Below are 72,089 nucleotides of genomic sequence, written 5' to 3' on the forward strand. Positions count from 1 at the left end.
ATCCTCCGGAAGCGCTCCCGTCTCCATTGATGATGCAACGATCATCGCCAGAGGCTTAGCAATCCCCTCTCTCGCCTCTCATTGTAGCCTGGGCTACATCTCATCTGGTCCCGGCGACTTATGGAACTTTGTGATTTCCAAAAGACCAAGCACATCCTCATTCTTAATATCCACATGCTCAAGCTTTAGAGTCTGCTGCAAGTCGTCACTACTATCACCAAGTTTATTTCCATAGTGAATACTGAAGCAAAGTTTTCGTTAAGTACCTCCGCTATTTCCTGCGGTTTCCTGCACACCTTTCCAATGACTCACTTCATACGTCATATTCTTTCACGTCTTATCCTCCTGTTCCTCATGTAATTGTGGAGTGCCTTGGGGTTTTCCTCAATCCTGCCCGCCAAGGACTTCACATGGCCCCTCCTGGCTCTCCTAATTACACTATAAGATCCTTCCTGCTAGCCTTATAAACTTTTAGATATTACCTATCCATCCGAAACTTTCGTAAATTTCTCTTTTCACCTTGACAGAGTTTCGCCTCTCCCTGATCTCTTCCGAACGAGACCAGCTGACTCTTGTGGAACAATATCAGGAGATGAACAGGACACGGAGCCAATATCGACTAAATGTCCTTGAGTTGTATTCGACCCTTGAATTCAAGACAATCGCAAATTCCCTTCGGAACCTCTGCTAGACCACCTGTTTCAGGAATGCTTGCATCCTCAACCGCAGCAGCTCTGTCCCCGAAAGCAAATTATTCTGCCAACGTTGACCAGCAGGAAAGGTGAGGTAAAATCCCACATCCCCCGCTAGAGAGAGAGAGAGAGAGAGAGAGAGAGAGAGAGAGAGAGAGAGAGAGAGAGAGAGAGAGAGAGAGAGAGAGAGAGAGAGAGAGAGAGAGATCACTGTTCATATCATCCCACCACACAGACAAGCGGTCAGGCCCAGACTGACACACACCTGGGGTCATGCAAAGAGTGAAACTTCCTCTTTACCGTACCAATGCACCCTCCTCTGGTCAGAGAGTGAAGCTCCCTCCAAAACCCGCTTGAAACACATTCTCAAGGGAGAGACAGAGAGACAAAGACAGAGAGATGCGAAAGCGAGACAGAGAGAGGGGGAGAGACAGAGACAGAGAGAGACGTAGAGGAGAGAGACGGGCAGTGAGAGCGAGAGAGAGAGGATTACTCAGTCTGTGATCTGGGCAGTGCGTGTTGGGTCGGTGTGGTGGGGATCACATCTATTGTCTGACTCCGCAACACCAATCTTCTGGAAGTTTATGTGGATCTATCTATGAGAATGGACAAGTGGAGTCTGTGGATGTAGTGTACCTGGACTTTCAGAAAGCCTTTGATAAGGTCCCACACAGGAGAATAGTGGGCAAAATTAGAGCACATGTTATTGGGGGTAGAGTACAGACATGGATAGAAAATTGTTTGACTAACAGGAAGCAAAGTGTAGGGTTTAAAGGGTCATTTTCAGAACGGCAGACAGTGACTAGTGCGGTACCGCAAGGCTCCGTGTCGAGACGGCAGCTATTTACAGTGTACGTTAATGATTCAGATGAATGTATTAAAAGTAACATTAGTAAATTTGCAGTTGACACAAAGCTGGGTGGCGGTGTGAAATATGAGGAGGATTTTAGGAGAATGCAGGGTGATTTGGACAGGTTGGGTGAGTCGGCAGATGCATGGCAGATGCAATTTGAAGTGGATAAATGTGAGGTTACCCAATTTGCTGACAAGAACAGGAACGCGATTTATTATCTGACTGGTGTCAAGTTAGGAAAAAATGAAGTATAATGAGATCCAGGTGTCCTTGTTTATCAGACACTGAAAGTAATCATGCAGTTACAGCAGACAGTGAAGAAAGCTAATGGCACGATGGCCTTGATAACAAGGAGAGTTGAGTATAGGAGCAAAGAGGTCCTTCTGCAGTTGCACAGGGCCCTCCTGAGACCACTTCTAGAGTATTGTGTTCAGTTTTGTTCTCCAAATTTGAGGAAGGACATTCTTACTATTGAGGGAGGGCAGCATAGGTTCACAGGGTTGATCCCCGGGATTGCGGGACTGTCGGGTGTTGAAAGATTGGAGCAACTGGGCTTGTATACATTGGAATCTAGAAGGATGAGAGGAGATCTGATTGAAACATATATGATTATTCAGGGATTGGACACGCTAGAGGCCGGAAACATTTTCCCGATGATGGGGGAGTGCAGAACCAGAGGCCACAGTTTAAGGAGTAGCCCATTTAGAACGGAGTTCAGGAAAAACAAATCACCCAGTTAGTTGTGGATGTATAGAATGCTCTGCCTCAGAAGGCAGTGGAGGCCAATTCTCTGTCTGCTTTCAAGAAAGAGTTGGATAGAGCTCTTAATGATAGCGCCGTCATGGGATATTGGGAGAAGGCAGGAAAAGGGTATTGATTGTGGATGTTCAGCCCTGATCACATTGAATGATGGTGCTGGCTCGAAAAGACCAATGGCCCACTCCTGCTACTCTTGTCTACTTCTAGAGGAATAGATTATAGGAGCAGGGCTGTGATGTTGAAGCTCTATAAGGCACTGGTAAGGACTCAGTTAGAATGCTGTGTGCAGTTTTAGGCTCATTATTTAAGAAAGGATGTGCTGACGTTGGAAAGTGTTCAGTGAAATTTTACTAGAATGAGTCCGGTAATGAGACGGTAACGTATGAGGAAAGTTTGACCGCTCTTGCACAGTACTTCTTGGACTTTAGAAGAATGTCGAATAGAAACATTCAAAGAAACATTTCGAATGTTAAAAGGCATGGACAGAGAGGATGTGGCAAAGTTGTTTCCCACGGTGGGGGAGTCTATAACGAGAGGGCATGATTTAAGGATTGAACGGCGCCCATTCAGAACAGAGATGCGAAGATTTTTTTTTGTTTCAGCGAGGGTGTTGAATCTCTGGCATTTGATGTCACGCACGGCAGTGGAGGCGGTCATTTGGTGTATTTAAGGCAGAGATTGATAGGTGTCTGAGTAGCCTGGGCGTCAAAGGTTCTGGTGAGAAGGCGGGGGAAGTGGGACTAAATGGGTGAATGGATCAGCTCATGATAAAATAGCGGAGCAGACTCGATGGGCCGAATGGCCGAACTCTGCCCCTGAGTCTTATTGTCTTAAGTGTATCCAGCTGCAGATTCTAACATTCCGCTTTGAGGAGTTGGAAATTGAACTGGATGAACTCAGGGTCATTCGGGAAGCCGAGTGTGTGATAGGAAGGACATATCGGGAGAACGTTAACCTGCAATGTAATTCCAAAACAATCGAAAACACTTCATTCCGTATGCAAAGAACCCGCTCTCTGCAAAATCCTTCTCCAACCCCGTCAAACATTCTCCCCTACACTACTTCCTGTCACCGTCACACACTGCCTGCAATACACCACTCCCGTCTCCGTCACCCATCCCTCATTTCCAAGCAACCCCGTCTCCGTGACCCAAACTCCCTTCTGCACACTTCGCCGTCTCCATCATCCCTTACCTAACCATACGTTCCTTCCCCATCTCTGTGATACAATCCATGTGCTAACCGCTCCCCATCTCAGTCGTCGCACCACTCTCCTGCCACACTGTGTCACTGGAAAAATGCGTAGTATGAGGGAGAGACGATGGGTGGTGTTTCACCTTCCCCCCCCCCCCGTTCCACCGGATATCGATTACCAGGATCTGAAACTCCCCATAACTCTGCATCTCAGGCCGGTCACGTGTTCCACACCACTTGCATCAGTGTTTGCATTCTCAGCACAATTTCCCTGGCTTCCTCTCTCCTCCCCTTCCTTCCTCTAACGGCAGCACACAGTCCGCGCAAACACACACACCACAACTCCGAGAGACACACACGATTCAAGACTACTGGAAAGCCGAAAATCTGGGTATTGGTGAGTGTGGAGACGGCGGAGGGAGAGGGTTTCGTACTTTTGCTAACTCCGGTAGGGTGTGCTGCGACGGTGCGGGAGGTACTTCACATTTCCGACCCCGGGAGTGTGATGGGATAACATTTAGGGAGCTTCGCTGGTTAACTGACCCTGGAAGACTATGCTGGGACGGTGTGGACGGAGTTTCATTTCGTGTATGCCCTAGGGTATGTGTGTTGGGTCAGAGTGGAGGGAGCTGAACTCTGTGCCTGACTCCGTGAGTGTGTGAAGGATCGTTGCGGAAGGAGATTCTGTCTGTGTCTGACCCAGGGTGTGTGTGATGGGATTGTACGGAGGGATTCTCGCTCTGTCTCTGACTCCGAGTCATGGGTTTGTGGATTTCGGATTTTAAGCTGGCTCCAAGCAAAGACAGGGAGCAAGAAAATGGTAACTTACACGTTCTGAACCAAGGCTGCAAACTGAACCCCCTTTCTGTGGCCCCACTCTCCTACACTTCCTTCCTCTTTTCTCAGCACACCATTCCTTCTCTGTGATTCTTAAGTGAGTGAGCAGCATATATGTACAAATAAAATCGGTATGTATGGGAAGGTGGTTTTGCAAAGTGAGGACAGGGATTTAGCTATTAAATTAAAGGACAAGACCACTACCCGCCCCAGTGTGTTCAGACAGAGGAAGGCCATACAGATTAGCACGTGGTGTAAGTTGGTGGGCTCTAAAACTTGGAATCATTGTATTTTTTTCCGAGGAAGGTGGGATCCATACAGCAGAGATGTAATACTGTTTGCACCGGAAATGGAGGGGAACTGTTATCCTAGCGGAAAGGTTTGTCAGTGCTGTGCATGCGAGTTTTCGGGAGAGTTGGTGAACTCGAATTGCAGGGGGATGGGATGCAGAGCTCCAGAGCAAATAGCGGAGTCGCTATGGAGACAGATGATGTTAAGATCGCAGAAAAAGAAAGATTTCAAGAGTTTAGACACAATGCGACTGGTGCCCTGAGCTCCGTATATTTCACTGCAGGACGCTTTAAAAAAAGGTGGTTGAGCCCAGGGAATAAATCAATACATGAATTATGTCATTGCAGCCATTACTGTGAATAGGGTGTAGGAGGAGCAAGCAGGAGAGCAAGATATTTCGGGTTACCCTATTTTTAGCCCTGAGAAATTGGAAGGAATTAAAGGAGGAGGGGTGACATCACTAGGCTGAAAAAACGTCACTGCAGTGAACAGTCAGGACAGGCAAGACAATTCGACTAAATGAGGCTTTATAGGCGGAAGTGACGAATAAGAAATGTCTGGCAATGTTACAACATTGAACATAGAATAGTACAGCACATTACAGTCCCTTCGGCCCACAATGTCGTGCCGACCCTTAAACCATGCCCCCCATATAACACCCCACCTTAAACTCTTCCTTTTCTCTGTCTAGTAGTCTCTTAAATTTCACTAGTGTATCTGCCTCCACCACTGACTTAGGCAGTGAATTGCACGCACCAACCACTCTCTGAGTAAAAACACCTTCCTCTAATACCCCCCTTGAATTTCCAACCCCTTACCTTAAAGCCATGTCCTCTTGTATTGAGCAGTGGTGCCCTGGGGAAGAGGCGCTGGCTATCCACTCTATCTACTCTTCCTAATATCTGGTATGCCTCTATCATGTCTCCTCTCATCCTCCATCTCTCCAAAGAGTAATGCCCTAGTTCCCTTAATCTCTGATCGTAATGCACACTCTCTAAACCAGGCAACATTCTGGTAAATCTCCTCTGTACCGTCTCCAATGCTTCCACATCCTTTCTATAGTGAGGCGACCAGACTGGGCACAGTTCTCCACGTGTGGCCTAACCAGCATTTTATAGTGCTGAATCTTTGCATCGCGACACTAAAACTCTATCTCACGACTTATGAAAGCCTATACCCCATAGGTTTTCTTATCTACCTCATCAACCTGTGAGGCAACTTTCATGGAATTGTAGATATGTACCCCCAGATCCCTCTGCTCCTCCCCACTACCACGTATCCTGCCATTTACTTTGTACTCTGCCTTGGAGTTCGTCCTTCCAAAGTGTACAACCTCACACTTCTCCGAGGTGAACGTCTCTGCCACTTTCCACTGGGAAATGAACAATCAAGCGTTCCATCGAAAGGACAGACAGGTGGGCAGAAGGGATGGGGTGGCTCTGCTGGTGAGGAATGAAATTCAGTCCCTTGCGAGGTGTGACGTAGATTCAGGAGATGCAGAGTTAGTATGGATAGAACTGCGAAATTGTAAGGCCAATATGTCATTACCTCTGTTCCTGATGTTTCTTGCATTGTCGTACACGTACTTTAGCCCTTCTGCCTAACTATCTTTACAGCCTTTATTCTGTTTCTCTTTCCTCAAATGCTGGATCTGCCTTTACTCCATGCACTGTACTTGCAGCTCGCACATGACCTTTATACTGCTCCACCTCACAATCTGCTCTAACACTCTGGTTCCCCTCCACCTGCAAATCTAGTTTAAATCCCCCGGTGCAGCACTAGCAAACCTTCCCGCTGGATTTTAGTAACCCACCAGTTCAGTTGCAACCCGTCCCGTCGGTATAAGCCCCACATTCCTTGGAACAAGGCCCAATTGTCCTGAAACATGAATCTATCCTTCCTGCACAAATTCCTAAGCCACGTATTTAGCTACATGATTTTCCTATTTCTGGCCTCAGTAGCACGAGGCCCGGGTAGCGATCCCGAGATGGCAAACCTGGAGGTCCCTCCCTCCAACTTTGCACTTAACTCCCTAAACACTCTTTGCATAACCTCCTCCTACTTCCTATCCACGTCATTTGTCCCTCCATGGACCACGACATCCAGCTGCTCACACCCCCACTTGAGAATACTGAGAACTCGATCCGAGATATCACAGACCCTAGCACCAGGAAGCCAACAGACCATCCGCGATTCTCGATCTCTCCCACAGAACCTGCTATCTCTCTCCCCAGCCATCGAATCCCCTATCACTACTGCTCTCCTCTTTCCACTCCATCCCCTCTGAGCTGAGGATCCAGTCTCACTGCCAGATTCGTAACCACTACAAATTGTCCCTGGTAGGTCGTCCCCACCAACAGTATCTAAAACGGTATGCTTATTATTGGTGGGAACCGCCGCAGGGGTACTCTGCTAATTCTCTCTATTCCCTCCCCTACACTCACAGTCACCCAGATACATGCCTCCTGGCATTTAGGGGTGAATGTATCCCTGTAACTCCTGTTTATTTCTCCTTCTGGCTCCCGAATGATCTGAAATTTATCCAGCACCCTAACACGGTTTGTGAGGAGCTGCATCTGGATGCATCTTTTGCAGGTGTGGTCATCCGGCACGTTTGTGCTCGCCCGGACTTTCCACTCACTGCTAACGGACCACTCGACTGCCCTAACTGCTGCCTCCATTACCTACTCATAAACTAATTAGATTAATTGAGGGAGATTACCTGGCCTTATCTCACTGCGAGGAAGCTAGTCCTCAGCATCAGCTCGCCGAAGCCTCTGGAGTCAAGCCTTCCTACCCTGTCTCCCTGTTACCCTGTTAATCTGCTCGCTTTTTAAACTCTCCCACTGCCTCAAGGGCCGAATTTCACGCGCTTGCGCAGACGTGCCCCGTTCAAACTGCCGAAGTACTCCTTTGGAGATATGATGATGTGGTGGCCATTACAGAGACTTGGATGGCTCAGAGGCAGGAATGGATACGTCATGTGCCAACTCTTAGATGTTTCAGAACGGGCGGGGTTGGGCAAAAGTGCTGAGGGCGTGGCACCGTTGATCAGAGATTGTGACACAGCTGCAGGAAAGGTCGACTCCATGGAGGAGTTATCTACGGATAACTCCAATAACTTTAATAGGTGATTTTTCATAGGCCGCCCAATGGTAGCAGGAATATCGAGGAGCAGATAGGGAAACAGATCCTGGAAAGTTATGATAATAACAGAGTTGCCGCGATGGGAGATATTAAAATCCTAAATATCGATCGGCATTTCCCTAGAGCAAGAGGTTTGGATGAGTTGGTGCCTGTGAGGTGTTTTTAGGAATGTTTCTTGATACAATTATGTAGATAAGCCTCCAAGACGGGAAATTGTTCTTGATTTGTTATTGGAAAATTTACTTGCTGAGTTGCTAGATTTCAGTGAGATCTCACTGTGGAGAATGATCTTGGTGATTGTAGTGATGACTTGCAGCAGACTGAAAAGCTTGAACACGTAGACAATTAAAAAGAGGATGTGCTGGAGATTTTGGAATGCATCTTTTGGATAAGTCATCGGGACCGGATGAGATGTACCCAAGGCTACTCTGGGAAGTAAGGTAGGAGGTTACTGAGACTTTGGCGATGATCTTTGCATCATCAATGGGGACGGGCGCGGTTCCGGAGGATTGGTGGGTTGCGGATATTTTTCCTTTATTCCAGAAATGGAGTGCATGCGGCCAGGAAATTCTAGACCAGTGAGTCCTACCTCAGTGGTTGTTAGGTTGATGGAGAAGATCGTAAGAGGCAGGATTTATGCACATTTGGGGAGGGTTAATATGTTTAGCAATAGACAACATAACTTTGTAAAGGGCAGCTTGTGCCTTACGAACCTGATTGAATCTTCTGAGGATGTAACTATTCACATTGATGAAGGAAGAACAGTAGATTTAATGGAAATGGATTTCGCACAGGCATTTGATAAGGTACCCAGGCAAGGTTTATTAAAAAAGAAAGGATGCATGGGATCCAAAGGGACATTGCTTTGGAGATCCTGAACTGGCTTGCCCACAGAAGGCAAAGAGTTGTTGTAGAAGGCTCATAATTTTAGAAGGCCTTTAACAAGGTGCCGCACATAAGGCTGCTAAAAAATATAAAAGCTTATAGAATTGCGGGAAAGTTACATACGTGGACAGAGCATTGTGTGATTGGCAGGAAACAGAGTGGGAATAAACGGATCCGTTTATAAACGTGTTGTGGCCGCGTTTTTTTTTATTCGGTATGTCAACGATTTGGATTATGGAATAGATGGCTTTGTGGCTAAGTTTGCTGATGATACAAAGATAGGTGGAGTGCCGGTAGTGGTGAGGAAACAGAGTGTCTGCAGGGAGACATGGATAGATTAGGAAAATGGGAAGAGAAGTGGCAAATTAAATGCAATGTTTGGAAAGCGTACGTTCATGCACTTTGGTAAGAAATAAACGGACAGAACATTATGTAAATAAGGAGAGCATTCACAATTCTCTGATGCAACGGGACATGGGTGTCCTCGTGCAGGATACCCTTAATGTTAACCTCCAACTTGAGTCAGTGGTGAAGAATGCGAATGCAATGTTGGCATTTGTTTCCAGAGGATTAGAGTACAGGAGCAAGGATGTGATGTTGAGGCTCTATAAAATACTGGTAAGACCTCACTTGGAGTACTGTGTACAGTTTTGGGCTCCTTATTTTAAAAAAAAAGGCTGAGCTGACTTTGCAGTAGGTTCAGTGAAGCTTCCCTAAAATTATTTCCGGAATGAGAGGGTTAACATATGAGCAGCATTTGACCGCTCTGAAACTGCACTCCTCGGAGTTTAACAGAATGAGCGGGGAACTGATAGAAACATTTCTTATGTTAATAGGCATATAGGCAGAGTGGTTTTGGCAAAGTTGTTTCCCATGGTGGGGGTGTCCAGTACGAGAGAAGATGAGTTAGGGATTGAAGGGCGCCCATTCAGAACAGAGATGCAAAGATTTATTTTTTTTTTATCTAGAGGGTGGTGAATCTGTGGAATTTGTTGCCACGGGCGGAAGTGGATTTCAAGTAATTGGGTGCGAGAATTGATAGTTATTTAAGTTGCCAGGGCATCAAAGGATAAGGTGAGAAGGCGTGGGAGTGGCATTAAATGGCAGAATGAATTAGCTCATGATGAAATGGCGGAGCATACTCGATGGGCCGAATGGTCGACTTCCGCTACTTTGTCTTATGGTCTTATAAATGCAAAACTGGCCTGAGAAGTGGCAGGTTGTGTTCAACCCAGGTAAGTGGGAGGTGGTTCATTTGTGTAGGTTTAATATAATGGCAGAATATATTACTAATGGTAAACCTTGCAGTGTGGACGATCAGAGGGATCCTGGAGTCCGATTCCATCAGACACTCGTAGCTGCTGCGCAGTTTAACTCTGTGTTTACGAATACAATGCATTAGTAATCATCAACCGTGGAACTGAGTTCAACAGCGAGAGGTAATGTTACTGCCATGATGCACAGCGGTCACCCACCCCACCCCCACTTGGGGAACTGTGCTCAGTTCTGGTCACCTGACAACAGGGATGATGTTGAACCTATAGGAATGGCACAGAGGAGATGTATAAGGATGTTGCCTGGATTGGGAATCATGGCTTCTGGTAATAGTTTCAGTGAACTCGGAGTTCTGTCCTTGCAGCGACGGAGGATATGTGGTGACCTGATAGCGGTGTATAAATGATGAGAGGCATCGATCGTGTGGATCGTCAGAGGCTTTTTCCCAGGGCTAAGATGACTAACCGGAGAGGGAACAGTTTTAAGGTGCTGGCAGTAGGACAGAGGGGATGTTAGGAGCAGTTTTTTTTACGTAGACAGTGGTGAGGGCAGGAATGTGCTACATCCGACCCTGCTGCAGGCGGATACAATTGGAACTTGTTATAGACTCCTCGATGGAGCCGTCAATATTAGAGGATTATGGGTAACCCTAAGTAATTTCTAAAGTCAGTACACGTTCAACATAACATTGTCAACCGAAGGGCCTGCATTGCGCTCAATGTTTTGATTTATAGTTCTCTGTGTCCCTGGTTTCCTCTACAACACTCCCCAGGGTCCATGTGACTCCACTTTCAGGGAAACGTGTACCTGGATGCACAGGTCCATTTGCACTGCTATAATTTCCAGAGTCCTTCCCGTTCACTCTGAAAGTCTTCCCGTGGTTTGTCGTCCAGAAATATGTCTGATCGCCCTTAACGAGTTAACCTGCATGCGGCTGCGCTCGGCAATCTTCCTCAGCTGATTAGGATCCTCCTGTCAATGATAACTGTCCTCTCTGTTGACAACGCCACCAACATTACTCTGTTCGGCAAGGTTATTAACTGCACAGTGTACATTCTCGGGGAAACCGCCATATTGCTGAACGCAATCAAACTGCTCAGAGAGGCGTCGCGGGTTCCACATCATCCTCCAATGAAGTCTGCAAACTGGACCTTGTCAAGTTCCTTGTTAAATTCCATGAAAATCACATCTACTATCCGTGCGTGATCTACCTTCCCCGGTCAAATCAAACCGACAACTGTCCCTGGGTCTCACGCCATCTGATATCTCCCTCCCCTTCGATGTTCCACGCTCCAAATCTCCTCCTCTCTTTCCCTCTCTCACCACTACAGTTCATGTCCGTCTCTCCGAAACTTCCATCTCCCAGGGTGTCTACCATCTGGGATATTCTTAATGGACATGTCTATGTATGTTACATAGACCAATGGAAAAATAGGTCATGCACAATCAAATCAGTCGGTCATCTCTCCCTGGGTCCCACATCATTCCTCTCGATATAATTTACCCTGTTTTACCAAATTGGACTTTAAAAGCATTTATCCTGGGATCAAACAGAAGTAAATACACAGACATTGGTGTACGGTTATCCCTCGAATATGTGATCCCGTTGCCTTTCCACTCCGCCAATATCAGGTTATCTCTTACAATTGTACAGTGTATTTTGGGCACGAGCCAACAGCCAAATATAGTCAGTGAGCGATTTCAAGAAGCACTTGTTCAGTTTCAGCCAGTCTACGGATGCGACCGGGCAGTGCACAAAATTAGAACTGCACGTCTGCAGTCAGTTCCTCCATTACCAAGGCAGAGTTGGGTAAAAGTGAACATTAGCTCATTCTTAGTATGAAATGCTGCTAGCTTTTGTTAGCTCGCACAAGCAAGGCAGCTTCTGCATCTTATCCTGTGACTTTCGTGACCTCAGTCTTCTGACAGTCAAACCGAGCAATAGCATTTAGCCTTTCCACAATAAAACAGAAGTAACATCATAAGAACGTAAGATTTAGGAGCAGAATTGGACTAATCGACACATGGAGACTGCTCCACAATTTCATTGTGGTTGATCCATTTTACTTCTCAGCCTCAATCCCCTGCCTTCTCCCTGTATTCCTTCACGCCCTGACCAATCAAGAACTACTGCCATAAAAATGTGCCTTGCCCTCCACGGCCACCTGTGGCAAAGAAATACACTGATTCACCACTCACTGGCTGTAGTAAGTTCTCCTTGTGACGCGCCTCTCTTCTAAGTCTCTGTCCTCTGGTCTTCGACCCCTCCACTATAGAAACTATCCTCTCCATACCCAGTCGATCAAGGAATTTAAATATTCAATAGATTTCGATGGGATCACCTTTCTTCCTTCTAAATTCCAGTGAGTACAGGCCTAGAGATATCCAGCACTTCCCATATGCCGCCCTTCAATCTAGGAATCAGTTTTGTGAACCTCGTTTGAAATCTCTCCACTCTGAGCACCATCTTTCTAAGATAAGAGGCCCAAAACTGTTCACAATACTCTACGTGAGGCCTCGGCAGTGCTTTATAAAGTTTCAGCGTCGAAATGCTGACTTGCATTTGCCCTCTTCATCACAGACTCTACCTGAGAAGTTTACATCATCGACACAACATTATGGGCTGAGGGGCCGGGAATGTGTTGTAGATTTCTAGACTTCCCTAAAAAACGTTAGGGAATCTCGCACAGGGACTTTAAAGTCCCCTTGATTCTCTGTGATTTTTGTGTTTCCTTTCCATTTAGAAAATAGTCAAACCTTTATTTTCTGCCAAAGTGCCTGACCATACATATTTCAACACAACAGTAAATTTGCCATTACTTTGCGCTGTCTAAGCCCCTCTGTAGCCTCTCTACTTCCTCAAAACTGTCTTCCCCTCCACTTATCCTCATATCGTCTGCAAACTGCGGAGCCACGTTCATGGAGCTACAGACACGGACCGGAAGATCCCTCTGCTCATCGACACGGTCTTGTCCTTAACACTGTGCTTTATCTTTCTATTTGTCCGGGTTGAACTCTTCTGCCATTTCTCCAACCACATCTGCAAGGGTTGTCAGCACAACAGCAATTGCTTTCGTTTCTGTGAAAAATGTATTCCAAAAATAAATAAGTTCTCATTTCTCAAGAAGTATCCAATTCAAACCGAAAAGGGAACTCAAAGCTCTTGTGAAAGCTAAAGAAAGGGTTTACAAGAAAATAAAAAAAAGATAGCTGGAATGCGATCATCGGTTCGGCTCCCGGATTCAGCTGGGTGATGGTAGCCCCCGGACGGAGAAACTTACGAATCTCGTTTGGATGGACATTCGGCGATGTTTGCAAACAGTACACAATATGAGAGTAAACAAGTAATAGCCTCATATTTTACCCCGATTCCAACTAAACGCTTTGCTAACTTATCTCCTCCTATCCCTCTCCAATGCTATGGTTAGGGATGTAGTGTGTGATCACTATCTCCTTTGGAGATATGATATGTTGGCCATTACAAATACTTGGATATTTAGAGACAGTCAAAAAGTACTGGGAGGGAGGCAAAAGAGATAGAGGCGGGTACTGTTTATCAGAGATAGTGACCAAGCTCCAGGAAAGTTGGATAGCATAGAGGAATTATCTACGGAATCTCTGTGGGTGGAGGTTACGTACAGGAAGCAGTCAATAACTTTACCAGGTGTTTTTTTTTTTTAGGCCGCCCAATAGCAACAGGGATATCGAGGACTAGATTGGGAAGAAAGTCGTAGAAAGGTGTAATAATAATAAAGAGGTCGTGATGAGAGATTTGTATTTCCAAAATATCATTTGGTATCTCCCTGGAGCAAGGAATTTAGATAAATCGAGTTTCTTAGGTTTGTTCATGAAATTTTTTTGACATAATATGTAGATAAGCCTATAAGAGGAGACGATGCACTTCTTATGGCATTGGAAAATGAACTTCGTCAGGTAGCACAACACTCAGTGCGAGACCTTTTTAGAGATAGCGAACATTATTTTATCTTCCTTACAATAGCGTTGGAGAGAGATAGGAACAGAAAAGTTAGAAACGCATTTAGTAGGAGTAAGGAGAATCATCAGGCTATCAGTCAGGAAACTGCAAGCTTAAACTGGATGCAGATGTTCTCAGTGAAAAACACGGCATAAATGAGGCAAATGTTCAGGGGATATTTGTGTGGAGTTCGGCAAAGGTACGTTCCAAGGAAGTTATGGTCGGGCACAGGAACCATGTGTACAAAGGCTGTACTAAATCTAGTCAAGACGAAAATGAACATCTTGCAAAAAGATTGAGAGAAATGGCTAACGTTAGAGATCTAGAAGATTATAAGGCTAACTGGAATGAGGTTAGGAAGGAAAATAGGTGGGGCAGAAGGGGCCATGAGAAATTCTTGGCGGGCAGGATTAAGGAAAACCCCAAGGCTTTCCTCAAGTGTGTGGAGATTCAGAGGATAAGACGCGAAAGAATAGGACCTATCAAGTGTGACAGAGCAGAAGTGTGTATGGAACCGGAGGATATAGCAGAGATCCTTAATGAAGTTTTATGCTCCAGTATTCACTATGGAAAAGGATCTTGGTGATTGTAGCGATCACTTGCAGCTGACTGAAAAGCTTCAGCGTGTGGATTTTAAGAAAGGGGATGAGCTTGAACTTTTGGAGAGCATCAGGTCGGTACGTCGCCTGGAACGGATGAGATGTGCCCTAGGCTACAATGGAAGGCGAGGAAGGAGATTGCTGAGGCTCTGGCGAAGATCTTTACATCATCAACGGGGAGGGGAAATGTTCCGGAGTATTGGAGGGTTGCGGATGTTGACCCTTTATTCAAGAAAGGGTTGGGCATAGCCCAGGGAATTATTGACCAGTGGATGCACAAGATCCTGAGAAGCAGGGTTTATGAACATTTGGAGAGGTATAATATGATTAGGGATAGTCAGCATCGCTTTACCAAAGGCAGGTCGTGCCTTACAAGCCTGCTTGAATTCCTTGAGAATGTGACTAAACACATTGATGAAGGAAGGGCATTACATGTAGTGTATATGGATTTCAGCAAGACATTTGATAAGGTATCCCATGGGAGGATTATTGAGAAAGTAAGGAAACACGGCATCAAAGAGGGCTAGTGAAGGCATAACTGAAGTGGGTGTGGAAATATGAGGGAAGAGGAGAGGAGGAAAGAAAGCCGTTAAAATCGTTAAAAGAGGATAGTGTAGAGGAAGGGGAGAGGGAAGGTGCGTAATAGGGAAGCCGTGGAAGGGGCTGAGTTGTGTGGGACAGAAGGAGCCAGTGCCAGGCGAGGGTGGGAGAAGGATGCGAGGGACTGAGGAAAACGAAAGGCAGAGAAAGAGTGGGGGCGGGAAGGAGGAAGGTGTGCTGGGAGAGAACGGGGATCTCGGATGGGAGTAGGGGTGGAGATGGGACGAAGGAAATGAAGGTAGACAGTCGGAAGGGACGGGGAATACTGAAAGGATCTGTGAGCGTGTAAGCACATCTGCCTGTCAAGGTGACAGAAGTGTTGGTCTTGGAGAGAAGCAAAAGGGAGTGGCAGACGGGTGACAGTGTGGATTAAGACAATGGGGAAGGGGAGACAGTGGGACAAATATGGGAGAGAGGAGGTAGAGAAAAGAGCAAGGTTTGAGGAGGGGAGGAAGATGGGATAGAAAGTGAGAAAGAATTGTGGGAGGGAAAAGTAGAATGAAAAGTGGAGAGTGGGGGAAGCTTGTCGAAGGAGAACGAGAGGAAGAGACAGGGAATGCCACGGAATAAGGAGGGAGAATGAGAGAGTGCGCCACTGGACGAGGAAAGCGAGGAAACGCTCTGAATGGACCGTGTTTCGAGGTGAATTGTTCACCTCACTCGGAGGGAGGGAAAGTCCAATGCTCAAAGCAGAAACTAGCTGGAGGTGCATCTGTCCTTGATAATTGAGACTCTGTACGAGTGACAAAATCCCTCGGTCGTTCCCTCCTTTCTCATTCCTGCACTCTCAGCTCATTCCTCTCTCAACTCATCTCCTCCAAATCCTTTCCTTTCTCTGTCCCTTCTTCGTTTCCACATTTCTTCAGACCTCCCGGAATTCCTCCTCCATCTGAACGGCGATCTCCATTCCTCCTCTCCTCCTCCCCGCTGTCTTGTTCCATCCTGATCTCTCACCCTTACCTCCGTTCACCGACCCTGTCTCTCCAATCACTCCCCAACTCTCCTGCCTTAATTTCTCCAAGTCTCACCCTCTCCGCTCATTATCCCCCATCTCCATCACTTCTTCCTCCCTGTTCTCTGGACACACCCATTCACTCGCTTCCTTCTCCCTAGTCTTTCCATTGTCACAACCTCTCTATCCCCGACCCCAGTCTTCTCTTCTTTCTCCCCACTCTCATCAGCTCTTTATCCGGCGTTGGTTGTTACCGGTCTAACCCACTTGTTTACACAGGCTTCCTCTGACAACGGTTGTTTCAGCTACCTGAGCTCAGAGACGCAGAGAATACTCGGCAGGATGGACCGGAACGAGAGTCACATGAATGTGAAGTTGGGAAAGACGGAAGCACGGTCCCCTTCCCGAGGTGAGTGGGGCAGAAAGACAGGGGACTGATCTATTCTGTAGCTTATCCTGGTGTGTGTGATGGGACGCGGTGGAGGGTGCTACACTCTGTGTCTGACCCCGGGAGTGTGTGATTCGACTGTGTGGAGGGAACTTCAGTCTGTCTCTGACCCTCGCTTTTCTGTCCCCAGCTGAACCTGATGTATCGTATGCTGAACTGAATTTCAAGACCCGCTCTGCGCCCCGGGTGCGGAAAGATCGAGGTTAGTTTTATCTTTGTTGGTTTGACACTGTTTAGCTGACGTGTTCAATCCTGTCCAGAGATCTCAGGGCAAACGTACAGTCACCCTAAGGATTGCTTGTTTGAGCATAAGACGGAGGGAACGCATGGGAAAGACGATGGGTGGGTGGACTTTGTGGGAGGAACGGTGGGGAGGGTGCCGTTAGGTGTGAGCGCCCTGGTAGGGACAGTATACAGGGAGCGCCGTAGGATGGTTTGATGAGTGTGTGCTGAGGGTCGGTGAGGAGATCTAGAATGGTATGTGCCTTGTGGAGGAAGGGGCGCTGAGGAGTGAGCGCTGTAGGGTGGGTTTGTGGTGATGAGTGAGCACCGTGAGGAGGGAGGAGGGTGAGGAGGGACGCAGTGGGAGAAACGGTGAGGATGAGGCGCTGTATAAATCCATAACTGCTCTCTCAATGTTCTTAACCCCACACTCTTTCCCCTCCTCTCCGCTCCCTCACCTCCTCACACCCTCTCCGCTCTCCGTTTCTCCCCCTCTCTCCCCGTTTTCCCTACTCTCCCCCACTGTCCCCTTCTCTTCGCCCTCTCTCATTGCCCCCCTTCCTCCAGTCACTCCTCTATCACAGTCACCGTCTCTACCATTCTCGGTCTCCCCCTTGCGTTCTGTCCATCTCTCTCCGCTCCCTCTCATCCTTCCCTGTCCGCCCCTCCGGTCTTACAACCTGGCTCTGTCCCTAATTTTGCCCCTGAACTCCCCTCACGCCCTCTCCTCCTGACGATGCATGGGTCATGCCCTTTCCCCTACACTGTGTCCACTCGCTCATCGCCCTCTCTCGCAAATTGTCTTCTTCACTCTTCTCCATCACCCTCTCACTTTTCTTCTCCCCTCACTCCCTCTTCTCAATCCCCCTCTCTTTCGCCGTCTTTCACACCTCTCCCTGCCCTCTCACTGTTCCCGACTCTCTCCCCACCCCTCCCGCTCTGTTTCCACCTCTCTCACCCCGTTCACCCTTCTGATACTTTGTCTTTCATCTTCCCTCCCAGCACCACTGTCGCTACAACCCTCTCTCTGTCCATCGCTCTCCTCTGCTGCCCCCGAGAGCCTCTTGAGTCTCTACCACTTTCCCTGACCCTCTCACTCGAATTCTCACTCATTCTCCCTCATTTGCCTCTCTCTCTTCTCTCACCCCCTCCTCTCTCTTCCTGACACCCTACCCCATTCTCTACCGCTCTCACTCTCTTGATCTGCTCTCTCTCTTTCTCCCAGGCGATCTGAACTCCACCTACTCAGATCTGAACTTTCGGAAAGAGAAACCCGGTATCGATCAGGATGAAGATCCTCCCATTGCGTCGAGACCTAGCGGTTTGTCAACCACTACACAAACAGGTTAGTGTTCACAGTGATCACGTGTCATACTCGCAATTTTCCAAGTTTCTAATGCATCTGCCTCTGTCTCCCATAGACTAACAACATCTGGGTAATAAAAAGTTGTCACTCGACTCCCTAGTTAATTCTCTGTCTGTGATGTATATAAATGATCTGGATGAAATTGTAGATGGGTGTTTTAGAAACATAGAAACATAGAATACATACGTCACTATACAGGCCCTTCGGCCCACAAAACTGGCCGCACATGTCCCTACCTTAGAACAACCTAGGCTTTACCCATAGCTCTCTATTATTCTAAGTTCCATGCAGCCATTAAGAAGTCTCTTAAAAGATCCTCTCGTTTCCACCTCCACCACCGCCTCCGTCAGCCCATTCCACGCACTCACCACTCGCTGCGTAAAATCTTACCCCTGACATCTCCTCTGCGTTAACTTCCAAGCACCTTAAAACCGTGCCTACCCTTGCGATCCAATTCAGCCTTGTGGAAAAGCCTCTCTATCCAAACAATCAATGCCTCTCATAACATTATATATCTCTATCAGGTCACCTCTCATCCTCCGTCGCTCCAAAGAGTAAAGACCGAGTTCACTCAACCCTCCTGATGAAGGGTTTCGCCCCAAAACTTCGTCTCTACCTCCTCCCATAGATGCTGTCTGGCCTGCTGAGTTCTGCAGCAATTTTTTTTTTTTTTTTTTATTCACTCAAACTATTCTCATCAGGCATTCTGTTCAATCCAGGAAATATTCTTCTAAATGTCCTCTGAACCCTTTCTATGGTTTCGACGTCTTTCCAAGGCTAGCCGAACTGAGCATAGTACTCCAAGTGGGGTCTGAACAGGATCGAATAGAACTGCAAAATTACCACTCGGCTCATAAATGTATATAAATAATATGCATGAAATTACAGATGGGTGGGTCAGTCGCTTTGCTGATGATACGGCGAGAAGTGGCGCTGTCGAGAGCGGAGAAGACCGGCAAAATATTCAGTGTGACGCAGATCAGTTACAGATATGGTTTGGAGACCGGGAGCTGCATGGAGTTTAACAGGGAAAAACCTAAAATGTTGCACCTTGGTAACTCTAATGAAAGAAATGACACACTGTCAAAGCCAAAACCATAAACAGTGCTGTAACATAGAAACATAGAGAACAGGCCCTTCGGATACAATGCTGTGCCGAACGTTTCCTTACTGTAGAGGGGCAGAGGATCTTGGGGTTCATGTTCATAGCTCCTGTTACGCGGCTGCGCAGTTTGATGGGATGGTTAAGAAGTCCTATGGCATTCTTGTCTTTATTAGTCGGGATATTGAGTACAAATGTCAATCACTAGCCAGGCTGAATCAGGCGTATTGTATACAGTTCTGGTGACCCCATTATCGGAAGGATGTCAGTGCGTTGGGGAGCCTCCGGAGAGGTTTAACAGGACTCTGCCGGGATTCGGTGGCATGTGTTGCAACGAGAGGTCGGACACCTGGGTCGCTTCCTCTGGAGCGGAGGAGGCTCAGGGGAGATCTGACTGATCTCTGGAATCCGTCAGACTCCTGTCCGCCTTTGCCAAGTCAAGGAATTTGAAATTTGTTGAGGTAACAAAAGGCACTCGTGAGAACACACTTGGAGTATTGTGTTCAGTTTTGGGCTCCTCATATATAATGACATCAGAGATGGTTCAAAGAAGATTGACGAGAATGATTCTAGGAATGAGAGGTTTGCTGTATGAGGAACATCTGCCAACTCTTGGTCTGTATTCCCTGGGTTTCAGCAGAATACGCGAAGATCTCACAGAAATTTTCCGAATGCTGAACATTTACGAACAGATTAGATATGGAAAATTTCCTTCCGTTGGTAAGGAATTCTAGGACAAGAGGGCAAATCTTCAGGATTGAAGGACGTCTTGTTAGAACTGAGGTGCGGAGAAATTACATCAGTCAGAAGGAGGTAAATTTGTAGCATTTTTGGCGACGAGCAGCTGTGGAAGCCAAGTCATCCAGTGCATTTAAGGCATAAAATGAGAGGTTCTTGATTAGCCAGCGTTTCAGAGGGTCTGGGCAAAAGGCAATGGAGTGGGGATGACAGAAAGAATTAGATCAGCCCATGATTGAATAGCGGAGCAGCCTCGGTGGCCTAACGGACTACTTCGGCTACTATCTTATGAAACATAGAAATCCTACAGCACAATACAAGACTCTTAAAATACCCTATCTTATCCAGCTTCATCACAGTTGCTAGCCGCCAATTCCACGAACCGACCACTCTCTGAGTGAAAAACAGACCCCTGACATCTCCACTGTACGCAATCCACAGCACCTTAAACCTGTGTCCTCTTGTGGCAACCATTTCAGCCCTGGGCCAAAAGCCTCCGAATATCCACACGATCAATGCCTCTCATCACCTTATACACCTCTATCAGATCACCTCTTATCCTTCGACGCTCCGAGGAGAAAAGGCCGAGCTCACTCAGCCTATTCCCATAGGGCATGCTCCCCAATCTAGGAGACATCGTCGTAAATCTCCTCTGCATCCTTTCGATGGCTACCACGTCATTCCTGTAGTGATGCGACCAGAACTGAGCACATTACTCCAAGTGGGGTCTGACCAAGATCCGATATAGTTGCAACATTACCTCTTTGCTCCTAAATTCAATTTCACGATTGATGAAGGTCAATACACCATATGCCCTCTTAACCACAGAATCAATCTGTGCAGCTGCATTGTGCTTCATATGGACTCGCACCCAAAGATCGCTCTGATCTTCCACACTGCCAAGTCTTATCATTAATGCTATATTCTGCATTGATATTTACCTCATCACACTTATTGTGTTGAACTCCATCTGCCAATTCTCATCCCTGTTTTGCATCCTATCAATATCCCGCTGCAACCTCTGACAACCCTCCACACTATCCCCAACATCTGCAAACTATGTGTCATTAGCAAACATACCAACCCATCCCTCAACTTCCTCATTCAGGTCATTTGTAAAAATCACGAAGAATAAGGGTCACAGAACAGATTCCTGAGGTACTCCACTGAGGACCTCCATGTACAAAATGATCCGTTTACAACCACTCTTTGTCTTCGGTATGCAAGCCAGTTCTGTATCCCCTAAGCAATAGCCCATTGGATCCCATGCATCATTATGTTCTCAACTGGCCTTACATGGGGTACCTTATGAAAAGCCTTGCTGGAATCCATATACACTAGATCTACTGTTCTTCATTATTCAAAGTGTTTATCCGCATCCTCACAGAAATTTAATCAGGGACGTATGGCCGGACCTGCCCTTGACAAAGCCAAGCAGACTACTCCTAAATATTTTACTTCCTCAAACGTTCATAAGTCTTGCCTCTCAGGATCTTCTGCATCAACTTACCAACCACTGAGGTAAGACTCACTGGTCTATAATTTCCTGCGCTATCTCTACTCACTTTGTGTAATAATGGAAGAACATTCGCAACCCTCAAATCCTCCGGAACCTCTCCCGTCCTTCTTGATGATGCAGAGATCATCGCCAGAGGCTCAGCAATCTGCTCGCTCGCCTCCCACAGTAGACTCCTTTACATTTCGTCCGTTCCAAGCGACTTATCCAACTTGGTTCTCCTAAAGCTCCAGCACATCCTGTCTCTGAATAATTACATCGTAATGCTTTTCAGTCTGCAGCAAGTATCATTACAGTCACTAAGTTACTGAAGTGAAGTATTCTGAAGTGGATTTCTAAAGTATATATTATGGTCTTATGGTTGTATGGTCTCCCCGCAGCGGCACAAGAGCAGGAGTCGAAAGTGAAGATCGGAAATAGACCGTACCGTCTGATCTGCCTACTCTGCCTAGTTACGTCCGCCCTTATCGTGATAGTGGCCGGTCTCTCGATCCATGGTGAGTGCAACCGTCTCCGGATGGAATCAGACCGTAAATAAAGAGAGTGGAATAAATCGGTATTGTAAAACACCGCAGTGACAGCAACACCCCGCTTACCGTAACACAGCTTAAAAACCGCTCAGAATAGGCAAGAAGGATGAGGTGCTGAATTGTGAGTTCCGGGTACTCGGCAGGAGGCAGAAGAACAGGATCTCAGGGGTAGTGTTCTCTGGATTGCTGCCTCTGCTACGTGATAGTGATGGTAAGAACTGGCGGAGTTGGCAGTTAAATGTGTGACGGTGGGGTTGGTGAGGGGGAAATGTTTTATATTTTTGCCTCATTGGGATCTCTTCTGGGGAAAGTGGGACCTCTACAGATTGGATGGGTTGCTTCTGAACTCGAGGGGGAGCAATATCCTTGAAGGCAGGTTGGCTATCATGTTTCAGGAGGGTTTAAACTAATTTTGGAGGAAGATGGTACCCGGACCAATAGAACAGTGGAAGAAGTGCATGGAGTAAAGGATAGAATCAGAGAGGACAGCAAAGATTTCAATTGGAGAGGGACAAATATGAGGCTTTGCCGGTGTAAATTGGGATGATGCGTTTGCAGTGAAATGTACTATGGACATAGAACCATAGAACCACTGAGCATTACAGCACAGAAAAAGGCCACCTCGCACCCACTTTGCCCTGCCGAACCATTATTATGCCTAGTCACATTGGCCTGCACCTGGACCATATCTCTCCATACACCTCTCATCTATGAGCCCGCATTTACCACTTCACCTGGCAGCTCGTACCACTCTCCCACCACTCTGTGTGTGAACAACCCCCCCAACAACATGATTCCCCTAAACCTTCCCCTTGACACTAAACCCATGTCCTCTGGCTTCTTTTCTCCCCTGGATTCAGTGGAAAAAGCCTACTTGGATTCACTCTGTCTCTACCCATCATAATTTTATATAACTCTTCGAATCTCCCCTCATTCTTCTACGCTCCAGAGAATAAAGTCCTAATCTAAACCATATAACCATATAACAATAAGAGCACGGAAACATGCCATCTCGGTCCTTCTAGTCCGTGCGGAGCGCTTTTCTCACCTAGTTCCACCGACCTGCACTCAACCCAAAACTCTCCATTCCTTTCCTGTCCATCTATCTATCCAATTTTATTAAATTACAGTATCGAACCTGCCTCTCCCACTTCTCCAGGAAGCTCATTGCACACAGCTACTCTCTGAGTAATGAAGTTCCCCTCGTGTTTCCCCTAAACTTCTGTCACCTAACTCTCATGTCCTCTTGTTTGAATCTACAGTACTTTCAATGGAAAAAGCCCATCCAATTAAATTCTGTCTATCCCCTGATATTTTTAAATACCTCTATAAAGTCACCCCCCCCCCCCCACCTCAGCCTTATACGTTCCAAAGAATAAAGACCTAACTGTTGAACTTTTCACGGTAACTTAGGTGCTGAAACCCAGGTAACATTTTAGTAAATCTTCTCTGTACTCTCTCTATTTTGTTGACATCTTTCCTATAATTCGGTGACCAGAACTGTACGCAATTCTCCAAATTTGGCATTATTAAAGCCTTGACAATTTTAACCATACATCTCCATTGCTGTTCTCTGATTTGTAAAGGCCAGCATACCAATAGCTTTCTTCACCAAACTATCCCCATGAGATTCCACCTGCCTGGAACAATGCACCACTATTCCCAGATCACTCTGCTCTACTGTATTCCTCAATGTCCTACAATTTATCATGTATGTCCTATTTTGATTATTCCTACCAAAATGTAGCACCTCACACCTAGCAGCATTAAACTCCATCTGTCATCGTTCAGTCCACTCTTCCAGCTGGCCTAAATCTCTCTGCAAGCTTTGAAAATCTACTGCATTATCCAAAACGTCACCTATCTTCGTATCATCTGCATATTTACTAATTTAATTTCCCACCCCATCATCCAGATCATTAATGTATATGTCAATCAACATTTGATCTAGTACAAATCCATGAGGCACACCACAAGTCACCGGCCTCCAATCTGACAAAAATTTATCCGCCACTATTCTCTGGTATCTCCCATCCAGCCATTGTAGAATCCATCTGTCTTCTTCAAATATTAGTACCTAAGGACTGAACCCTCCTAAATAACCTTCCGTGTGGAACCTTGTCGAATCTATTCAGCTTTTCCTTGTAACTCAGTTTCTCAAGTCCCGGCATCATCCATATAAACCATTCTTACCATATTAATATCTTTCCTGTAATTCGGTGACAAAACGTCACGCAATACTCCAAATTCTTCCTCACCAATGACTTATATAACATTATAATGTTCCAATTCTTATACTGGATACTTTGATATATAAAGGCCAATGATTCAAAATCTCTCTTTACAACCCTATCTACCTGTGCCGCCGCTTTTTTAGGGAATTATTGTATCTGTATTCCCATATCCCTCTGTTCTACTGCTTTACTCAGCCCTACCATTTACTTTGTATGTTCTCCCTTGGGTTGTCCTTCCAAGGTACAATACCTCACACTAATCTGTATTGAACTCCGTGTGCCAGTTCTCTCAGCCCATTCCTTCAACAGGTCCATGTCCCTCTGCAAGCTTTGAAATCCTTCCTCACTGTCCACTGCACCTCCAAGCTTTGTATCATCAGCAAATCCGATGATAATATGTGCCATATTATCATCCATATGATTGATATAGATGACAAATAAAAATGGACCCAGCACTGATCCTTGTGGCACACAACTAGTCACACGAATTGTGGTCGATGTTATGTGATCTCTTGCAGGATGTTAGGGATAGATTTGTCTCGGTGAGGAAGATAAAGTATGGTAGGGTGAGGGAACCATGGGTTACAAGTGACGTGGAAAGTATAGTCAGGTTGAAGAAGGCAGCATTTCGAGGTTTAGGAAGCAAGGAACATATGGGTCTATTGAGAAATATAGGGTAGCAAGAAAGACACTTAACACGGGGGTGAGGAGAGCAAGAAGATGTTCTTCTTGAGGAGATCTGGCCTTGGCAAGTAGGGTAAGGCATTCTTACGTTATGTGAAGAACAAATGGAAGACAGGAGTGAAGGTAGGACCGATTAGTGATAAACGTGGGGAGATGTGCCTGAAGACTGCGGAAGTGAGCGTGGTCCTTAATAAATACTTAACTTCGGTATTCACCAATGAGAGGGAGCTTGATCACGGTGAAGACTAGATCAGGGACGTTGATGTTCTGGAGCATTTTGATAGTAAGGGAAGCGAGGTGTTGAAGTTGTTAAAATTTATTAGGACGGTTAAGTCTACGGGGCCTGACGGAATATTCCCCAGGCTGCTCCACGACGCGAGGGAAGAGATTGCTGAGCCTCTGGCTAGGATCCTTATGTCCTCGTTGTCCATGGGAATAGTAAAGGAGGATTGGAGCGAGGCGAATGTTATCCCCTTGTTCAGTAAAGGTAGTAGGGTTAGACCGGTTAATTATACATCACTTAGCCTTATGACTGTGGTGGGTGGGAGAGCTTTTGGAAAATATTCCCAGGAATTAGATCTATGACCATTTAGAGAATCATGCTCTGAGTAGTGACAGTCAGAATGGCTTTGTAAACGGCAGTTCGTGTCTAACAAGTCTGATAGATTTATTTGAGGAGGTAACCACGCAATAGGTGAGGGTAGTCCAGTGGATCTGATATACTTGGAATTTGGTAAGGCTTTTCACAAGGTTCCACACGGTAGGCTTATTCAGAAAATCAGAAGGCATGGAATACAGGGATGATTGGCCAGGTGGATGCTGTATTGCCTGCAGAAAGCAAAGGGTCGTGTGGGAGGGAGGACATTCGGATTGTAGGGTTGTGACTGGTGGTGTCCCACAAGGATCTGTTATGGGATCTCTACTTTTCGTGATTTTCATTATCGACCTCGATATATTGGTATAAGGGTGGGTTGGCAAGTTTGAGACGACACAGAGGTTGGCGGTGTTGTGAACAGTTTAGATGATTGTCGAAAATTGCAGAGAGACTGATTGGATGCAGAAGAGGGCTGAGAATTGGCATATGGTGTTCAACCTGGAGAAGTGTGAGGTGGTACACTTTGGAAGCACAAACTCCAAGGCAGAGTGCAAAGTAAATGGCAGGACACTTGGTAGTGTGGAGGAGCAGAGTGATCTGGGAGTAAATGCCCAGAGATCCCTAAAACTTGCCTCACAGGTACTGAGGACATTTACGAGGATACTGCCGGGTTTAGTGACATCACCCCTCAACATTACACAGATGCATCGCTCACTGAAGCAATTACCCGCCCCTCACTCTGACATGGACAAACCTCTGAACGTGATACCGACACCTAAATTCACAATGACACCGACATAGATTTCTGCGTCACACATTCACACAGCTTAGCGTGACGCTCTCAAACACACCGTGGCCATGACATATTCCTCACCGTGACACAGACATGCACCTCTCTATGAGACCAGAGCACCCGACACCATGACACACACACACACACTCCACCCACGGTGACAACACAAGGCCCATTACGGTGACATTTTCCTCGTCTTAGCGAGATATACTTCATTGTGACCCGGTACTCCTCTCGCCGGGGCACTGAAACACCGATCACAGTGACACGGACACGTTCCTCACAGCAATTCGAACATGCCCCGCGCGATACTGACGCAGACCCCCATAGCAACAACAACAAAACCTTCAGCGGGTCACTGATATAACCCTCAGAGTGACAGAGATACGCCCCTCAAGGTGACGCCGACGCCTCTCTCTGTGCCACCAGCAGATCCTTCCCTGTGACACACTTCACCGTGACACTGACACCACACTCTCTGTGACCCGGTCGGTAGCGTAACGCTCACACGTGTCATTGTAAACGCTAAACATCCTTCACCATCTCTCTCAGTTTCACAGATTCGTCCTTCTAAGATCACCTCCGATCGAAACTGCCATGATATAAACTCAACACTTCAGTCGAAGGTTTCTGCGCTCTACTCTAATCTGACAGTTCTTAAACGAATGCACAGCGATCTCCGTCACCAGCTCACTGAGATGGAAACGAAGTGCAGATCTGTCAACAAAACCAAGGCTCAAATCTGTGAATTATTGACCAGCAGAAGAGGTGAGGCTTCATCTCCCTCTTTAACCCGCTCCTCATCACTCTGTGTTTGACCCAGTGAGTGTGTGATGGGGCTGCGCGGAGGAAGTTTCACTCGATCACTGAATCCAGGAGAGTGTGAAGGGACGTTGAGGAGGTGGATACATTCTGTGTCTGAGGGCTGGGAATGTGTGATGAGACGCTGTTCTCTGACACAGTGAGTGTGTGAGGGGCGGAGTGGAGACGGTTCCACTCTGTCAGATCCCAGGAGTGTGTGATGAGAAGGTGTGGAATGAGAAACACCCAGAATGTGACCCCGGAAGAGTGTGACTGGACGGTGTGCAGGAAACCTCACACCACGTCCGACCCCGGGTGTCTGTGATGGGCCCGTGGAGAGAGGCAATGTGCGTCTGAGCTTGTTAGTGTGTGATCGCACAGTTTGCAGGGAGTTTAAATCTGTGTCTCACCACGTTTTTGTATGATGGGTACTTGTGGTTGACACAATGTGCGTGTGATGGGAAGCTATGGTGGGAAGGGGGGTGTGTGAGTGCGTTTTTGGGGGGCGTGTGTCATGTGTATGCCTGAAACCGAGAACGGTAACGCGTGCCTTAATGGTGTTCCGCTCTGTGTCTGAAACCAGTGGTGTGTGACAGGACGGTGCGGAGGGAGATTCTCTAGTTTTCTGACCCCTGTGTTGTGTAATTTCTCCGTGTTGGAGCTTCATACTATATCTGACCACTGGAGTATGCAGTGTGTTAATGCCGAGAGTGTTTCATTTCCTATCTGTTCACGGGCGAGTGTAATGGGGTAGTGTGGAGGGAGGTCCACATGTGTTTGCAGGACTGTGTGGAGAGAGAGTGCGCAGGGATCTTCACTCCATGTTTGACCCAAGGAGTGTATGATGGTGTGGTGCAGAGAAAGCTTCAATCTGAGACTGATCCGGTCGTGTGTGATGAGACAGTGTGGAAGGAGAATCACTCTGTGTTTGACACCGGGAGAGTATAATGTGACCCTGAGACAAGAGCTTCATTCTTCGGCTGTCTCCGAGAGTGTGTGACGGGACATCGTGGATGGAACGCTATCTTGTGGTTGCCCCGTCAGGAAGTGTGCGATTGAATGGCCTGCAGGGATCTTCACTCTGCAACTGACACCGGGATAGTGTGAATGGACGGGACCGATGTAGCTTCATTGTGTATCTTATTTAGGGAATGTGTGATGGGACTGTGTGGAGGAAGATTCACTCTGTGTGTGATCCCGCAAGAGTTTAATGAGATGGTGTGGGCAATGCACACTCTTTTTGACTCTGGGCGTGTGTCATGGGAGTTTGAGAAAGTGCTTCACTCCATGTCTTTCCCCGTGTCTCAGTAATCTGACAGTGCTGAACGAGCTACACTGTGCCTGATTCGTGGAGTGTGCAATTGCACACTGTGACAGTAGCTTAACTCTGTTTCGCAATCCGAGAGTGTGTGATGGGATGGTGTGGAGCGAGACTCACTCTGTGTCTGTCCGCAAGAGCCTGTGACTTGACAGTGTGCGGCGTGCGATCTGAACCGATGTGAGTAATGGGGCCGTGCAGAAAGACAGAGAGAGAGAGAGAGAGAGAGAGAGAGAGAGAGAGAGAGAGAGAGAGAGAGAGAGAGCGCTTCATTCTGCGTCTGATTCCAGGAATATGTGATGGGACGGTGCGGAGGGAGATTCATTCTGTGTCTAACCCCGGGAGAGTGTGATTGGACGGGGTGGAGGGACCGGCACCTAGTGTCAGAACCCGGATGTGCGTGATGCGAAGGGGCGGAGATAACGACTGTGAGTCTGAGACTCATTGAGCGATTAGATGGTGATTGAGATTGAGATCGGGTAGTTGTGATATCCCTGACGAGCATCGCTTTCTGATGAGTAACCTGGGATTGTGAAGTGAGCTGCTTATAGTGTTTGACCATCGGTGTTTGTGACGTAGTGGTGTGCAGCCATTTTACGCTGAGTCTGACCGCGGGAGTGTGTGATGGGACGATGTGCTGGGAATTCTCTTTGCTTCTTCCGGATTTTCAGAGAAAGCGTGTTCCCAGGACTGGATCAAAAATGAAGACCGGTGTTATTTCATATCCACGTCGGAAACATCTTACGATGGAGCAAAGGAACATTGTTCAAAAGTTTATGCAAGGCTGCTGAAAATAAATTCAACAGAAGAGGAGGTATGTTTCACACCGAGATTGACAAGTTCCGCAACAATCACAAACTCCCTGGATCAAGCACAGAGGGAATCTCCCTCCACACCGTCCCATCACACACTCCCTGGGTCAGACACAAGGTGAAGCTTCTTCCACCCCGCCCCATCACACACACACACACAGACACACACACACACAATGCTAGACACAGAGTGAATCTCCCTCCATACCGTCCCATCACACACTCCCGGGTTCAGACACATAGTGAATCTCCCTCCACACCGTCCCATCACACACTCCCGGGTTCAGACACAGAGTGAATCTCCCTCCACACCTTCCCATCACACACTCCCGGGGTCAGACACAGAGTGAATCTCCCTCCACACCGTCCCATCACACAAACACACGGTCAGGCACAGAGTGAATCTCCCTCCACACCGTCCAATCACACGCTCCCGGCGTCAGACACAGAGTGAATCTCTCTCCACACCGTACCATCACACCCTCCCGGCGTCAGACACAGAGTGAAACTCCCTCCACATCGTCCCATCACACACTCGCGGGGTCAAACACAGAGTGAATCTCCCTCCACACCGTCCAATCACACACTCGCGGTGTCAGACACAGAGTGAATCTCCCTCCACTCCGTCCCATAACACACTACCGGGGTCAGACACAGAGTGAATCTCCCTACTCACCGTCCCATCACACAATCCCGGGGGCAGACACAGAGTGAATCTCCCTCCACACCGTCCCATAACACACTAACGGGGTCAGACACAGAGTGAATCTCCCTCCTCACCGTCCCATCACACAATCCCGGGGGCAGACACAGAGTGAATCTCCCTCCACACCGTCCCATAACACACTAACGGGGTCAGACACAGAGTGAATCTCCCTCCACCCCGTCCCATCACACAATCCCGGGGGCAGACACAGAGTGAATCTCCCTCCACACCGTCCCATAACACACTACCGGGGTCGGACACAGAGTGAATCTCCCTCCTCACCGTCCGATCACACAATCCCGAGGGCAACACAGAGTGAATCCCCCTCCACACCGTCCCATCACGCACTGCCGTTGTCAGACACAGAGTGAATCTCCCTCCACACCGTCCCGTCACACACTCCCGGGGTCAGACACAGAGTGAATCTCCCTCCTCACCGTCCCATCACACACTCCCGGGGTGAGATACAGCGTGAGGTTTTCTACATACCGTCGCTTCAAGTGTTCCTTGGGTCAGCCACAGAGTGAACTTCCACTGTCCCATCAGGTTTTCACGGCATCAGACACGAATTAAATTCAACACCAGAACGTCCCATCATCAACATACCCGCGAAGAGGCATTCTGTGAAGCTCCCTCCACGTCGGCCTATGGCGCCCTGCCAGTTTCAGGCAGATAGTGAAGCTCCCTCTACACAATACCGTCACACAGTTCGTGGGGCACATTCAGAGGGAATTTCCCTCTACACTTTCTCATCACACACCATCACATGTCACACTCCCGGGATCTGTCACAGAGTGAATATCCCACCATGCCGTCACATTAGACTCTCCTCAGTGAAGATCCCGTACAATCACGCTTGAGGATCTCAGCAGGTCGGGCAGCATCCGTGGAAACGAACAGTCAACGTTCTGGGCGTAACCATTCGTCAGGACTGAAAAGGGAGCGGCAGGCGCCCTGTAAAGAAGGTTGTGGGGGGAGGGAGGGAAGCTGCCAGGTGAATAATCAATCAGCGGAAAGATCAAGGGGTGGGGAAGGGAAGCAGGGAAGAGATAGGCAGGAATGGTGAAGAGGTAATGTTAGAGGCAAGCACAATGGGTAGTAGAAGAAGACAGACTCATCAGAGAGGTGATAGGCAGTTGGAAGAGGAGGCAGTGTGAAAGTGGGATGTGGAAGGGAGAGGGAGGGAATGACCGGAAGGTGGAGAATTCGATGTTCATACTAAAGGGCTGGAGATTACCCAGACGGTATATGAGTTGTTGCTCCTCAAAACTGAGTTTGGCCTCATCATGGCAGTCGAGAAGGCCATGTATGGACACTTCCGAATGGGAATGTGAAGGGGAGTTGAAGTCGGTGACAAATGGGAGATCCTTTCTGTTGTTGCGGACGGAGCGGAGGTGCTGGACGAAGCGGTCCCCCAATCTGCGTCGTGTCTCGCCGATGTAGGGAAAGCCGCACCAGGAGCACCGGATGCAACAGATGACCGGAGCAGACTCACAAGTGAAGTGTCGCCTCACCTGGAAAGACTGTTTGGGGCCTTGAATGGTGTTACGAGAGGAGGTGCTGTGACAGGTGTAGCAGCTGCGCTTGCAGGGATAAGTACCAGGTGGGATACCTAAGGGAAGGGATGTGTGGAACAGGCAGTTGCGGAGGGAGCGATCCCTGCGAAAAGCGGAAAGGGGTAAAAAGGGAAGAAAATGCTTAGCGGTGGGGTCCTGTTGAAGGTGGTGGAAGTTGCGGAGGATAATATGCTGGATCCGGAGGCTGTTGGGGTGGTAGGTGAGGACAAGGGGAACATGGTCCCTGTTGTAGTGACGGGAGGATGGGGTGAGAGCCGAAGTGCGGGAAATGGAGGAGATGCTGGTGAGGGCATCATTAATGAAGTAAGAAGGGAAACCACGGTTCTTAAAAAAAGAGGATATTTGGAATGTTCTGGAATTGAAAGCGTCCTCTAGGGAGCAAATGCGGTGGAGTCGGAGGAACTGGGAATAGGGGATAACATTTTTGCATTTGGCAGGGTTGGAACAGCTATAATCAAGGTAGTTATGGGAGTCAGTGGGATTATAGAAGATGTCAGTGGAGTCTCCAGAGATGGAGACCGGGAGATCGAGAAACGGGAGAGAAGTTTCCGAGATGGACAAAGTGAATCTGAGGATGCATCAGCATGGATGCAGGAAGCAGCACCAATGTAGTCGTCAATGCAGCGAAGGAAAAGTTGGGGAGCAGTACCGGTAGAGATTTGGAGCACCGACAGTTCTTCATAACCCACTAAGAGGCAGGCATAGCCGGGGCCCATGCGAGTGCCCATAGCTACACCCTTGGTCTGAATAAAGTGGGAAGAGCCAACAGAGAAGTGATTAAGTGTGGTACCAGATCGGAGAAGTGCGGTAGTGTTGGCCACTGGTGAGGTCTATTGTGAAACTCTGGCCCCGCTATCCGGTCACATCCTACTGGTTTCTGACAGTGAGTGAAACTCCTGTTGTAGATTTCCGTGACACAGTCCCTGGGATAGACCCTGAGTGAATCCCCCTGCGCACCGCCCTATCACACACTCCAAAGGTCAGACGCAGAGTAAAGCTCCCTCTCTCTCTAGACCAACATTCCTCACACTACCAGATTCAGGCATCAAGAGAGGCTCCTACTTAACATTAATTAAATAAGTTTCATTTCGCAGAATGTTGTTTCAAACGCTCTCGTTCATCAAGACAGAACATACTGGATTGGAAAATGCGCACACGGGTGAGATTCGGAATTTTACTGGCCTGTGGCTTGGGACCGGGTCAGTGGCATTCGTTTGGAGACACACTGGGTCTGTGGGACGTGAGGGGCTCACAATAGAGGTTCAGATTCCGACACGGGGCTGTGGGGTAGAGTGTGGGGCAGTGGCGTTAGGTTGGGGAACGATACGGTTCTGTGGGGATGTAGTGGTTAAGGGGGTTTAGTTTGGCGACAGGCGCGGGGCTGTGTTAAAAGGGCGATGCAGTGGGGTTAGTTTGATGAATGTCTCGGGTGTCCTCCTGGAGCTGTTTCGACCCTGTTGAAATTGTTTAACCTTCTTTGATAGGGAAGCGGTTTCTAGTCTGATGTACAAGCATCAGAATGGAAATCCCGTCTGCGGTAACTGCGACTCGGACCAGTGGAGGAACCTTTGCAATCGTCACCACCATTTCATCTGCGAGAAGTCTGGACATTTGTTCAAAGATATTCCAGAAAAGATCCAGGATCTCTGTCAACAGTCCGTAGGGCCAACTTGAATCACATTACAATCCATTTTCCTCCCGCGTCTCTCTTCTCCACTCTCATCTTCCTCATCCTCACATCCCTCTATTCCCACTCTGTCCATCCCCCAACCATTCTCCTCCGCAACTCGCATCCTCTTCCCGCCAACACTCTCCTACGTTCCTCTTTCCCCGCCAATTTCCTTCTTTCTCGCCAACTCTCCCACTCTTCTATCCCTCTGAAACGTTCTCCACACCTCCTTCTCTGTTACATCTCTCCCTCCTCTACACCCATTCTCATCTCACCTCCTGTGCACTCTGGTTCACAGATCCCCACCCTGGGGTGGACGACTGTGCGCATTCAATCTATCTACGCCCCTCAGGGTTTTATACTCCTCGATAATGTAACCCGTGCTCCCCAAAAAATAAACTCCTCTCGCCAGACCGGTCTCCATAACTCATACACTAGAATCCCAGCAACATCCTCGTAAATCTCCCTCTGCACCCTTTCCAGCTCATCGTTCCTACAGCAGGGCGACCAGAACTAAACACAGTACTCCACGTGTGGCCTCACCGATGCCCTGTACAACAGCTATGTGTCCTCCCGACTCCTGTACTCAGTGAAGTCCAGCGTGCCACATGTCCTGTCTATCTGTATCGCGTGTTTGCCACCGGAATCACCATCTGATTTATTGTCTGAGACTTATACCACCTGAGAGTGATCATTTGCACGATCAGATGTAAATTTAATGTATGTACCAAAAATTAATAAATACAGCAAATAGGGGAATATCGAGGGTGTTGGATTCGGGAAACGTTTAGTAATCTGATGGTGGAAGGGAAGCAACTTGTTTTAAATCGTCGAGTGCGGGTCGCCAGGCTCCTGAACCTACTCCCCGATGGTAGAAATGAAAACAGGGCATTCCCCGGGTGGTGAGGGTCCTCAGTAATGGATGCGGTTCCTCTTGAAGATATCCTCGTTTTGGGGGGTGGGGGGTATGGTTTGCCACCGATGGAGTTGGCTGGGGCTAGATCCCTCTGCAGCCTCTGGCGACCCTGTGCGTTGCAGCCTCCACGCCAGGCGGCGATGCGACAAACCAGAATGCTCTCCGCCGCACATCCGGAGAAACTCGCGAGTTTTCAGTGACAGACCACATCTCCTCAAACTCCTGACGTTGTAATCCCTTCTGTAAAGAGAGAGATACGGACGGTGGTGAAGGTACGTGCAGAGTCAGGTCTAGAATACACTCAGACTCAGATCACAAATAACCAGGACTAGAGTAAATATATCCAAAGAGGAAATGAAACACTTACGGTGGTGAACTGAGTGCTCAACACGAGTCTTTTAACTGCAGACATTCCACTGAGGAATGTGTAGGCAATGAATGTCAGTCTGAGTCTCAAATTTAAAGTAGCAGCTCTCCATACTCCGGGGAATGGGACTGCCGAACTTGGATGCACGTTCCCTTGCAGGTTAAACAGCATGCTGTTCCGGAAAGCCATCACGGCTGCAATCTATGAAATCCTCCTCAACGTGGCCTCAAACAAATTGATTGTGCAATTTCAAGTCCCCCATGTTAACTGCTGTTCAATTATTACAAGTTTCAAATATTCCTCTGTGTCCTACCTGTGACACTGCACGATATTGTTCGCTGATCAATTGACAACTCACACCGGTGATATTTTTCCCACTAATTATATTATCTCTCACAATCGCCCTGATCTCACCCATAATGAAGAACGCTACCCGAACATCTTGACCTTCTGCGTACCACTAAGTATTACCTGATATACTTGGATATTTAATTTGCAATCCTCTCCACCCTGCACCCACGTCTCTATAATGGCCACTGAATCATTCTCATGTGTACTGATTTGTGTCACAAGTTCACTGACCTTATTTGGACAACTACGGACTTTCTGATAATGTGCTTTTACCCACATTGTGCTTTTAAAATTATGTCAGCTTTCGCTCCTTACGCTTGAAGCTTCTTAAACTTTACGTTGCTCTTAAAACCATAAAACCATATAACAATTACAGCCCGGAAACAGGCCATCCCGGTCTTCTCGTCCATGCCGACGATTACACTCACCTAGTCCCACTCACCCGCTCTCAGCTCATAACACTCCATTCCTTTCCTGTCCACATACCTATCCAATTTTACTTTATGACAATAAAGAAACTGCCGCTAAGATTTCGACTGGAAGCTCGTTCCACACAGCTACCAGTCTCTGAGTAAAGAAATTCCCCCTCGTGCTACCCTTAAACTTTTGCCACCTAACCCTTAAATCATATCCTCTTGTTTGAATCTCCCGTAGTCTCAATGGAAAAGTCCTAGCCACGTCAACTCGGTCTAAGCCCCTCATTATTTTAAATACCTCTATCAAGTCTGACCTCAACCTTCAACGCTCCAAAGAATAAAGACCCATTTTTTTCAGCCTTTCCCTGTAACTTAGGTTTCCCTGTTACTTGGAAATTCAGAAGGAATTTAATAAGGTGTCACACTAGAGGCTCCTTAAGAAGACAAAATCCTGTGGCGTTCCGGGAAGGATACTGCCATGGATAGAGAAATGGCTGCGGGCAGGAATCAGCGAGAGGGAATAACAGTGGCTTTTTCCGGTTACCTGCCGGTGACTAGTGGTGTTCCTCAGCTGTCAGTATTCGAACCACTATTTTCCTATTGTTTGACAGTTATTTGGATAATGATTTGGATGGCTTTCTGGAAAAATCTGCGGATGATACAAAGATAGGTGAAGCGGTAGGTAGTACTCAGGAAGCAATGCTATTGCAACAAGACATAGACAAACTGAATAAATGGGAAGAAAGTGCCGTATGGAATACGGTGTTGGGAAATGTATGATCATGCCTTTTGGGAAAAGGAGTAATCGGGCAGAAAATTATACAATTGTGGAGTAGTTGCAGAGGGACTTGGAATCCCTTGTTCAGGACTCCAAAAAGTTTAATTTATTGGTTGAATCCGGTGTTAGAATGCAAAGGCAATGCTGGCGTTTACTTCAAGGGGAAACGAATAAAAAAAAACAAGGAGATAACGGGGAGGGTTAAGAAGGGAATAACAAGGCCGCACTTGGAGTATTGGAAACAGATTTGGGCCACACATCTCAGAAAGGACGTGTTGTCGCGTAGAAAGTCCAGACGAGGTTCACGGATAATTCTGGAAATGAAGGGGTTAACCTATGAGGAGCGTTCGGCTACTTTGGTCCTGTACCTACTGGAATTTAGAAGAATGCGTGATGATCTTGTTGAGACTACCGAAGTTTGAAAGGACTAGACAGGGTCGATGTGGAGAGGATGTATCCTGTGGTGCAAATGTCCAGAACTAGAAGGCGCATACTCAGAATTGCGGGGCGACATGTTAGAATAGAAGCAAAGAGGGGATTTGTATCCAGAAAGAAGCGAATAAGCGGAGTGCTCTGCCAGAAACCATTTGACAGTTTTCTGATTGGTCAGGGCATCTAGTTATACTGCGAGGCGTATGGGATTAAGTGGGATCCGGGATCAGCCATGAAAGGAATAGCAAAGCAGTTTCGATGGGTGGTATAGCTTAATGTTTAGCATGTGTCTTCTGGTCGTGCGATTTCCAATTTCAGCAAATCCATTTTATATAAGTGCACCAACGTTGCTCATAATGCCACTCATGAACCCTCTGCAGTGCCTTCTAAAACTTAAAAAAAAAATTCACTCTTATATTCTCGTCATGTGGAAATGAATGTGAATATTGCATTTGCCTTCTTAACTACCGACTCCCCCTCTCAATTAACCTTGAGGGACTCCATCATGACATCCAAATCCCTTTGCGCCGTAAATGGCTGATTTTCTTTCAGAAAATAGTCTATACTCTCATTTCGTCTGGTAATTTGCATGGCCATACACTTCCAGGCACTGTATTCCATCTGCCCTTACTTTTCCCATTTTCCTTCTCATTATAAGGACTGCAGCCTCTCTGCTAATTCAACACAACCTGTAGATGGAAATGTTATGACCGATCTGCACGGACTGTGGTTTCCCGATGAGGAAATCAAACATTATTTTGCAGAGGGAGGTGCAACGGCTCAGAATTTGGAGCTTTCTGCTGAGAACGGAGGAATTAATTGTGCTGAACGCTATGTTGTTGCCAATGAACCGCAGCTTGACTTATCATTGCTATTGTCCAGATAGTCCCAGGCCCAGAGCAGAACAAGTCAAATGGTGATCCTTGTGGGTATCAATGCCATGAATAGGACGTATGAGGATGGAGTACAGGGAGTTAGGTTCTGAGTTAAAGGGCAGGATGACCGGGGTATTGATCTCCGGATTGCTACTCGCGCCGCGCGCTAGTGAGCCCAGAACCAGGAAAACTGTACAGTTGACAGTCATCGGTTCGAACCAGTTGCGGAGGGATGTGAGCCCGATTGCCAGAACAGATTATGGAGAATTTGTGGAGGCAGATGGTTGTAACACCTCAGACGATGTTCGGAATCATATGGATGAACACAGTGCAACTCGTGTCCTGAGCTACATAGATTCCAATGTGAAAAAAAAAAATGTAGGGAAAGCCGATAATAGTGCTGACGATGAGGTAACTAGTTTACGAACAGAGGCAATATGTGATAAGGAGAGCGTTTTGATTGGTGGAAATGGCAGTCAATCGGATGAGCTGCAACGTATTAGGTGGACAATATCGAAAAGGTTACATACAGGTCAGAAGGTGTTGAATTTGACTGCGCACTCTAACAAAAACACAAAGATGAACTTGCAGCACATGTGCAGGCAGGCACGTACCATGTTACAGGCATCACTGAATCACGGCTGAAAGATTGTAGCTGAGAACTTAATGTCCAAGAATACACACTCTGCCGAAGACGCAGGCCGGGATTGCAGAGAGGGCGTCTGAACTCTGTTGGTAAAAATGGAATTAGGTCGTAAGAAAGATATGACATCCATGCAGCAGGCACACTACTGGAAGAACTCAGCAGGCCGGGCAGCATCTATGGGAAAGAATACAGACGACGTTTCGCGCCGAGTCCATTCATCAGTGACCTAGGCTCGCTCGGTGTTGAATCATTGAGGGCAGGGATACTGAAATGCTCAAGTAAAAATATCTGATCTGAATTGTATACAAACACACAAACAGTGGTAAGGATCTGGCCTCCAAAGCATAAAGGGATGCGGAAAACACATGCCAAAAGGGCAATGCTGCAATCGATATGGGGGAGGTACAATATGTAAGTAAATTGGGAAAATCAGCTTGGTGCTGGATTCCAGGCGGGGTACTTCTAGACAGCCTACGGTTTAGCTTTTCAGAGCAGCCCGTGGTTGAACCCAACTGGGGATCAGCTGTTCAGGACGGGATGTTGATCTGATTGGAGAGCTTGAGGTAGAAGGACCCTCAGGGTCAAGTGCCTCCCTTTCTGATGACATTTCAAATATTTCTGTCAGAGCCCCTGATATACCTACACTAGCATCCCTTAATGTCCTTGGGTATATCCTGTCAAGACTTGGAGACTAATCCACTTTTATATTCTTTAAAAGCGCCAGTACCTCCTCTTCTTTAATCATCATAGTTTCCGTAACTACCTTACTTATTTCCCTTACCTTACACAATTCAATATGCTCTCCTTCGTGAAAGCCGAAGAAAATAAATTGTTCAAATTCTCCCCCATCTCTTTTGGCTCCACACATACCTGTCCACTCTGATTCTCTAAGGGACCAATTTTATCCCTCACTATCCTTCTGCTATTAACATAACCGTAGAAACCCTCTGGATTCAATTCACCTGACTTGCCAAAGCAAACTCATATCTTATTTCTGTTTTTCTACTTTCATTCTTAAGATTCTAATTATGTTCTTTACATTCCTCGAGCACTTCATTTACTCCATACTGCCTATATGTATTGTAGATATCCCTCTTTTTCCGAACCAAGTTTCCAATATCCCTTGAAAACCATGGATCTCATAACTTTTTAACCTTTCCTTTCAAACTAACATAAACATAAAGACTATGATTAATGCAGAGAATCGAAAACTGTTTACGGGAGAGTGAGATGGGATGGTGTGGAGGGGGATTCACTCTGTGTTTAACCCTGGGAGTGTGTGATGGGACAGTGTGAAGAGATATTCGCTCTGTATCTGACCATAGAAGTGTGTGATCGGAGTGTATGGAGGAAGGTTCACTGTGTGTCTGATCTCGGGAGTGTGCGATGGGACGGTGTGGAGGGTGTTTCATTCTGCTCGAGTTATTTGACATTTCTTTATTCCTGATTTCCAGAGCAAACGTGTTCCCCGAACTGGATCAGAAATAAGGACCGCTGTTATTTCATATCCACCTTCTACGGATTTTAAGATGGATCAAAGCAATATTGTTACACGCTTTGATTCAAGACTCCTTGAAATAAATTCAAATGATGAAGCGGTGTGTCCGACACCACTGTATGAATCCACACAAACACACGTCCGTCTTCCACACTGGAGGGTTAGAGACACTACTTGAAGCTCTCTGCTCTCTTCTATCACACGGACCCGGGGTCATACACATTGTGAATCTTCCTCCAAACCGTCTCATCACACACTCCCGGGGTCAGACCGAGAGTGAATCTTCCTCCACACTGTCCCATCACACACTCCCGGGGTCAGACACAGAGTGGCTCTCCCTCCACATCGTCCCATCACCCACTCTCGGGGTCATTCACAGAGGGATTCTCCCTCAACACCGTCCCATCACACACTCCTGGGGTCAGACACAGTGTGAATCTTCCTCCCCACCGCCCAATCACACTGTCCCTTGGTCAGACACAGATTGAATTTCCCCCCACACCGTCCCGTCACACACTCTCGGGATCAGACACAGAGTGAATATCCCTCCATTCCGTCCCATTACACAATCCCGGGGTCAGACAGAGAGTGAATCTCCGTCCACACCGTCCCATCACACACTCCCGGGGTCAGACACAGAATGAATATCCCTCCATACCATCCCATTACACTCTCACGGGTTCAGACACAGTCTTAATCTCTTCGCACTCCTTCCCATCTCACGCACCCGGGTACATTCACTAAGAGACTCTCCTTCCACGCATTTATTGACGATGCTTCATTTCACAGCGTTTTATTTACAACTCTATTCACAACCGTTACCGGACATATAGGATCGGAAAAGGTGTAGACCGGTGAGTGTTGGACTGGCGCATGCCTGTGGTGTTGGCGTGGGTCAGTGGGATCTATCTGGGGAATAACACGGGACTGTGATGTAGGAATGGGGCAATGGGAGTAGTTTGGGGATTAATTCATGGCTCTGGGGAGGGTGCAAGACAGTGTTGTTGGTACACTGTACTGACACGGGGCTGAGGAGAATGAGTGTGTCAGTCGGATTTGTTACTGTCGGGAAGTGCGATTTATTTGAGGACCGGACACCCGTTTGCAGGAGAGTATGCGAAGGTGGGAATCGTTTGTGGACTGACACAGGCCTCAGGAGGGAATGTGGGCACATTTAATATTTGGGGGTTTGACACGGGGCTGTATGCGTGCGTTATTTATATTTTTACTGTCTTGTGTAATTGTTTAATCCTCTTTGACAGGACCGTGAAATTTAATCTCCTGTGTACGGTGAAAGATAGAAAACACACCTATCGTTCCCTACTCTCTGCAGACCCATTCTCATCTTCATTCTGTGCCCTCTGGTTATTGATTACCACAACCTTGGGGAAAACGTCTCTGCACATTCACCTTATCTGTGCCTCTAGTGGATATGTACGCCCCTGCCAGGTCATCTCTGCCCTCCAATGGAATAAAGTCACATCTTTACTTACTTCTCTCATAAATCATCTATCTAGTTCTGGAAACAACCTCGTCAATCTCCCTCTGCACTGCTTCCAGCTCAGTGGCATCGTTTCCACAGCAGTGGGACTAAAACGCAAGCACGAACGTCTTCTACAATTGTAACGTGTCCTGGTGAATCCAGTGCTCAGCGCCCTGAGTGATGATGGTCCGGGTGTCGAATCTCTTGCCAAACGGTTTCGCTTGTTTTCCACCATAATCACCGCCTGACTTATTACCTGAGACTGATATATAATCTGTAATTTGTTTATTTGCAGCATCATTGAAGTGCTAACATATAAGATTAAAGTCAATAAGGAAAATAAATAAATACTGCAATAAGTTGAATACTATGCCAGTGTTTACGTGTCGAGGGAGCGCTCGCAATTTGATGGCGTAGGGGAAGCAAATGATTTAACTCGTTTAATATCGGTCGCCAGGCTCCTGTATCCCCTCCCGGACGGTACAAGTGAGCACAGGACAATTCCCGGTTGGCGGGGGTCCTCAGTGATGGATGTGATCCTCTCGGTGTATCGCCTCATGTAGATGTCCACTTTGGCTGGAAGGGTCGTGCTCGTAGTGGGTCCGTAACCCTCTGCAGCCACCGGCGACCCTGGGTGTTGCCGCCTCCGCACGAGGCGGACATGCGACACGCCAGAAAGCTCTCCACCGCTGCAATCCATTCCGTGACGGGAGAGCTACCGATGGCGGTGAAGGCAAGTGCCGAGTCCGGTCTAGAATGCACTCCGACTCAGGCACGAAATAAACAGGACGTCAATGGTGAAATCCAAAGTTAAAGTCACAAAGAGCGGTGCAATAAATGGATCTCTTACGGTAGAGCACTGAGTGCTCAGCACGGGACTTTACCGATAGACATCCCATGGCGGAACATTGGCTCAGAATAGCTGGCAGTCTGAGTCTAAGAGGGAAAGTGACAGCGAGGAATGGGAGTGTTGTAATCTGAATGCCTGAGGCTGTTCAGTCGGGATACGACACCTTCTTCCCGTCTGCCTGAATGTGTTGACCCAGTGTAGATCCTCAGAGATGCTGACTCCCAGATTCCCAGGAACTTCAAATCAGAGGATAGTGGCGCAATTCAGCCAATTGGCTCATCGGGTCTGCTCCAGCATTTGATCTTGGCTGATCCACTTCAGCCTGAGTCCCAGTCAAACTCTGACATAACGATGCCCAGTAAACTCTCCTCCACGGCCGCCGGTGGCAACGAATTCCACAGACTCACCTCTCTCCTGCTCCCAATCTCCGTGTAAATGGACATCCCTCCATTCTGAGGCCGAGCTCGCTTGCTTTAGTATCGCACCCGGCCCCACCTTAGGAAGCCTCCTCTCCACAGCTACTCCATCGAGACGTTCAACATTTCACAGGTTTCCGTGAGGTCACCCCTCATTCTTCTGAATTCCATTGAGTATGGACCCAGATCAAACGCTCCTTCTGTGATAAGCGTTTCAATCCCGGAATCATTTCCGTTCACCCGCGTGGAACCCACTCCACACTCGTTCAGTGTCGGACATCAGGCTCCGGTATCTCCTCCCCGATAGTACAAGTAGGCACAGGGCAATTCCCGAGTACCGGGGGTCCTGAGTGATAGATGTGATCTTCTCAGCTGTGCCGGGGTACATCGCGGTGTATCTCTATATCACGGTTTCTGAAGATGAGGTCAAATCACTCTCTGCTCCGTCTACGGATCAGAGAAGAGAACAGACCCTTCGGCTCATAAATTCGTGATATCCCAATTAACCAAATCTCTTCTGCCGACACCAACTCCGTCTCCCTCAGTTCCCTGCACACCCACTTGCCTGTTAAAGAGCCTCTTAAACTCCTGTATGAATCTCCCTCCACCACCAGCGCTGGCAGAACGTTACAATCACAATCCATTCTCTGTGACAACAGAAAGATACCAAACTCATATCCCTTGAATTTACCCACTTTCACCTTGATTCGAGCCCTCTGCGATTAGACATTCCATCCTAGGGCTAAAAATGTCTGCTGTCTGCTTTATCTGTGTCTCTCGTAATGATACAAACAACTGTCAGATATTCCCTCAGACCAGACAAAATAAACTCTCTATACGTGGCAGCGCCCCAGTGAATCCCTTTGCTATCTCTCCAAAAAAATCCATACTCTTCCTGTAACGAGGCGACCGGAAATGAATTAGTGAACTCGGGAACGTCGGCCCCAGTCAGAATCACAATCTACTTTGTCCGTCGGTTCCTCGGCACTACGATCTGGTACACTGTTGTCTCTCTCCTTCAAAGTTTCCCACTATTGACCGTTTGGGCCCTTCCCTTTGACACTGAGGTTCAACAGCGCTTGGCCTCCAACGTACCAACTACCCCTTTGCCAGGAAACAACCTCTCCGAATCTACACTTGCCAGATCATTCCTGACCCCAATAATGTTGGCCTTCCTCCAATTCAGAAACGGCACCGAAGGTCATACCTGTCCATTTTCATAATGTGCTTACATCTAATGGCATTATCATCACAAGATGCAAATTGGTCCCCGACACAAACATATATCCCCGCCTGTTCCCATTCCGCACTAGAAAATAAATTGGTGCACTCACTCGTTAGGACTTTATACGTATTGATAAAAGAACTTTTCTTGAGAACATTTGACAAACTACCAAACTCGCCCTTTGACTATCTGGGGCTCACACCCAAAACCTAAATAATTGAAATCACACTTTATCACAACCTTATGTTTCTTGCAAGAGGCTGCGAACACTCTACAGCTTTGTTCCTCCGATCCCACAGGACTGTTCGGTGGTCGATAATGTAGCCCCATGACCGAGTCCATACCTTTCTTGTTTTTTCAGTTCCGACTATAAAACCGCACTGAGACGAGACGGGGCACTGCCGTGATGTAATCACTGACTTGTAAAACCGCCTCTTCTCTCTTGAAATATTCCCAGATTAGCACGACTGAAACAGCGGAAACTAGAATTTTGAGCAAACGGTACTGTCCCTGTTGCAGTCAAGTTTCACTAATATCTACAGTGTCAGGCTTAGAGGCGTTAACCCCTGCACTGAGTGCATCTGCACTTCGAACAATACATCTTGAATTGAAACGTACGCAGCTCAGAACAGGAGTACCCGCAGGCTCCACTTTTTGCTTCATTACTTTGCCTGTGTTCTTAACAACGTCTGTCCCAACAACCACTCAAATATCTGTAATGGCCTTCTTGTTTTCATCCCCTGCAAATCTGGTTTTTACCACCGCTTCCCATCATTTGATGGCAAACCTTACCGATGGGATATTAGTTTTAATCCAGTTCAAGTGTAAGTTGGGAGGGTTGCTCATGGGAGAGGAAAGGAAAGAGCTGAGCAAGGTGGGGGAGGTGTGGCGCGGCCTCCAGGCAGGTGTCTGTGCTGCTCCCCAGCGTTCGCTTGGCAAACTACAATCTCTGTTGTGAACAATTGTACATTACCGTGGCATTCAAATTGACCAGGGGCTTCAAGCTGCATAAATGTGTGTGTGTGTGTGTGTGTGTGTGTGTGTGTGTGTGTGTGTGTGTGTGCGTGCGCACGCGTGTTGTGTTTGAATACTGTTTGAATGTATTTCACTGATATCCTACATATGCTTGCTATCTTTCTACTTTATACATATTATGTATGAATTGTGCCGTGCGGGACTGTTGGTGTTGGGGCTTGCAGCTTAGCCCTGGCTGTATTCATGGTCATTCCTGTGTGATGGAATTGCAATTAAACAAATGGAATTGAATTGAAATGATATGAAACCGTCTCGTCTGTAGATGTCGCAACTTCCGTGGAAGAGAGACCGGTGATGCACATATCTGAAGACCTGGCTCCAACCCTAACGCTTTAGCCATATCTTAAAGTAAATGTTCTTTCTAATTTTGGCCTCACCTGCGCATACATAAGTTTGAGTCTCCCTCCACACCGTCCTATCACACACTCCCGGGGTCAGACACAGAGTGAATCTCCCTCCACATCATCCTATCACACACTCCCGGGGTCAGACGCAGAGTGAATCTCCCTCCACGTCACCCCATCACACTCTCCCGGGGTCAGACACAGAGTGAATCTCCCTCCACACCGTCCCATCACACACTCCCGGGGTCAGACACAGAGTGAATCTCCCTCCACGTCATCCCATCACACAATCCCGGGGTCAGACACAGAGTGAATCTCTCTCTACACCGTCCCATCACACACTCCCGGCGGTCAGACACAGAGTGAATCTCCCTCCACTCCGTCCCATCACACACTCCCGGGGTCAGACACAGAGTGAATCTCCCTCCACACCGTCCCATCAAACACTCCCGGGGTCAGACACAGAGTGAATCTCCCTCCACGTCATCCCATCACACAATCCCGGGGTCAGACACAGAGTGAAGCTCCTTCCAGACAGACCCATCCCAGATTGCTGTTGTAATCAGCTGAGAGAAGCTCCGTAGATATTCTTCGATTCTAGACATTAATTAAGTAAATTTAACTTCACAGAGCTTTGTATTCCTCAATCTTCTGGACAGCAAACTTGCTTACTGGATTGGAAAATGCGAAAACGGGTGAGATTATGACTAATCTGTGGGGTGAAGATTGGTTATTGCCATAGTCCTGACGGGAAACAATGGGATGAGTTTACGGACTGACGTAGTTTTGTCGTAAAAGGGAGGGGAATTGTGATTTGTTTGTAGACTGTACGTGGGCAGTGGGCAGGGTGGTATAATAGGAACACCTTTGCGCCGACACGTGTCTGTCGGGGAAGGACAAGACAGTGGGAATATTTCGGAAACGGCCAAAGGGCAGTAGGGAGAGGTCAGTGACAGAGATTATTTTGGTCCTGACGCATGTGGGTGAGAACAGCGCGGTGCAGTGGGGTTATTTTTAAGGTAGTCGCCAGGCTGTGAGGAGAGGAAGCAACAGTGGGACTAGTTTGGTAAGTGACATTGATCTGATGGGCGAGTAGAGCAACTGGATTAGTTTGAAGGCCAATACAGGGCGATGGCAAACAATGGGTTAACGGAATTAGTTTGCGAACTGAGGCAAGGATGTGGGAGAGAGGGTGCCAGTGGTATAAGTCTGGAGGCGGACCAGAGGCTCTGGGGAGAGCGCGGTGTAGTGGGATATATCAGGAGACAGACACGAAGCTCTGGAGAGAGGAAGGGGCACCAAGATAAACCTGTAACCACACAGGGCTGAGGGAAGAGTGTGGAACAGTGGCATTCATTTATGAACAGCCATAGTTCTGTGGGGAAACGGTGGGACCGTGGGGTTTGTTCGGGCACTGAAACAGGTCAGAGGGGGAGGGTCGGCCTGTTCGATTCGTTTGGGGACAGTCAGAGGACTGTGTGAGGAAGCGGTTCGGTGGGATTCGTTTAGGTGATACGGGGCTGTGGGGAAACATTGGGTCAGTACGATTAGTTTGGGTACTGACATAGGATTGTGTGCAGACATTGGGACCGTGGTGTGTGCCTGGGTACAGGCACTGCCGTGGGGGGAGAACGTTTGATTCGGATGAGTTTGGGGACTCACACAGGCAATTAGGAGAGATCGAATTCATGGGATTAGCTTGAGGACGGACTCCGCTCGGGTCCTCTACTGAAGCTGATTTGTCTCTGTTGAAATTGATTAACCCTCCGGGATAGGACGGTGGGTCGGAGTCTCCTCTACAAGAGGCCCTCTGGAAAGACCTTTTGCAGACGGTGCGGAAGCAGTAAACCTTGTGGTCATGCTCGGAGTTTCATCTGCGAAAGGTCGGCATCTTTGTTCCCGGATGTTCCTGAAAAGGTCCAGGGTCTTTGCCAACAGCCAGTGGAGTTGACATGAACAAGTGACTAACCCGTTTTCTCCTCCTTCTCTCCCCTTCACTCTCAATCCCAAATCCTTTCAAATTCCCTCCCCACCCTCTCTGCCCCTCCCTCCTACTCTATCTCCTCTTGTTGCAACCATATTCTCCCCACCAGATACCGACAAATCACTCTCGCCATCTATCCCCTTCTTTCTTGCCATTCCCCCGTCCTGGGTCTTCCCCGCTCCCTCTGACGTTCTCTCTACCCCCTCACCTGCCCTTAGTTCCTCGAACTTTCGCCGCCAGTTCTTTCTCCTCTCCCTCTGCACACCTCTTACACCTCTCTCCCCTTCGCTCCCACAGACACACTCTCTCAACCCTCCCCGTTTTCCCTGATCTCTCTCTCCCTCTCTCTTTTTCTGCTTCCCACTGACTCTCACCTCAATCCTGTCCCGTCTGGTACTCAATAACTCAACTATGGGTGAAAGTTTGTCCGTATTCCCTCTGTCTGTGCCCCTCTTGTACCACGGCAACGAGACCTCCCGACTCTTGTACTCAGTGTGACAAGTGATGACCAGCGTGACAAGTGTCCTGTCCAGTCGTATCGGATGTTTTCCAGCGGAAGCGCTATTTCATTTATTATCTGAAGCTTATAACGCCTGGAATTTGTTCTTTTGAAGGATCTGTACGGCGCAAAGTTGTACAATTAATGTAAATTGCAAATATTAATAAACCCCGCAGAAATGTCGAGTTCTTGCTGATGCATTGAATGATGTGAGGGCGCAGGGGAAGAAGTTGTTCCTGAATCGTTGTGTGCGGGCGTTCTGTCTCCCGGAGCTGTTAAATACTCCTCCTATAATACCACGTCCAATCCCGTTATCGTTCCCGTGAACCGTCTCCAATGTCTCACATCCCCTGCGATCGAGACCTGCTCACAAAACACCAAATGTGACCTCACCAGTGACGTATTGAGCCTGAGAATGACGTCCTTGCGTTTCCGTCCCAGTCCTCTCGAAATGAATGCTGTCATCGCATTTGCCTTCCTCACCACCGGCTCAAGCTGCAGGTTAAACTTCTGGGAAAGCTGCACGAAGTCTCCCAAATTCCTCTGCACCGCAGATTGTTTTTAACCCTGACACACTGTGCCGGGCATGTTTGACCCGTTCTGGCATTTGACAACAGTAAACACCCTGAAGTTTTATACTTCTGTACAGGTGCTACAGATGTTTGTACATTGAGGCGGCTCCGGGTCGAATTTGTCCCGCAAATATTGAAATGGATTTTGGATCTCTGAAAAATTAATTAAGTATTCATCACCCATTTATTAACTTCAGATATGCTATTTATACATACTAAATAGTCCTGCTGTTCAAACGTTTGTATAGACACTTGTTATGAGGGGATTCTTGAGCCGGCTCAGAATTGACCCAGACCATTCTCTGAAGGTATGGAATATGAACAGGTTGCCTAGGTCAAAAAGAAATTCCATCCCTTTAGAAAATATTTTATGATTTCGTTCTTTTTTTTTTTTCAAATTGCATGACCATAGGATTCCCGGCACCGTATTCTATCTGCCACGTCTTTCTTCAGGCTCCTATTCTGTCTGAACCCTTCTGCAGCCCCGCTGCTTCCTCAACACAACCTGTTGCTCGGTAACGTTGCTACCGACTGTGGTTTCCGGATGAGGGAGTCTATCATCCGGTTGCAGAGGGACGGACCCCAGTCCGGGATTTGGAGTCGGTGATTAAAACTGGGATCACGTGTGCGCTGAATAATCCACATCCTGTCACGCGCACTCACAGTATCCGGGACAGAATTCCAGACGACTGGGATGACGGAGCGCTGGGGATTGCTGAGACGGGAGAGTGGAGGACGGAGGGGGTTTAGCTCTCCTATTGACTTGGGTAGTGTGTGATGCGATTGTGCTGCTTTTGAGCTGGGGAGTTGCAGCTGAACTAAACAATATCTGAATCGTGAGTGTGTGAAGGGATGGGGAACAGGGATTTCCCTTTGTGTCTGTACCCGAAATAATGTGATGGGAAAGTGTCGAGGGAGCATCACGTTTTTGATCCCGGGGTCTGCTATGGGACGGTGTGGAGGGAGCTGCTCTCTGTGACTGCTCCGTAAAATGTGTGATCGGACGGTGTGGAGGGAGTTTCGCTCTGTGTCTGACCACGGGAGAGTGTGATGGGATGCTGTGGAGTGAGATTCACTCTGTATCTGACCAGGCAGTGTGTGATGGGACGGGTTGTTGCGATCTTCTGTCTTTATGTGAACCCGATAGCACGTGATGCGAAAGTGTGGAGGGAGTTTCATTCACTGTCTGACTCCGGAATTGTGTTATGCGACTGTGAGTGCGAGATTCTCTCCTTTTCCAAAACGTTGGGATAGCGCGGAAGGAGCTTCATTCCTTGCCTGACCCCGAATTTGTGTGATGTAATGTTGGTGAGGGAGCATCTCTAAGTGTCTATCTCCGGGAGTGTGTGAATGGATGGCATGGAGTCTTGCTCTTGGTCTGACAGTCGGTGTCAGAGGCTCATATATATTTTCCCCTTGGGACAGCCTCCAATCAGAGTTCGGAAGCGGGAGATGTGTGTATTATAAACCAGTGCCTCGCCTTTGTTTGAACAACAACGGTTCAGCAAGGCGGGTTCATCAGCAAGAGAAAATAAAGATAGAAACATAGGAACATAGAAAACCGAGAGCACATTGCAGGTCATGCGGCCCACAATGTTGTACCGAACACGTCCCTACATTAAAAAAAATAGTAAGTTATCTATAGCTCTCCAGTTTTTCTGAGCTCCATGTACCTATCTAAAAACCTTTTAAAATACCCAATTGTATTCTCCTCCACCACAGTCAGCGGGAGCCCACTCAACGCACTCACCACTTTCTGAGTAGAAGACATCTCCTGACATCTCCTCTGTACATACTCCCCAGCTCCTTAAACCTGTGTCCTCTAGTGGCAACCATTTCAGCTGCGGGAAAAAGCCTCTGACTATCCACACGATCAATGCCTCTCATCATTTTGTCGTTATACGATGACTCTCTGTCAGGTCGTATTGGGAGGAAAATAGACCGAATGTTCAGTTCGCTGGAAACTGGGTGACAGTCCGGAGATTCAAAGAGGTTAAACATGCAGACCCAGTACAGCGTCCCCCTGTAGCCAAGCGGCTCAGTGACAGGTTCACCAGTTTGTATGCCTCTGGGCGGGAGAGACGAGTTAAAATGGCCAAGTGGAGATATGCGTAACAGGTCAGAACGACGCAAGAACATCCATGAAAACAGCGAAAGATGATAGCGTTACTCCTGAAACAAGGTGCAAAACACAATAACAGCATTGAAACACGGCAGAAAGCACAACTAATATGCATAAAATAGAAAACATACCAATGCAGTTGGAGGCCTTGAGTCAAATGAATACCACTGATATCAGCAGTCGGCCGCAACGGAGACTGTCTTCTGCCAAGCGACCACTGGGGGGGCAGCACAGACACCTGCTTGGATGCCACGCCACACCGGCCTGCGGTGCGCAGCTCCTTCACTTCATCAGCCAGCAAGCAAATCTTCAGTTCACACAACTATTTCTAACTGTTCAATCCTGCCCTGTAACTTAGGTGCTGAAACCCAGGTAACATTCTAGTAAATCTCCTCTGTACTCTCTCAATTTTATTGATATGTTTCCTATAATTCAGTGACCAGAAATGTACGTAATACTCCACATTCGGTTTTACAACTGCCTTATAAAATTTTAACATTACATCCCAAGTCCTATAGTCAATGCTCTGATTTATAAAGGCCTGCATACAAAAAACCTTCTTCACCAGCCTACCCACATGAGATTCCACCTTCAGGGAATTATGCACCATTATTCCTGGACCACTGTTCTACTGCATTCTTCAATTCCCTACCATTTAACATGTATGTCCTATTTGGATTATTCCTACCAAAGTGTGCCACCTCACACTTATTAGCATTAAACTCCATCTGCCATCGTTCAGCCCACTCTTCTAACTGGCCTAAACCTGTCTGCAAGATTTTTAAAACTACTTAATTATCAACAACACAACCTTTCTTAGTATCATCTGCATACTTACTAATCCAATTTGCAACCCCAACATCCAGAACATTAATATATATGACAAACAACATTGGACCCAGTACAGATCCCGGAGTCACACCACTAGTCAACGGTCTCCAACCTGACAAACAGTTATCCACCACTACTCTCTGGCATCTTCCTTTCAATCCACTGTGGAATCCAGTTTACAACTTCAATATTAATACCGAATGATTGAACCTTCCTAACTAACCTTCCGTGTGGAACCTTGTCAAAGGCCTTACTGAAGTCCATATAGAAAACATCCACTGCTTTACCCTCGTCAACTTTCCTCGGAACCTCTTCAAAGAATCCAATAAGATTTGTCTAACATGACCTTCCACGCACAAATCCATGCTGACTGTTTTAAATCAAACTCTGCCTATCCAGATAATTACATATACCATCTCTAATAATACTTTCCATTAACGTACCCACCACTGATGTCAGAATGACAGGCCTATAATTACCAGGTTTACTCTTGGAACCTTAGAACTCTTTTTAAACAATAGAACCACATGAGCAATACGCCAATCCTCCGGCACTATCCCCGTTTCTGATGACATTTGAAATATTTCTGTCGGACCCGGAGATTTATCCGCTTTTATATTCCTTAAAAGTGCCTGTACTTCCTCCTTTTAAATTGTCATAGTTTTCATAACTTCCCTACTTGTTTCACTTACTTTACGCAATTCAATATCCTTCCCCTGAGTGAATACCGATAAAAATACATTGTTCAAAATCTCCTCCCTCTCTTTCGGCTCCAAAAAACAACAGTCCACTGTAATTCTCTAAGGGACATATTTATCCCTCACTATCCTTTTGCTATTAATATAACTTTAGAAACCCTTCGGATTTATTTTCACCTTACTTGTCCATGCAACCTCGCATCTTCTGTTAGCTTTTCTAATTTATTTCTTTGGATACTTTTTTATATTCTTCATATTCCTCGAACACCTCAGTTACTCCATCCTACCTATATTTATTGTAGCTCTCTCTCTTTTTCCGAACCAAGTTTCCAATAGCATTTGAAAAACATGCCTCTCTCAAACTTTTGACCTTTCCTTTCAACTTGACAGGAACATAAAGGTTTTGTACGCTAAAAGTCTCTCCTTTAAATGACCTCCATTTCTCTATAACATCCTTCCCATAAAACAAATTGTCCCATTCCACTCCTTCCAAATCCTTTCGCATCTCCTCAACGTTAGCGTTTCTCCGATCAAAAATCTCAATCCTGTCCCCAGACCTGTGCTACTCCATAATTTTATAGAAACTAATGGTAGGTATTGTGATCACTGGACCCGAAGTGCCCCCCAGATCATACATCCTTCACCTGACCTATCTCATTCCCTAACAGGAGATACAACACTGTCCCTGCTCTAGTTGGCACCTCGATGTATTGCTGCAGAAAAAATATCCTGCACATATTTTACACGCTCCAAACCATCCAGCCCTTTTACAGAATTGACCATCAAGTCTACGTGTGGAAAATTAAAATTTTTCACAATAACAAACTTGTACTTACTACAAATATCTGCTATGTCCTGAAATAGTTGCTCCTCCAATTCTCGGTCCCCGTTAGGTGGTCTATAATACACCGCTATAAGTGTTAATGTACCTTTCCCATTCCTTAATTCCACCCAAGTAGTCTCCCTGCACGAGCCCTTTAATCGATCCTGCCAACTCACCGCTGTAATATTTTATCTGAGAAGCAACACCTCTCCCTCTTGTGCCCTAGATTTTATCACACATGAAGCAACGAAATCCAGGAATATTTAGTTGCCAATCACACCCCTCCTGCAGCCATGTTTCACTAATAGCCACAACATCATATTTCAGGTATCAGTCCATGCTCTCTCATCTACCTTTCTAACAAAGCTCCTTGCATTAAAGCAGATGCATTTAAGCAGCTCTTCACCTCTTACTCGCTGTTTATCCCTAACGGTGCAAAACAACTATATTATCTATTTCTTCCTGCTCCTCTAGATCTTCGGTTTGAGCGATCCACTTCTCTATCACCAGCCTATCCTCCCTCACATTCTGTCTTCTACCTTCCTCTATTTGTGAACTATCCATTCGCTCCTAGTCTCTTCAATTTGATTCCCACCCCCCAACCATTCTAGTTTAAAGTCTCCTCATTTTTTAAGAACTGGAGCATGTTTTTAAGAACTGAGGAAATGATTGTACTGAACGCTGAGCTATGGACAATAAACCGCAGCCTGACGTAACTATTGCTGTTGTGCAATGGTCCAGGGCGCGGTGGACAGAAAAAGGAGATTGCACCCGTGGTGGACCTATCCTAGAGAGACACAAAGTGCAGCTGGTCAACATTCTGTGCTCTATATAGATACTCTGAGATGCTAACATCCGCTATATTGAAATAATTCGACAGGTTTGCCGGGTGACAGATAGGACTTATAGAGAGGTAGTTACACCCAAGTGGAGGACACAGGAAACTGGGCGACAGCGTTGCAGAGGAAGGCCGTTAATGAGCCAGTGCAGAGTCCCCCTGTTGTCATCGTCATTAGTAGAATGTAGAACACTTTAGATACAGTCACGCAAACGAGCTAACAGAGAGAGGCTGAAGAGCGGGTGTGGGGTGGGGGATAAGCGTCATTGAAACCTACCGAATGCTGAAAGCACCAGACAGTGTGGATACGGAAGGTCGTTTCCTTTGGTGGGGGGGGGGGGGGTTGCAGAACTACAGTGAACACCCTCAGAATTGAGGGGCACCCTCTCAAAACAGAGGTAGGGAGGAATTATGCCTTTAGACAGGGAGTCCTGCATCTGTGAATGCTCTGCCAAAGACCGGATGAGGCCAAATTTCAGGGATTATTAAAGCCAGTTTTTGGTCGTTGCTTTATCTTCTCCTAAACTGGAATTGAATACTGACGTTGTATTTGCCTACCTCACCACCCACTACACCTATAACTTAATTTTGAGGGAATCCTGCAAGAGGATACGCAAATCACGTTTATCCATAAACTGCTGAATTTTCTCTACATTTAGAAAATAGTCTCCACCTTTATTTCTGCAACCAAATTGCAGGTCAATGCCCCTCCAGACACGGTAACCCATCGGCCACTAATTTGCCCATTTTCCTACACTGTATAAACCCCACTGTAGCCCCTCTGCTACTCCAACACTGTTCGTTGATCGGAAACGTTATGGCCGATCTACACTGAGTGTGGTTTCCCGATGAGGAAGTAACACATTCTGTTGCAGAGGGAGATGCTCTGCCCGGGATTTGGAGCCTGTTGATAAGAACTGAGGAAATGATTGTGCTGAACGCTGAGCTGTTCTCAGTAAATCGCAGCCTGACGTAGGTATTGCAATTGACAAGATGGTCCAAGGCCCTGTGTGGAGAGTGTCTGTCCGTGTTCCAATTAGCTAGCAATTGCAAGGGTAGGATAAGTGAGGAGGGGATACAGGGAGATAGGTTAAAGGGGAGGATCTCCAATATTGCCACCCGTGCCACGTACTAGTCAGGCAAGTACCAGGAAGGTAATACAGTTTACACTCATGTGTTTCAGTTAGTTACAGAGATATGGGAGACAGAGGTCCAGAACAGGTATTGGAGAGATTGTGGAGGCGGATGGTGGTACGAAATCACACAAAGGTGGCAATCAGATGGTTGAGATCAGTGCACATATTGTCCTGGCCTACATACATTTCAATGCAGAAGGATCTGCATTGGCTGAAAATAGTACTGCAGATGAGGAAACTGGTTTACAAACAGAGGTAATGTGTACTGAGGACAGGCTGTTGAGGGGCAACATTGCAATCAATTGGCTGAGTCGCAGCGTAAAATGTAGACACCATCGAAGCGGATGAATAGAGGTGTGAAGTTGATGAATTTTGATGTGCGGAGTATAATGGACAAAGCGGTGTTTCAGTGACAGGAGGCAAAGAGTGGGAATGAGCGGAGACCTTTTGTTTGGCTGCCGGTGGCTCATCACTTTCTACAGGTGTCTGTGTTGGGACCAAAACGTTTTACCTTGTATGTCAATCATTTGGATGATCCAGCTGATTGCGGTGTTGCGAATTATGCAGAGGATTTGAAGATAGGTGGAGGGGCAGGCTGTTTTCAGTAAGCCGAGAGCATACATCCTCTTCGTTAGATGGAGAGAAAATTCGGAAAAAAAATCTAAGGCTGAATGGGATTCCATAAATGTCAATTTGCAGTTTGATGAAGGTAAATAGAACATCAGAATTCATTTCAAGAGGGCTAGAATATAAATGCAAGGATGTAATGTTGAGACTTCACAAAGCATTGGTGAGAACTCACGTGGAGTATTGTGAACGGTTGTTGGCGCTTTATTTAGTAAAGGATGTGCTGAGGCTGAAGAGGATGTAATGTTGAGACTTCACAAAGCATTGGTGAGAACTCACGTGGAGTATTGTGAACGGTTGTTGGCGCTGTATTTAGTAAAGGATGTGCTGAGGCTGAAGAGGGTTCGAAGGAGAGCAAGAGATTGATTCCATAAAAATCGTCTGATGACTCTGGGCCTACACCGGGATTAAGAAAATGAGTTGTGACTTCATCGAAACCTCTCGAGTGGTGAAAGGCTTTGCTCGAGAGGATGAGGAGAGGATTTTCCCGCTGGTAGGACAGTGAAAGACCAGAGGATACATCTCAGAATAGAGAGTCACCCTCAAGGCATCCCTTATTCTCTGATTTCCAGTGCCCACAGGCCCGGAACCGTGAGAGGTTCCCCGTAAAACAAGTCTTTCAATCGCCGAATGATTATTGTGCATCTCCAGTGAACCCTCCCCAGTGTAAGCACGTCCTTTCCTCGATCAGGGGCCCGAAAATGCTCACAGCACTTAAACTGGGCCTCACCTGTGCATTATCCAGTCTTAAAATTACGTCCTTGCTTATATATTCCCGTCATCCAAAGTACAACTAACATCACATTTTCCTTCCTCAGTGCCCACTGAACCTGCAAATAAATCCTAACGGAATCCTGCACGAGTTCCCTGTGTCCCCTAGATATTTCTCCATTCAGAAAATAGTCAAAACTTAGATTTTTTTTCTATCAAAGTGCATGACCTTACACTCTCCAACACAGTAATCTATCTGCTGCACATTTGTCCATTTACGTAATGTGTCTTTCTGTAGCCTCTCTGCTACTTCAAAATTGGTGATGTTATTACTGGTGTACACTGACTGTGGTTCCCCGATGAGAACGTCTACTGTTGCAGATGGAGGTAACCCCTTAACCGTCCGTTGGTTTGGACGGGAAAAGTATCTATAGTGTGTCCAGGACGAATTCCTGTCAGAGTATCTTCCCAGGCCGAAAAGCGGGAATGCCATACGAGCTTTACTATTAGGTAACGGACCAGGTCAGACCACAGATCTCTCAGTGGGTGAGCATCTGGGAGACAGTGACCACCTCTCTCTGGCATTTAGCATTATTATGGAAAATGATAGAATCAGAGAGGACAGGCAATTTTTTAATTGGAGAAGGGCAGATTATGAGGCTAGGACTTGGAGGTGTGAATTAGAGTGATGCTATTGCAGGGAAATATACAATGGACATGTGGTCGATGTTTAGGAATCAGGATATTAAGGATAAATTGGTCCCGGTGAGGAAGATAAAGAATGATAAGGTGAATGAACCATGGGTGACAAGTGAGGTGGAAAGTCTAGTCAGGTAGAAGAAGGCAGTATAATGAGGTTTAAGAAGCAAGGATCATATTGGGCTATTGAGGCACATAGGGTAACAAGCAAAGAGTTTAAGGAGGGGCTGAGGAGAGTAATAAGTGAGAAAGCCTTGCCGAGAAGGGTAAAGGAAAAATCCCAATGCATCCTTCAATTATGTTGATGTTCTGGAGCATGTTGGCTCTGGATCCCTACTTTTCGTGATTTTTATTAACCTCCTGGATATGGCGCTAGAAGGGTGGGTTAGCAAGTTTGCAGACGATGCAAAGGTTTGTGGTGCTGTGGATAGTGTGGAGGATCGTCGAAGATTGCACAGAGACATTGATAGGATGCAGAAGTGTGCTGAGAGGTGGCAGATGGAGTTCAACCCGGAGAAGAGTGAAGTGGTACACTTTGGAAGAACAAATTCCAAGGCAGAGTACATAGTAAATGGCAGGATACTTGTTAGTGTGGAGGAGCGGAGGGATCTGGGGGTACATATCCACATATCCGAGAAAGTTGCCTCAAAGGTAGATGGGTACTTAAGAAAGTTTATGGGTTGTCAGATTTCATAAGCCGAAGGATAGAATTTAAGGTTCACAAGGTAATGATGGAGCTCTATAAATCTCTGGTTCGGCCACACTTGGAGTACTGTGTCCAGTTCTGGTCGCTTCACTATAGGAAGGATGTGGAAACATTGGAGATGGAAGAGAGGAGATTTACAAGGATGCTGCCTGGTTTAAAGAGTATGCATTATGATCAGAGAGTAAAGGAGCTAGGGTTTTACTCTTTAGAGAGAAGGAGGATGAGAGGAGACATTTTAGAGCTGTACAAGATATAAAAGGAATAGATAGAGTGGCCCGCCAGCACCTCTATCCCAGGGCACAACTGCTCAATACATGAGGACATGGCTTTAAGGTAATGGCAGCGATGTTCAAAGGGGCTATTGGAGGAAGGATATTTTACTCAGAGCGTGGTTGTGCGTGGAATGCACTGCCTGAGTCAATATTCGAGGCAGATACACTAGTGAAATTTAGGAGACTACTAGACAGGAATTTACTGTGGGGGGTGGTTATATGGAAAGCAGTGTTTAAGGGCCTGTACTGTTTATTCGATGTTCTGTTATTTATACTGGCCCAATTTACACTGTGAATTTTGGACAATAGCCAAAAGCCAAATATACACAGTGAGATATTTCAAGAAACACTTGTTAGATTTCAGACAGTCTACGAATGCTTCCGGTCGGTGCACAAAATTAGAACTGCACGTCTGCAATCAGTTCCTCTTTTACCAAGACAGTGTCGGACAACGTTTACCAATACCTCATTCTCGACATGAAATGTTGCTAGCTTTTGTTAGCTCCCACAAGCAAGGCAGCATCAGCATCTTATCCTGTGAACTTCCTGGCCTCAATCTTCAGCTAGTCAAGCTTGGCAACAACGTTTAGTTTTTCCACAATAAGACAAGGTAACTTATCATAGGAACAGAAGAGTTAGAAGCAGAATTAGACCATTTGGTCCTTTGAGTCTGATCGAACATTTCATCGTGCCTGATCTAATTTACTTTTCAACTTCAGTCCCCTGCCTTCTTCCAATATTCCATCAATCACTCACCAATCAAGAACTTCTGCCATAAATTTACGGGAAATTCAAATAAATAAATAAACGAACAAATAAATAAATAAATAAATAAATGGATGGACACATAGATAAATAAATAAATAGATAGATAGATAGATGGATAGATAGATAGATAGATAGATAGATAGATAGATAGATAGATAGATAGATAGATAGATAGATAGATAGATAGATAGATAGATAGATAGATAGATAGATAGATAGATAGATAGATAAACCCTGGCCTCCACGGCCGCCTTTGGCAAATATATCCACAGATTCACCACACTCTGGTAAAAGAGAATTTTCCTCCTCTCCGTTCTAAAAAGACACGCTTCTCCTCTAAGTTCTTGTCCTTTTGTTTCCGACTCCCAAACCACAGAAAACTTCCTCTGCACACCCACTGGATCAAGTGTTTTGAATATTCGATAGATGTCTATGCGGTCAGCCCGTTACTTCTAAATTCCAGCGAGTACTGGCCTGGAGATACCGAGCACTTCTCATATGACGCTTTTCAACCATGGAGTAATTTTTGTGATACTTCTTTAAAACCTCTCCAGTTTGAGCACAACCTTCCTACTATAACACATACAAACAAGCTGGATGAACTCAGCAAGTCGGGCAGCACCCGTTGAAATGAGCAGCCAACTTTTCGGGCCGAGACACTTCGTCAGGACTAATGAAGGAAGGGGTAGGGGCCACATAAAGAAGGTGGGGGGAGGGTGTAAAACCAATCAGAGGAATGATGGTTTGGGGGAGGGGAACTAGGGAGGGATAGGCAGGACAGGTGAAGAAGAAATCTAAGTGGAAAGCACTATGTCTAGTAGAAGAAGGCAGAATCATAAGAGATGTGACAGGCAGCTAGAAGAGGAGACAAAGTGAATGCGAGATGGGGGAATGGAGAGGGTGAGAATATGGATATGTCCATGCCGATATGCCTATACATGGACTCCTTTACTGCCATGATGAGGCCAAACTCAGGTTGGAGGAGCAACACCGCATATACCGTCTGGGAAATCTCCAGCCCCTTGGAATGAACATCGTATTCTCCAACTTTCGGTAATTCCCTCCTTCTCCCTTCCCCCCTTCCCACGTTCACTCTCTCTCTTCTTCTAGCTACCTAGCACCTCTCTCACGATTCTGCCTTCTTCTACTGCTTATAGTGCTTTCCCCTTAGCTTTCTTCTTCACCTCTCCAGCTTATCACCTCCCAGCTTCCCCTCCCCCACCCCTTGATCTTTCCTTTGATTGGTTTTCCACCCTTTACGCTCCTTCTCTATGGGGTCCCTGCCCCCTCCTTCTTCAGTTCTGACGAAGGGTCTCGTCCCGAAACGTTGACTGCTCATTTCAACGGATGCTGCCCGACCTGCTGAGTTCATCCAGCTTGTCTGTATGTGTTGATTTGCATCTGCAGCATACGTTGTGTTTACTTTCTGATATAAGACGACCAAAACTGTTCACTATACTCCAGGTGATGCTGAAGAGGGTTCTAACGAGAGTCAAGAGATTGAATCCATGAAAACCGTTTGATAACTCTGGGCCTACACCAGATTAAGTAAATGAGTTGTGACTTCATCGAAACCTCGCCAGAAGTGATAGGCTGTGTACGGGTGGATGTGAAGAGTATTTCCCCGCTGGTGGGAGAGTGAGAGAGGATACATCTCAGAAGAGAAAAGCGTCCCTTATGAACGCCCTGTTCTCTGAATTCCAGTGAGTGCAGGCCCAGAGCCGTGAAAGGTTCTCCGCATGTCAGACCTTTCAATCGCCGAATAATTATTGTGCAACTTCTGTGAACCCTCTCCAGTGTAAGCACGTCCTTTCCTCGATCAGGGGCCCGAAAATGCTCACAGCACTTAAATTGGGCCTCACCTGTGCATCATCCAGTCTTAAAATTACGTCCTTGCTTATATATTCCCGTCCTCCGAAGTACAACTAACATCACATTTTCCTTCTTCAGTGCCCACTGAACCTGCAAATAAATCCTGCACGAGTTCCCTGTGTCCCCTAGATATTTCTCCATTCAGAAAATAGTCAAAACTTAGATTTCTTTTTCTATCAAAGTGCATGGCCATACACTCTCCAACACAGTAATCTATCTGCTGCACATTTGTCCATTTACGTAATGTGTCCTTCTGTAGCCTCTCTGCTACTTCAAAATTGGTGATGTTATTACTGGTGTACACTGACTGTGGTTCCCCGATGAGAACGTCTACTGTTGCAGATGGAGGTAACTCCTTAACCGTCCGTTGGTTTGGACGGGAAAATTATTTATAGTGTGTCCAGAACGAATTCCTGTCAGAGTATCTTCCCAGGCCGAAAAGCGGGAATGCCATACGAGCTTTAGTATTAGGTAACGGACCAGGTCAGACCACAGATCTCTCAGTGGGTGAGCATCTGGGAGACAGTGACCACCTGTCTCTGGCATTTAGCATTATTATGGAAAATGATAGAATCAGAGAGGACAAGCAATTTTTTAATTGGAGAAGGGCAGATCATGAGGCTAGAACTTGGAGGTGTGAATTAGAGTGATGCATTTGCAGGGAAATATACAATGGACATGTGGTCGATGTTTAGGAATCAGGATATTAAGGATAAATTGGTCCCGGTGAGGAAGATAAAGAATGACAAGGTGAATGAACCATGGGTGACAAGTGAGGTGGAAAGTCTAGTCAGGTAGAAGAAGGCAGTATAATGAGGTTTAAGAAGCAAGGATCACATTGGGCTATTGAGGAACATAGGGTAACAAGCAACGAGCTTAAGAAGGGGCTGAGGAGAGTAAGAAGTGGCTCCGAGAAAGCCTTGCATAGAAGTGTAAAGGAAAAATCCCAATGAATCCTTCAATTATGTAAAGAGCAAAAGTATGATAGGAGTGAAAGTAAGACCGATTAGAGAAAGTGCGAAGGTGTACCTGGAGGTTCTGGAAGTCACCGAGATACTCAATAAGTACTTCTCATCGGTATTTGCCAATGAGAGGTAACTTGATAACGGTGAGGAAAATATGAGTGAAGTTGTTGTTCCCGAGCATGTTGGTTCTGGATCCCTACTTTTCGTGATTTTTATTAACCTCCTGGATATGGCGCTAGAAGGGTGGGTTGGCAAGTTTGCAGACGACGCAAAGGTTTGTGGTGCTGTGGATAGCGTGGAGGATTGTCGAAAATTGCACAGAGACATTGATAGGATGCAGAAGTGTGCTGAGAGGTGGCAGATGGAGTTCAACCTGCAGAAGAGTCAAGTGGAAGTTCAAATGACAAGGCAGAGTACAAAGTAAATGGCAGGATACTTGTTGGTGTGGAGGAGCAGAGGGATCTGAGGGTGCATATCCACAGATCCCAGAAAGTTGCCTCGAAAGTAGATAGGGTACTGAAGAAAGTTTATGGAGTGTTAGCTTTCATAAGCCGAGGGATAGAATGTAAGGTTCGCAAGGTAATGATGGAGCTCTATAAATCTCTGGTTAGGCCACACTTGGAGTACTGAGTCCAGTTCTGGTCGCTTCACTATAGGAAGGATGTGGAAACACTGGAGATGGAAGAGAGGAGATTTACAAGGATGCTGCCACGTTTAGAGAGTATGCATTATGATCAGAGAGTAAAGGAGCTAGGGCTTTACTCTTTAGAGAGAAGGAGGATGAGAGGAGACATTTTAGAGCTATACAAGATATAAAAGGAATAGATAGAGTGGACCGCCAGCACCTCTACCCCAGGGCACAACTGCTCAATACATGAGGACATGGCTTTAAGGTAATGGCAGCGATGTTCAAAGGGGCTATTGGAGGAAGGATATTTTACTCAGAGCTTGGTTGGTGCGTGGAATGCACTGCCTGAGTTAATGGTCGAGGCAGATACACTAGTGAAATTTAGGAGACTACTAGACATGAATTTAATGTGGGGGGTGGTTATATGGAAAACAGTGTTTAAGGGCCTGTACTGTGTATTCGATGTTCTATGTTATTTATACTGGCCCAATTTACACTGTGAATTTTGAACAATAGCCAAAACCCAAATATACACAGTGAGATATTTCAAGAAACACTTGTTAGATTTCAGACAGACTACGAATGCTTCCGGTCGGTGCACAAAATTAGAACTGCACGTCTGCAATCAGTTCCTCTTTTACCAAGACAGTGTCGGACAACGTTTACCAATACCTCATTCTCGACATGAAATGTTGCTAGTTTTTCTTAGCTCCCACAAGCAAAGCAGCGTCTGCATCTTATCCTGTGACCTTAGTGGCCTGAATCTTCTGCTAGTCAAGCTTGGCAACAACGTTTAGTTTTTCCACAATAAAACAAGGTAACTTATCATAGGAACAGAAGAGTTAGAAGCAGAATTAGACCATTTGGTCCATTGAGTCTGATCGAACATTTCATCGTGGCTGTTCTAATTTACTTTTCAACTTCAGTCTCCTGCCTTCTTCCAATATTCCATCAATCACTCACCATTCAAGAACCTGCCATAAATGTACGGGAAATTCAAATAAATAAATAAATGGACACACAGATAAATAGATAGATAGATAGATAGATAGATAGATAGATAGATAGATAGATAGATAGATAGATAGATAGATAGATAGATAGATAGATAGATAGATAGATAGATAGATAGATAGATAGATAGATAGATAGATAGATAGACCCTAGCCTCCACGGCCGCCTCTGGCAAATATATCCACAGATTCACCACACTCTGTTAAAAGAGAATTTTCCTTCTCTCCGTTCTAAAAAGACACGCTGCTCCTCTAAGTTCTTGTCCTTTGGTCTCCGAATCCCAAACCACAGAAAACTTTTTCTGCACACCCACTGGATCAAGTCTTTTGAATATTCGATAGAGTTCTATGCGGTCACTCCGTTACTTCTAAATTCCAGTGAGTACTGGCCTGGAGATACCGAACACTTCTCATATGACGTTTTTCAACCTTGGACTAATTTTTGTCAAACTTCTTTGAACCCTCTCCAATTTGAGCACAACCTTCCTACTATAACACATACAAACAAGCTGGATGAACTCAGCAGGTCGGGCAGCACCCGATGAAATGAGCAGTCAACGTTTCCGGCCGAGACCCTTCGTCAGGACTAAAGAAGGAAGGGGTAAGGTGGGGGGAAGGTGTAAAACCAATCAGAGGAATGATGAAGGTTTGGAGGAGGGGAACTAGGGAGGGTATAGGCAGGACAGGTGAAGAAGAAATCTAAGTGGAAAGCACTATGTCTAGTAGAAGAAGGCAGAATCATAAGAGATGTGACAGGTAGCTAGAAGAGGAGACATAGTGAATGTGATGGGGGAAGGGAGAGGGAGAGAATATGGATATGTCCATGCCGATTTGCCTATACATGGACTCCTTTACTGCCATGATGAGGCCAAACTCAGGTTGGAGGAGCAACACCTCATATACCGTCTGGGAAATCTCCAGCCCCTTGGTATGAACATCGAATTCTCCAACTTTCGGTAATTCCCTCCTTCTCCCTTCCCCCCTTCCCACGTTCAATCTCTCTCTTCTTCTAGCTGCCTAACACCTCTCTCACGATTCTGCCTTCTTCTACTGCTTATAGTGCTTTCCCCTTAGCTTTCTTCACCTCTCCAGCTTATCCCCTCCCAGCTTCCCCTCCCCCACCCCTTGATCTTTCCTTTGATTGGTTTTCCACCCTTTACGCAACTTCTCTATGGGGTCCCTGCCCCCTCCTTCTTTAGTCCTGACGAAGGGTCTCGTCCCGAAACGTTGACTGCTCATTTCAACGGATGCTGCCCGACCTGCTGAGTTCATCCAGCTTGTCTGTATGTGTTGATTTGACCACAGCATCTGCAGCATACGTTGTGTTTACTTTCTGAGATAAGACGACCAAAACTGTTCACAATACTCCAGGTGATGCTGAAGAGGGTTCTAACGAGAGTCAAGAGATTGAATCCATGAAAACCGTTTGATAACTCTGGGCCTACACCAGATTAAGTAAATGAGTTGTGACTTCATCGAAACCTCGCCAAAAGTGATAGGCTTTGTACGGGTGGATGTGGAGACTATTTCCCCGCTGGTGGGAGAGTGAGAGAGGATACATCTCAGAACAGAAAAGCGTCCCTTATGAACGCCCTGTTCTCTGATTTCCAGTGAGTGCATGCCCAGAGCCGTGAAAGGTTCTCCGCATGTCAGAACTTTCAATCGCCGAATAATTATTGTGCAACTTCTGTGAACCCTCTCCAACGTAAGGGCATCCTTTCCTCGATCAGGGGCACGAAAATGCTCACAGCGCTTAAACTCAGCCTCACCTGTGCCTTATAACGTCTGAAAATTGCATCCTGACTTATATATTCTAGTCCTAACACCACATTTGCTTTCCTCACGACCGACTGAAGCTGCAAAATAACCTTCAAGGAGTCATGCTCGAGGTCCCTTTGCACGTAGGCATTTTTCCATTTAGAAAATAATCTACACTTATACTTTTCTAACAACGTGTATATCCACACACTCTCCAACGCTGTAATCTATATGCTGCACCTTTGCACATTTCCCTATTCTTTCTAAGTCCTTCTGTAGCCTCTCTGCTACTTCAAAACTGCCTCTAGATCGGTAATGTTATTATTGGTCTACACTGACTGTGGTTCCCCAATGAGAAAGTCAAACATACTGTTGCAGACGGAGGTAACCCCTTAACCGTCCGTTGGTTTAGACGGGGCAGAGTTTCTTTACTGTTCCCGGAACGGATTCATGTTACAGTCTGTTGACCGGCCGAAGAGGGGGAATGCTATTCTAGTTCTAGTATTAGGTAAAGGACCGGATCAGATCAGGTCACGGATCTCTCAGAGAGTGAGCATCTGGGGGACAGTGATCACCGCTCCCTGGCCTTTAGCATTATCATGGAGATGGATAGAGTCAGGGACGACAGGATTTTTTTTTTTAATTGGGGAAGGTCAAATTATGAGGCAATAAGGCTAGAACGTGCAGAAGTGAATTGGAGTGATGTCATTGCAGGGAAATATACTTTGGACATGTGGTCGATGTTTATGATTCAGGACATTAGTGATAAATTTGTCCCGGTGAGGAAGATAAAGAATGGTATGGTGAAGGAACCATGGGTGACAAGTGTGCTGGAAAATCTAGTCAGGTAGAAGAAGTCAGCATTCATGAGGTTTAGGAAGCAAGGATTAGATGAGTCTATTGAGGAATATAGGGTAGCAAGCAAGGAGATTAATGAGGGGTTGAGGAGAGCAGGAAGGGGGCATGAGATAAAGGTGGGAAGATGTGCCTGCTTACTCTCACCTAGTCCCATCTCCCTGCACTCAGCCCATAACCCTCCATCCATTTCCTGTCCATATACCTATCTATTTTATTTTAGGACAAAATCGAATCTGCCACTACCACTTCTACTGGAAGCTCGTTCCACGCAGCTACTACTCTCTGAGTTTACCCTTGTGTTACAACTAAACATTTGCCCCTAAACTCTCAACTCATGTCCCCTTGAATGAATCTCCACTACGCTCAACAGAAAAAAGCCTATGCACGTCAACTTTATCTGTCCCCCTCATAATTTTAAACTTTTCTATCAATTTCCCTCTCAACGTTCTACGCTCCAAAGAATAAAGACCTAACTTGTTCAACCATTCTCTTTAACTATGGTGCTGAAAAGCAGGTGACATTTAGTAAATCTCCTCTGTGCTGTCTCTATTTTGTTGACATCTTTCCTTTAATTCGGTGACAAGAAATGTACACAAAAGTCCAGATTTGGCCTCACCAATGCCTTGCACAATTTCAACATTACATCCCTACTCCTATACCCAATGCTCTGATTTATAAAGGTCAGCATACCAAAAGCGTTCTTCACCACCCTATCCACATGAGATTCCACCCTCAGGGAACTATACACTATTATTCCTAGATCACTCTAGTCTATTGCATTCCTCAATGCCCTACCATTTACCATGTATGTCGTATTTGGATTATTCCTACCAAAAAGTAGTACCTCACACTTAACGGCAATAAATTCCATCTGCCACATTTCAGCCCACTCTTCTAAATGGCCTAAATCTCTCTGCAAGCTTCCAAACACTACTTCATTATTTAGTACGCTACCTGTCTTAGTATCATCTGCATACTGACTAATCCAATTTAAAACCCCCTCATCAAAATCATTAATGAATATCAGAAACAATATTCGATCCAGTACAGACCTCAGAGGCCTCCAAACTGACAAACTATTATCCACCAATCCACGGCTTCTCCCATCCAGCCACTGTTGAATCCATTTTACTACTTCAATATTAATACCTAACGATTGAACTATCCTAACTATCCTTCACATCCACTGTTTTACCCTCGTCAACTTTCCTAGTAACCTCTTCAAAAAATTCACTATGATTTGTCATGCATAATCTTCCACACACAAATCCATCTTAACTGTTCTTATTCAGACCCTGTCTACCCAGATAATTATAGATACCATCTCTAAGAATACTTTCCATTAACTTACCCACCACTGACGTCAAACTGACTGGCCAATAATTGCCAGGTTTACGCTCAGAAATATTTTTAGCAATGGAATCGTATGCGCAATACGCCAATGCTCTGGAACCATCTCCGTTTCTCCTGACATTTGAAATATTTCTGTCAGAGCCCCTGCTATTTCTACACCAGCTTCCCTCAAGGTCCTAGGGAATATCCTGCAGGACCCGGAGATTTATCCACTTTTATTATGACTAAAAGCACCAGCACTTACTCCTCTTTACTCATCATAGTTTCCATAACTACCTTACTTTTTTCCCTTACCTTACACAATTCAATATATTTCTCCTTAGTGAATACCGAAGAAAAGGAAATTTTCAAAATCTCCCCCAAATCTTTTGGCTCCACATATAGCTGTCCACTCTGATTATCTAAGGGACCAATTTTATCCCTCACTATCCTTTTGCTATTAATTTAACTGCAGAAACACTTTGTATTAATTTTCATCTGACTTGCCAAAGCAAACCCATATCTTCTTTTAGGTTTTCTAAATTATTTCTTAAGATTCTTTTTACATTCTTTATATTTCTCCAGCACCTCATTTACTCAATGCTGCCTATATTTATTGTAGATATCTCTCTATTTCCTAATCAAGTTTCCAATATCCCTTGAAAACCATGATTCCCTCAACCTTTTAACCATTCCTTTCAACCCAACAGGAACATAAAGATTCTGTACCCTCAAAATTACACCTTTAAATGACCTCCACTTCTCTATTACATCCTTCCCATAAAATCAATTGTCCTACTGCACTGCTTCTAAATCCTTTCGCATCTCCTCAACGTTACCCTTTCTCCAATAAAATATTTCAGCCCTTGGGTCCAGTCCTGTCATTCTCCTTAATTATATTGAATCTAATGGCATTGTGATCACTGGACCCGAAGCGCTCCCTAACAAATATATCCGTCACCTGACCTATCTCATTCCCTAACAGGAGATCCAACACTGCCCCTTCTCTAGTTGGTACCTCTATGTATTGCTGCAGAAAAAAAAACTATCCTGCACACAGTTTACAAACGCGAAACCATCCAGCCCTTTAACAGAATGGGCTTCCCGCTCTATTTGTGGAAAATTAAAATCTCCCTCAATCACAACCTTGTGCTTAGTACAGATTTCTGGTATGTCTTTCCAAATTTGTTCCTCCAATTCTCTCTCCCCAAGAGGTGGTCTATAATAAACCACTATAAGTGTTACTAGATCCTTCCCATTCATCAATTCCACCCAAATAGCCGCTCTAGACGAGCCTTCTAATCTATCTTGCCAAAGCATCGCTGTTATATATTCTCTGACAAGCAATGCAACCATCCCCCCTCTTGACCCTCCGATTCTATCAAACCTGAAAAATCAAAATCCAGAAATATTTAGTTGCCATTCACACCCCTCCTGCACACATGTTTCACCGTTAGCTAAAATATCATATTTCCAGGTAGCAATCCATGCCCTATGCTCATCCACCTTTGCTGAAATGCTCCTAGCATTAAAATAGATGCATTTAAGACACTTTCCACCTCTTACTCTCTGTTTATCCCTAACGGTGAAAACAACTTTATTATTGTTTTTCTTCCTTCTCCCCTACATTTTCGGTCAGAGCGCTCCCCCTCTCTCTCACCAGCCTATCCTCCCTCACACATTCTCTACTAGCTTTCTCTATTTGTGAACTAACCTCCTCTCTCCTAATCTGTTCAATTTGATTCCCATGCCCCAACCATTCTATTTTAGTCTCCCCAGTTTTTAAGACTTGAGGAAATGATTGTGCTGAACGCTGAGCTATGGCCAATAATCCGCAGCCTGACGTAACTATTGCTGTTGTGCAATGCCCGAAAGCCCAGTGGAGAACAAATGAGATTGCACCCGTTGTGGACCTTACGTGGAGAGGGACAAAGTACAGGTCAACGTTCTGGGTCCTCTATAGATCTTTTGAGATGGTAACATATAATTAGAGGATTACCCGGTGACAGATAGGACTTATGGGGAGGTAGTTAAAACCAAGGTAGAGGACACAGAAAACTGGGTGACAGTAAGGCAGGGGAAATCGGTTAGTGAGCCAGTGCAGAGTAACCCTGTTGTCATCCTCAGTAGTAGGATGTATAACACTTTGGATACAGTGTCGCATACAGAGAGTGGTCGCAGTGGTCGGCTGTTTGGCAGTGAGTCTGCCTCTTGACTCAAAAGGGATGGGGGAAGAAGACAGACCCTTTTGGTGATAGGGGATTCGTTAGTTAAGGGAACAGACTGGAGGCTTGCAGTGCCACAATGAGATTCCCGGATGGCATGACGCCTCCCGCGTGCCAGGGTCCGGAATATCTCAAACCGAATCCTCAGCATTCGTCAGTGCGAGGGTCAAAATTCAGAAGTATGTTTACTGAAGAGGTATGATTAAGTTCATTCTGCAGTTTGTGAGGGAGAAGCATAAGTCACATGTATCAGTATCTCAATGGAATAATGGGATTTGCAGAGGCAGAAAATTGGACCCCTTGTGCAAGGCTCTCAAAAGTTTAATTTACAAGTTGAGTCTGGGGCAAGAAGGCAAATGCATTGGGGGCATTTATTTCAAGTGCAAATGAATAAAATAAACAAGGATATAATGCTGAGGCGTTATAAGGAAACCAGAAGGCCGCACGTGGCGTATTGGCAACAGATCTGGGCCCCATATCGCATAAAGGATGTGTTGTCATTGGACAGAGTCCAGAAGAGGTTCACGAGGATAATTATGGAAACCAACTGGTTAACATATGAGGAGCATTCGGCATCTTTGGGCCAGTACGCATTGGAAATTAGAAGAATGCGTGGTGATAGAACGACAGAACCATAGAACATTACAGCACAGAAACAGGCCCTCCGGCACTTGTCTGTGGCGAACCATTTTTCTGCCTAGTCACACTGACCTGCACCTGGGCAATATCCCTCCATACCACTCTAATGCATGTACCGGTCGAAGTTTTTCTTAAATGTTATAAGTGAGCCTTAATTTATAACTTCATCTGACAGCTCATTCCACATATCCCACCATTCTCGATGTGAAGAAACCACCCGCCCATGTTTCCTTTAAACTGTTCCCCCTTCATCCTTAACCTATAACCACTGTTTTTTTTTCTCCCCTAGCCTCAGTGGAAAAATCCTGCTTCCATCACACCATCTATACCCAGCATAATTGTATATACCTCTTCAAATCTCCCCTTATTCTCTTACGCTCCAGGCGATAAATTTTTAAACCATTCAACCTTTCTCTGTAACTCTGTTTCTCCAGTCCCAGCGACAGCCTTGTAAATGATCTTTCAACCTTATTAATATCCTTCCTGTAATTAGGTGACCAAAACTGCACACAATACTCACCAATGCTTCAGCAATGTCTTATATAACAATGCTATATCATTCCAACTCTTATACTCAATACTTTGGTTTATACAGGCCAATGTACCAAAAGCTCGCTTTTCGACCCTATCGACCTATGACGTCAGTTTTAGGGAATTATGTATCTGTGCTCCCAGATATCTCTGTTTTCCTGCACTCCTCAGTGTCCTACCATTTACCTTGTATGTTCTACCTTGGTATTTCCTTCCAAAGTGCAATGCCTTATCCTTGTATGTATTAAACTCCATCTTCCATTTTTCAGCCCTTATTTCCAGCTGATCCATATCCCTCTCTAAGCTTAGAAAACCTTGCTCACTTTCCAGTACATTAAGAATCTTTGTGTCTTCAGCAAATTTGCTGATCCAATTTACCACATTATCATCCATTTCATTGATATAGATGACAAATAACAATGGAGCCAGCACTGACCCCTGTGGCACACCAGTAGTCACAGGCCTCCACTCAGGGAATCAATCCTCCACTATCTCTCTCTGTCTTCTCCCATTGAGCCAATCTCTCATGCAATTCACTACCTCTGCATGTATACCTAGCGACTGAATCTTCCTAACTAACCTCCCATGCGTGACCTTGTCAAAGACCCTACTGAAGTCCAAGTAGACAACATCCATTGTCTTCCCTTCATCCACGTTCCTGGTAACCTCCTCGAAAAACTCTATTAGGTTGTTTAAACAGTCTTGTGATCTTGTTGAACCTACCGAATGTTGAAAGTGCTGGGTACGATGGGTGTGGAGGGGATGTTTCCTGTGATGGGGATATACAGAATGTGAGGGCACATGCTCAAAATTACGGGGCGGCCATTCAGAATGGAAGCAAAGAGGAGTGAATGTTGCCAGAATGAAGCGAATATGCGGAACGCTCTGCCACAAAACCTTGCTGGAGGCCAAGCCCGTGAGTAGAGATAGGCGGAATATGACAGTTTTCTGGTTGGTTAGGGCATCGAAAATAGGCCAGAAAGTAGATTGAGTGGGATCCGAGATTAGCCATGAATGGAATGGCAAATCTGATTTGATGGGCTGAATAGCCATATACTTCGCAATATCTTCTGGTCGTAACTACTCCGATGTTGGCAAATCCATTATTTTCTAAGGCGACCCACATTGCTCATAATACAACAAATGTGATCTCTCCAGTGCCTTGTAAAGCCCAGAAAATAAACCTTTACTCTTATACTCTGGAATGAATGCGAACATTGCATTTGTCTTCCTCACCACCGACTGCACCTGCAAATTAACCTCGAGTGAATCCTGCACCAGGACTCCCAAATCCCTGTGAGCCTTACTTTGTTGTTGCTTTTTTATGAAAATAGTCCGCACTTTTATGTCTTCTATACACTTCCAGGCTCTGTATTCCATCTGCCAGTACTTTGCCCGTTTGTTTCTGATCTGTATAACACTTGGTAACCTCTCTGCTACCTCAATACTACACCTGGATCGGAAATGTTATGACCGATTTCCACGGACTGTGGTTTCACGATGAGGCAGTCAAACATTGTTTTGCAGAGGGAGAAGCAACGGCCCAGGGTTTGGAGCTTGTTGATGAGAACTGAGGAAATGACTGTGCTGAACGCTGAGCTCTTGCCAATACACAGCAGCTTGACGTAAGCATTGCTATTGTCCAGATGGTCCCAGGCCCAGTGCAGAGCAAGTGAAATCGTGTTACTTGAAGGTATCAGTGCCATGGATAGGGTGTGTGAGGAGGGAGTACAGGGAATTAGGTTCTAAGTTAAAGGGCAGGATGTCCAGGGTGGTGATCTCAGGATTGCTTCTCGTGCCGCACGCTAGTGAGCCCAGAACCAGGAAAACTGGACAGTTGACAGTCATCGGTTCGAACCAGTTGCTGAGGGATGGGAGCTAGATTGCCAGAACAGTTTATGGAGTATGTGTGGAGGCAGATGGTTGTAAGACCTCACACGATATTCGGAATCATATGATTGAGCTCAGTGCAACTCCTGTCCTGAACTGCATACATTTCATTGCAGAAGAATTGTAGGAAAGGCGGGTAATAGTGCTGACAATGAAGTAATTGGTTTAGAAATAGAGGCACACTGAGGAGAGGTTGATGACTGGGGGAAATTGCAGTCAGTCGGCTGAGCTGCAACGTAAATGGTGGACAAAATGGAAAAGGATAACATTAGATAATGAAATGATGAAC

The 72,089-nt window shown here is 46.3% G+C and overlaps 1 protein-coding gene across 1 annotated transcript; it reads left to right on the forward strand.

Moving 5' to 3' along the window:
- The first annotated feature begins 3,777 nt into the window (after positions 1-3,777).
- On the forward strand, positions 3,778-33,853 carry LOC132390113 (oxidized low-density lipoprotein receptor 1-like). Its single transcript, XM_059962703.1, has 10 exons — positions 3,778-3,895; positions 16,340-16,469; positions 16,639-16,710; positions 17,298-17,387; positions 17,956-18,075; positions 21,833-21,949; positions 26,841-27,056; positions 29,079-29,221; positions 32,597-32,661; positions 32,987-33,853. Exons 2-10 carry the CDS (start codon positions 16,403-16,405, stop codon positions 33,174-33,176), a joined length of 1,080 nt encoding a protein of 359 aa, XP_059818686.1. The 5' UTR covers positions 3,778-3,895; positions 16,340-16,402; the 3' UTR covers positions 33,177-33,853.
- Positions 33,854-72,089: the final 38,236 nt, after the last annotated feature.

This window comes from Hypanus sabinus, unplaced genomic scaffold, assembly GCF_030144855.1.
Source record: "Hypanus sabinus isolate sHypSab1 unplaced genomic scaffold, sHypSab1.hap1 scaffold_772, whole genome shotgun sequence".
Classification (NCBI taxonomy): Eukaryota; Metazoa; Chordata; class Chondrichthyes; order Myliobatiformes; family Dasyatidae; genus Hypanus; species Hypanus sabinus.

What these genes read in the sequence shown, in the direction of transcription:
- LOC132390113 (XM_059962703.1), top strand. Translation starts at nt 16,403, where the DNA reads ATGGACCGGAACGAGAGTCACATGAATGTGAAGTTGGGAAAGACGGAA. An exon ending in ATTATTGACCAGCAGAAGAG is followed by an intron (nt 27,057 to 29,078) that starts GTGAGGCTTCAT and finishes CCGGATTTTCAG; the next exon opens with AGAAAGCGTGTTCCCAGGAC. An exon ending in TAAATTCAACAGAAGAGGAG is followed by an intron (nt 29,222 to 32,596) that starts GTATGTTTCACA and finishes TTCATTTCGCAG; the next exon opens with AATGTTGTTTCAAACGCTCT.